The sequence below is a fragment of the Salmo trutta genome, chromosome 32, assembly GCF_901001165.1.
Source record: "Salmo trutta chromosome 32, fSalTru1.1, whole genome shotgun sequence".
In the NCBI taxonomy this organism is placed as follows: domain Eukaryota; kingdom Metazoa; phylum Chordata; class Actinopteri; order Salmoniformes; family Salmonidae; genus Salmo; species Salmo trutta.
This window is the reverse complement of record NC_042988.1, coordinates 19,250,762-19,322,405: the sequence shown is the minus strand read 5'-3', so window position 1 is coordinate 19,322,405 and position 71,644 is coordinate 19,250,762. Positions and strand designations below refer to the sequence as shown.

General features: G+C 43.7%; 5 protein-coding genes across 15 annotated transcripts in view; 2 read left to right on the top strand and 3 right to left on the bottom strand.

The window, feature by feature from the left end:
* Positions 1 to 1,512: 1,512 nt before the first annotated feature.
* LOC115170555 (uncharacterized) lies at positions 1,513 to 5,342 on the bottom strand. Of its 2 annotated transcripts, none has more exons than XM_029726808.1 (2): positions 5,035 to 5,342; positions 1,513 to 3,937 (listed from the first exon to the last, which is right to left on the bottom strand). In XM_029726808.1, exon 2 carries the CDS (start codon positions 3,840 to 3,842, stop codon positions 2,676 to 2,678), a length of 1,167 nt encoding a protein of 388 aa, XP_029582668.1. In that variant the 5' UTR covers positions 3,843 to 3,937; positions 5,035 to 5,342; the 3' UTR covers positions 1,513 to 2,675. The 2 variants fall into 2 exon arrangements, with proteins under 2 accessions (XP_029582668.1, XP_029582666.1); XM_029726806.1 differs by having other exon boundaries at positions 1,513 to 3,941; positions 5,035 to 5,341.
* Positions 5,343 to 20,092: 14,750 nt separating this feature from the next.
* On the top strand, positions 20,093 to 22,345 carry LOC115170682 (anoctamin-10-like). The gene has a single exon (XM_029726928.1). It carries the CDS (start codon positions 20,093 to 20,095, stop codon positions 22,343 to 22,345), a length of 2,253 nt encoding a protein of 750 aa, XP_029582788.1.
* A 1,398-nt stretch (positions 22,346 to 23,743) lies between these two features.
* Positions 23,744 to 30,331, bottom strand: LOC115170535 (uncharacterized). Its single transcript, XM_029726760.1, has 4 exons — positions 29,983 to 30,331; positions 25,693 to 28,210; positions 24,708 to 24,796; positions 23,744 to 24,372 (listed from the first exon to the last, which is right to left on the bottom strand). Exons 2-4 carry the CDS (start codon positions 28,118 to 28,120, stop codon positions 24,274 to 24,276), a joined length of 2,616 nt encoding a protein of 871 aa, XP_029582620.1. The 5' UTR covers positions 28,121 to 28,210; positions 29,983 to 30,331; the 3' UTR covers positions 23,744 to 24,273.
* A 119-nt stretch (positions 30,332 to 30,450) lies between these two features.
* On the bottom strand, positions 30,451 to 56,852 carry LOC115170559 (paralemmin-1). Of its 7 annotated transcripts, none has more exons than XM_029726815.1 (11): positions 56,416 to 56,852; positions 43,650 to 43,775; positions 43,379 to 43,507; positions 41,943 to 41,997; positions 40,400 to 40,451; positions 38,658 to 38,738; positions 36,913 to 36,989; positions 36,597 to 36,675; positions 33,150 to 33,177; positions 32,830 to 32,913; positions 30,451 to 32,202 (listed from the first exon to the last, which is right to left on the bottom strand). In XM_029726815.1, the coding sequence occupies exons 5-11, from the start codon at positions 40,442 to 40,444 to the stop codon at positions 31,850 to 31,852; spliced, it is 747 nt and encodes a 248-aa protein (XP_029582675.1). In that variant the 5' UTR covers positions 40,445 to 40,451; positions 41,943 to 41,997; positions 43,379 to 43,507; positions 43,650 to 43,775; positions 56,416 to 56,852; the 3' UTR covers positions 30,451 to 31,849. The 7 variants fall into 7 exon arrangements, with proteins under 7 accessions (XP_029582675.1, XP_029582677.1, XP_029582676.1 ...); XM_029726817.1 differs by having other exon boundaries at positions 43,465 to 43,507; XM_029726816.1 differs by lacking the exon at positions 43,379 to 43,507.
* A 5,760-nt stretch (positions 56,853 to 62,612) lies between these two features.
* plppr2a (phospholipid phosphatase related 2a) overlaps positions 62,613 to 71,644 on the top strand; it is a 74,002-nt gene continuing 64,970 nt past the window's right edge. For all 4 annotated transcript variants that reach the window (XM_029726800.1, XM_029726798.1, XM_029726802.1 and 1 more), the window contains exons 1-2: positions 62,613 to 62,978; positions 69,445 to 69,572. In XM_029726800.1, coding sequence (XP_029582660.1) covers positions 69,498 to 69,572 — 75 coding nt within the window. In that variant the 5' untranslated portion in view covers positions 62,613 to 62,978; positions 69,445 to 69,497. The remainder of the gene's footprint in view (positions 62,979 to 69,444; positions 69,573 to 71,644) is intronic.

Genomic DNA, 71,644 nt, shown 5'->3' with positions numbered 1-71,644 from the left:
CTGTGACACTGAAATAAACACACAGGCTACTATGTCACGATCTATAGGCGTGCTCTGAGTGACAACAATAGCACCATCAGCTAGCATACTCAACAAATGATAGTCTTTGCTGCCACCTGGTGGTTTCTAAAGTTATTATGCTATTATATTTATGACCACGCTCTGATCTGCTTTGGTTTGTCAAGGGATTTCATGTGGGAAATTAATACTGTTCAGACAAATTCTAGGTTTTAAAGGTCATTGGTATGACACATTTGAGACTAAGTAGGTAAAGCTCTTAGTAAAGCATCTGCATGATGAGTGAACCTATGGGTGCCGTGCAGGGAGTGTAATTCATTTTGTTATGAAATCTTATTTTGTTAATGTGAATGTGTCTTCAGGCCCAGTCTAGCACATACCACCCACATCCCCTGAAATCCCCTATAATGATTATAATTGCAGTTCCTCTGTAGCTGTGGCCTCTAATACACACAAGCTCATGACTGGCATGCAGACTCCACCCCTCAGGACTCAATTGCTCCTGTCTGGATAGACAAAGCTCTATAGTCTCACCTGTCCAATCTGTCTGGCACTGCTGCTCTTCCTACATACTTAGATATGTGTAAGTTAGGTCTCAGACAGGAGAAATATGTGACAGAGGATATTCATTTAGGTTGAATAAACTAAACGGTTGACTTTTGTGCTTACTGATGAAATATGTTCTCAAAAGGCTGCTACTTAATCCCTGAAGAAATCTTTGAGTCATTGTAGAACAATTACTCCATCTGTTAGATAATGTGAGACAAGAGACATTATTTTAAAAAACAGGATACATATTTCCACAGTGTAAGTGGAGACATTTAGACTGCAACATGTTTTCTCATTGACTTAATACATGGAGGAAATCTATGATAATGCACGCTTTGGTGGATATAATAGTATCCTAACAGTGGGAGGATCAAGTGCAGGGGTGGGAAATCATTTTTGCTCGAGGGCCACATTGGGATTTCAAAATTCAGCAGAGGGTCGCACACATTTTCTCTTTACTCAAACCTCCCGCGGATCAGATTGAATGGGCTCACAGGCCGCTGCCCATCCCTGGTACTGTATGTTGCCATCCCTGGTACTGTATGTTGCCATCCCTGGTACTGTATGTTGCCATCCCTGGTACTGTATGTTGCCATCCCTGGTACTGTATGTTGCCATCCCTGGTAGTATGTTGCCATCCCTGGTACTGTATGTTGCCATCCCTGGTAGTATGTTGCCATCCCTGGTACTGTATGTTGCCATCCCTGGTACTGTATGTTGCCATCCCTGGTACTGTATGTTGCCATCCCTGGTACTGTATGTTGCCATCCCTGGTACTGTATGTTGCCATCCCTGGTACTGTATGTTGCCATCCCTGGTACTGTATGTTGCCATCCCTGGTACTGTATGTTGCCATCCCTGGTACTGTATGTTGCCATCCCTGATCAAGTGGCTGCTTGACTTTTAGATTATTAGAAATTGTATAATCAAAACGAGACAAAAATATTTCATTTCAAAGATTTATTCACAAGTACAAAAATGTATTTTCATACAGATATTCACATAACAACAGATATTTTCATCACCTAGATTCAGTTTACAGTGCATGTCTAGTAATTACACAGACCATGTATTCTTTGGACAAGGCTAACAAAAAGTATTCAACTGAGACATGAAAACAGTTTCACTAGTTGCCAGACACAGTGTGTTGTCCTACATGAAGCATATCACATTTCAATGATTGACATGGTGTGTGTCTGTCCTCACAGCTATGCTGTTGACTGTGCAATGGAATGAGAGTATTAGTTGATTTCCAATTGTCATTATCCAAAGTCCATTGTGTTGCAATACATTAAAGAGATGACAACAGTTCAAAGTCCCCATTCAGGGACTGGAGACCGTCACCTTTCAGGTTATCTGTCCTGTGTCCTTTCTATGGTTGTGTTTACAGTTTAAAAGAATGTGGTGTTCTTTCCTCATGCATATTCAAAACCAGTTAGTGCCAATGCCACAGCACCAATAATGAGTTTGTTGAAGCTCCAGTTGAATTACAGTGTACATTAGTTCAGCACCAGTTCACCTCAATGTCTCAATCACTGACATTGCTTTGTCTGTGGTTGTGAGACCTTGAGAAGCAGCATTGTTGTACATGCAGAGTGGAGATGACAGTCAATAATACAGTATCCTCTGGAGAGGTGAGGCAGTGTCCTCTTGTGTCAGAGTGTTTTTGAGGGTCTCACAGTGTATGGGGCAGAGGGCCACAAGTGAACCAACACATATAGCTTTGTGCTTTCATAAGGTGATGATGGGACTTGTTACAGAAACGGTTCTCAATTGAGGCGCAGATAAGGAGTCTAGGAGTTTAGGATTTAGGAGTAAAAAAATCAGGACAACTAAAAATTAGAGGTTAAAAATACACACACTCCTAAACATAAAGGTAAATAGTTGGAATTGAGGAGTTGGGGTGGATCATAGTCCAGTTGGCCCAGGGCATTGGTTTGTCACCGTAGCAGCTCAGTGTGCCAAGGTACTGTGGTGTTTAGAGTCTCTGTTTCCCTCTCTCTCATTTTCACCTTGTGTGTGTGCTTATGTTAGTATGCTAGCTCAGATTGAGCTTCCTCTTCTAGGATGGGACAGTTCACCGAGCATCCACTGACCCAGTCCTGGGCTCAGTTCACTTTAGCCAGCAGCTGCTCTGAGAACAGCTTCTTGAGCTGGGCCACCTCTTCACTGAGGGAGCTGAGGTGGGACTTGAGGACATTGTTCTCTGTATGATAATGAGACTCTGTCTGGCTCTGTGGGGGTGTAGGTTGGCCATACTGAGTGGACTCTTGCTGTTGTCGCCCCCTCCGGGTCTCCTCTCCCTCCTGCTTATGTGGCCAGACTCCTGCCCCCTCAGCTCCACCCAACATGATGTGTCCGCTGGCTGTCTCCCGGGGACCGTCTCTTGCTCCCATTGACTGTATGGGGCTGTGCCTGTTGTCCTCTCCACTGCTGAGGATCTTGAAGCGCATTTTGTGAGGAAAGTTCTTTATGCCCTCCCCAGACTCCACTTTCCCCATCATCACTCTGGAGAGCTCCCCAGGGAAGTGTCCACTGTGGTGCACCTGGGCCTCTGCAGGGGAGTGGTGGAGCTCGTAGCCCAGCTCCTCTGCTCTGTGTGGGGACAGTTTGCCATGATCACTCAGTCGGTCCTCAAAGGAAAGGGGGCTCCCTAAACTGGAGCTGCCAGGGGTGGAGAACCCAGAGTCCTCTGACATGCTGCCAGCGTCCCTGGAGCCTTGCATGCTGAACTGGCCCCCGTGGGCAGCAGGGTGGCTCCCTGGTCCACTGGGCAGATAGTAGTGTGGAGCCAAGGTCTGTGGAGCACAGGGGGCAGCGGGGAGGGGCAGGATGGATGTGTTGGAGGGATCTTTGACCAGGCCGAAGCGGAACTTGAGAGCCAGCAGCTCGGCCCTGAGACGTGCGTTCTCCTCCAGCAGCGCCAGCACGCGATTCTCCACCACCATGTCGTTGACGCGGCGCTTCTCCCTGGAGCGCTTGGCCGCCTCGTTGTTCTTTTTGCGCTTGTCCCAATAGCCGTCATCCTTCTTCTCGCTGGGGATGAACTCACGCTTCCGTCTGAGGGGGTTCCCAGAGGCGGGCGGGTCATTGGTGCGCTTCAGAGCAGAGGTGCGTCCGAGCAGAGAGCGGGCCAGCAGGCTGCTGGAGGTCAGGATGGACACGGCCTCGTCTGTGAAGGACAGGGTCCCACCAGGTGCAGCACTGGACTCCCCACCACTCTGCTCCCTCATGTCTTGAGAATCTTCTTCAAACATCTCACTGGTCACGCTCATGGTTTTGCTGTGTTGAGAATTTCTGTTCTTTATATAGTGTCTCAAAATCCAATGTCGTGGAATGGTATGGCCATAAATTGTTGCAATAGCCCCACCTAGCTTTCAAAAGAGGAAGAAGAAATGGAGAGGGGGATTTAATTGTTATGCAAGACCAGTTACAACACAATGTTATGTAACCCCATTACATCTTTCCAGTTAAACTGGAGCTACTTGCACAACAACCCCACATGACTCTTGAATAAGAACCATGATGTACTAAGTGCTAGACAGACATGTCAATCTCTTTTGAAAAGGTTTACAATATAATAATCAAAGTGGGCTCCTGTCAGTCTAAAGGTTAAACGGTTAATTATAATATCTATATTCGTATTTCTTAAATAAAAGCTTTCTTTAGAATTGGGAGGAAAAAACAATAACATTTTAGCCTTATATGTATTAATTATCCCTGTCCTGACCCAATGACTGGAACTGAAGTCGCTTCATCAGACTAAATCAGTGTTAGCCTACATGTAGGTTAACATAGTGTTATATAACACCGTATCAATAGCTAGAAAAATCCGCGCAATGACCTGCATTGATTGCTTTGTCTATTTTTTATTTCACTAAAACAAAAATGGCTTAACATTTTGAGTTCACGATCAGACGTTATATCTTTCAGAAATCGAATTGCATCAAGGACATTTATAAGAGCACTAGCCTAGTTTGCAAGTTGATAATACTCTGCGCCCCACTGTTATTCCCTCCGTTCATTTACAATTGGTTCGCTGTATAGATCGAACTGTTAACCTATCTCCAGTACATCCCTAAACGAAGACAACTGGTTCTTCTCTAAACTTTTAGTGCATGTCATTCTACATTTCAGTCAGATATACAAAGGGAACGAAATAACGTATTGAAACAGCAATGAAAGTTTCAACAAACTATTGCAATGAAGGTCCTGTCCTGTTATATATATATATATATATACATACATTTATTTTACATGTAAAGCTGATTCGAAAGTTGGCTATAGTTTTCTTTACTTGGTATATTTTATATTATTTAACCTCAAATCATCGTAGCCTTCATAATTGATAGGCTTCTGTTGTAGGCAACATTGTTACATTTCTGCTCCTTATGCGATTGCCTATTCTCTGTGGTATAATGAAGGCACTGTTGAAATACACCGCATGAGGGAAAATTGTGAAATTACCTTGAGTTGGATTCTCGTTGTCTCAGAAAAATGCCGATCTTTCAATTAAAGAAACGTGTCACAACGTAATCGTGACACGTAATCATTCAGCAGCTTCGATTCAGCACTGGGTCATCGAATACACAGGATACTTTGTTTCCTGCACCGTGTAGGCTACTGATAGCTTACTCAATATTAGGCTACTAGTCTCTCTGACACCTTGTGTCTCGCGTTTCTGCTCCACTTGGATTGCTGCAGCTCCTATTTGTTTCTTTCCCGGCGAAGTTCAGCCGAGGACGTTTCCTATCCTCACTTGAACCAATGGGCCGCGTATGTGTGGTGCGCTCAGTGGGACCGCCTCTCTCCATGCCAAGACCCACCCCGCAAGGGAAAGCTCACAACGTTATCCTGCTCATGCATCATCAACTGAACTCGCTAGCCCATCCTTTCGTAACAATGAAGTCATATTGCCATCTCTGGCTCCCTCTCACTCCCCCTGCATATTTCCAATAGACCTATGCTCTTCAACCAAATATCAGCTTTATGGACGGCATGCTCGGTATCACGTCAAAGTGAGCGACAGATCAGATTCGTTGGAATAGAACTGAGAAAGAAAATGCCAGCAGTCATTATGCAAGCACTTCACAGTTTTTCAGGATATGGTGATCTCCACTGAATCCATTCTCATTATAAAGGAGACATTCCTAAAACAAACCTGTAGATGTCTGGAGGGATATAGTTCAGGGAAATACTCTCTGTTTTCCATATTGCTTCTAATGCAATGATCTGTCTTTCACAGTGTCAATGAACTCCTTAACATAAACCAAGAGATCGACACAGCCTTGTGAAATGTTGTCAGAATCTCAGAAATACACAGTAGAGGCCTATTACTTTACTTACAGAATAATACAAAATGAGACCAGGTTGCAATCATAGGTGGTAAAATGTTCTGCAGGGGGTTCCATGAAAACAGCGGAATTCAGCAGTCACATGAGCTTTTAGAGTGGAACATACTGACTGTATGCATCAGTGGAATGACCACCAAGCATCTTATGAAAATAAATCCTGGGTTTAAAAAAGTCTCTCTTGAATTAGTTTCAAATCCAGACTATAGACAACAGCTTGAGACTTTATGAAATTCTTTCCCCCGATGTCAGTCTTGTTCCTATAGGATTAATTCATTTTTAAACCACTATTTTTTATCTGGAAATAAAGACAAAGTTTTCAAATCTAAATTGGTTAAACTACACACATACACGGAGTATACTAAACATTAGGAAAATCTTCTTAGTATTTACTTGCACCCCTCCCTTTTGCCCTCAGAACAACCTCAATTCATCGGGCAAGGAGTATACAAGGTGTGGAAAGTGTTCCACAGGGATGCTGGCCCATGTTGACTCCAATGCTTCCCATAGTTGTGTCAAATTGTCCGGATGTCCTTTGGGTGAAACACACAGAAAACTGTTGAGCATTAAAACTGTTGAGCATTGTTGAGCATTAAAAATCCAGCAGCGTTGCAGTTCTTGACAAACCTGTGCACCTGGCACCAAGTACCATATTCTGTTCAAAGGCACTTCAATATTTTGTCTCGCCCATTCAACCTCTGAATGGCACACATACACAAACCATGTCTCAACTGTCTCAAGGAGTAAAAATCGTTTTTTAACCTGTCTCTTCCCCTTAATCTACATCAATTTGAAGTGGATTTAACAAGTGACATCAATAAGAGATCATAGCTTTCACTTTAATTTGCCTGGTCAGTCTATATCATGGAAAGAGCAGGTGTTATTAATGTTTTGTATGCTCTGTGTATAATACTCAATGAACTGGTTGCTGACTTCATAATATATCATATCTGTTCTTAGGCAAAACAAGATGAAATTAATTACAATGATTGAATGAATAGTGACTCATCATGTACGTTTGATGTTCATCTCTTTATACAGTGTGATGTCCATTGACCACTCGACCTACAATAGCCAGGCGCTGCAAGGCGCTAGTGATGTCATTTCCCAATTATCACCCTCGCTGTCCATTTGGTATGACCACAGGCATTCCTCCGGCCCTCTCCACTAACTATGCAACCACTATGCTCCCACCACAACTGGCACAGTGTCTGCCTTGGTCCTCTCCCCTTCAACAATCCCTTCAACAAAGGCTGCGTGAGTACTTGCTGTTTGCGTGGGTCTTGGTTGCAGAATTTATCATTTGTGTTGGATGCAAAGCAAAGATATAAACAAACAAAAGATCACGTGAATCCCTCTTTAGTGGCGGTAGTCTGAGGCCCTCTTCAAGAAGTTTAATTTGCAAATCAATCATTGTTTTTGAAATCAGTGGACAGTCAATGAAAAATGCGCTCTTGCAACAGCCTATGGAATAAAAGTGGGGCATTTATTGCGCAATCTAATTCATGCAGATAAAAAAAAATCCATAGGCCTAATGGACATATACTCAAACTCACACCCTTTTGATAGACTTAAAGGGGCAATCTGTAGTTGCTACATCCATTTTGGACGTATAAATTATTTATAGTAACATCTATATATGGCCAGCTATGTAAACTTTAACATTGATTTATCCTGCAATAGAAGTTGTTCAATTGGTAAAATACATTTTTGTCTTCTTCTAATGCCTCTTAAGGGGAAAGTAATCTAAAAGTAACTGAATGTAATCAGATTACGTTACTGAGTTTGGGTAATCCAAAAGTTATGTTACTTTGGACAGGTAACTAGTAACTGTAACGGATTACATTTAGAAAGTAACCTACCCAACCCTGTATGGGGTCAGGGATTAGTTGGATAACCCATTTTCTCCGGTGTTCTTCTGTACAGAACTCAATGTACATGGTGAGGTCACTGTCCTCCTCACTGTGTTTGCCATGGCTATCACAGGCCAAAGGAGATCAAACATCATGGGGCCAGGGGCTAGTATATCTATCTATCTTACTGCAAGCTGAGGTGGGGTAGGTGGGAGATAGCTGGGATGCATGCATGTATTCACAGACATAATTGAACAGGTCATACTCCAATTCATAGAATGGTATTCAATATCAGTGTCTTCAATTCAGTTAAAGGAACACTTTGATGTAACTGTAACTACACTGTAACACAGCCTGCTTTTTTGCCTTATTTGCCTGAAATACACATTCACTTGAGGCATTACACACACATCATACAGTGATCTCTATAAATATAAATATCTCTGTCCTGCCTGCCAAGTGGGTGGTACACAGTGGCACAGAGGGACTCACAGTTAGGCTGTTTTTATCCCAGCAAGACTGAATGACAGAATTGACCACTGGGAGAGGACAGGGAGGTTTTAGTGAAAGATGGTGGTACAGGGATGTTGTGTAACGTCCTCTGGGACACACTGGGATCGTGCCTAAAATACCAACATGAGGAGTCCACTGAGGAAAACAAACGCCATGATCTTTATACTATAATGTACTGTACATTCTGTTCTACTGACACACATGAATGATTGCTGTAACCTGGTCTCAGTGCATTTCATATGATTCTGTATGTAAATTCGAGAGACTCTATTTAGTATGATATTCTACATTTCGTATGGTATGTATTAATTTGTGGATGTCCATCACCCATTTCGTATGGTATGTTACGCATTACAATTCGTATTATATGTTATGAATTTGCAAAACTTACAATATGTTAGAAATTCTAGTTAGGTGGCTAACGTTAGTTAGCTGGCTAATATTACCTAGGTTAGGGGTTAGGGTTCATTTTAGGAGTTAGGTTAAAGGGTTAAGGTTAGCGGAAGGATTAGCTAAAAGGGTTAAGGTTAGGGTTAGCTGAAGGGTTAGCTAAAGGGGTTAAGGTCAGAGTTAGGGGAAGGGTTAGCTAATATGTTAAGTAGTTGCAAAGTAGCTAAAAAGTAGTAAGTAGTTGAAAAGTTGGTAATTAGCTAAAATGCTATTGTTGTCCGTGATGAGATTTGAACTTGAAACCCAGATGTTCGCGTTGTACGCCCACTCATCCACTACAACCAACCACCTTAGCCTTAAGTAGCCATCTGTCTTATGTAACCATATCAAACGTAACATGTCATACTAATACCAGATTTACATTTACTATGCTACGTCTAGTCTATGAGACAAGGCTGGATTACTGCAGGAAAATATTTCACAACACTTACTGCTCACCTGGACCACACCTTGTCAAGGTTTCTTTCTTTGTCTCTCTCTTTTGTTGTGCCTTTCTCATCCCCTCGCACCCTCTCTCTCATCAAACTCTTTCACCCCTGTTGGCCTGTCTCGGATCATATCACAGCCTCATTCCAGAAGCTGTTATTGTGTCTCAGTTTAGATAATGGGCTGTAACACATTGACACGTTGCACCACTTATCTGCCCTGCACTCATTGACACGCTACAGTTAGGAATGCTCAACACCATGCTGTAGTTTCTAGTAAAACTACAGCATATCAGTTATTGCCATTGAAGACACCCCAACCTGAAATAAAACTGTCATGTCCCCATTTGACCCTCCTTTATAGGCTCAGCACCATCTATCCATCCACTATCCCCTCCATACAGAGTCACATGTGTACTGTGCTGTAAAACGCTATTTTAATTTTATATTGAATTTTTCCACAATCTTGCAACATTTAGTTTTCCTGAATTGAGAATTAACTTCAAGCTCTGAATCAATGACTGGAACGAATTGCGCAAAAAAAATAAAAAATAAATCGCTGAAGTTGGAGACATATCTCCCTCACTAACTTTAAGCATCAACTATCTAAGCAGCTTACCGATCACTGCAGCTGTACACAGCCTGTCATGTTTGTGTATGTAGGTGGCAGGGAAGTCAGGCGCAGGAGAAACCAAGTTGGTTAATATGGAGTATTTAATAATAAAAAAACAACTCCAAAACCAAAGTACAAAATAAATGGGTAAAGTATACCCGTCGCACACCAATACACAAATCCACGTAACATAACATCACAAACAATCACCGACAAGGACATGAGGGGAAACAGAGGGTTAAATACACAACATGATTAATTGGATTGGAAACAGGTGTGTAGAAAGACAAGACAAAACCAATAGAAAATAAAAAACTGATCGATGATGGCTAGAAGACCGGTGACGTCGACCGCCGAGCACCACCCGAGCAAGGAGGGGCATCGACTTCGGCAGAAGTCGTGACACAGCCCATCTGTAAATAGCCCATCCATCATTCTACCTACCTCATCCCCATATTGTTTTTATTTACCTTTTTGCTCTTTTGCACACCAGTATTTCTACTTGCACATCATCATCTGCACATCTATCACTCCAGTGTTAATTTGCTAAATTGTAATTACTTTGCTACTATGGCCTATTTATTGCCTTACCTCCTCACGCCATTTGCACACACTATATATAGAATTTTTCTATTGTGTTATTGACTGTACGTTTGTTTATTCCATGTGTAACTGTGTTGTTGCTTGTGTCGCACTGCTTTGCTTTATCTTGGCCAGGTCGCAGTTGCAAATGAGAACCTGTTCTCAACTGGCCTACCTGGTTAAATAATGGTGAAATATATATATATTTTTTTAATTCTCCTCTGAGAGTTCCACACAGAAACACATTCATGTAACTCCCATCGAATCATCTATACACACAGCCACATCCACTGCTTCATAATCATAAGCATATGAGATGTATTGCGGCTTCTAAAAATAGAACAAGACTAATTTTGTGTAACTTGGGGGTCTGTTTCATAACAGGGGGACTTAGCCCCCCCTCCTCCTTAAAGGGGCAATATGCAATTGCTACATACATTTTTTGACAAATTAATTATATAAATCTGTTGATTGTTATAAATGCCTTATGAGCATATTTTAACTGCCATACCTCATTAGAACCCACATTACAAGCTTATTTTACTACATTGTTAGTAAACAATGCAATTGTAAACTAACACTGTATAGCCTCAAAACATGGTTAAAACTATCATTTTGATATCATGGATGGTCAGTCCTTGCATCCATAGCTTTGTCTATGAATTTGAGAGTGAGTTAAATTTCTCCAGCCCCATCCCTCAGCTGTTTACCAGAACGGCAGCAGTGTCGTTATAGTTTGAACTGCAGATTGCCCCTTTAACTCTATACTGTATGTCTATCACTCTCCATCTACTAAATCCAAAGCACATGCACTAACTCACAATGAACACTCAATGAACACAGAACTTACTCTGTGTTAACATTTTGCTTTGAGGCAAAACCGCATGCGTTTCAGTATTAGCCTCCGACACACACATCAGAAAAACATGAGAAAAACAGAGCATTGTGACGAGGAACACAAGACCTCAGAACCCTTCCTTCCACATGCTTCTATTCCTGGATTCTAAAATACGTCACACAGTTGCCACAGCAACCACTGCTGGTTGCAGAGAAGAGGGGATGTGATGAAATAATCATAAAATGGGCGGGTAACAAATGGAAAATCATGTTTTCACATCCAGATCAGATCAATAAACCAGAAAAATACTTTCAGCCTGAAGTTATTTTCTTCACAATATGTTGAAAAGCACAAATGTTAATGATGCAGATGCAGACAGAGTATGAAAGCCATGTCTGGCCGTTCTTATTTTAGGTTGAGCTCCGTAAGCAGTTCTCTAGCTCAGTGCCAGGTTGGCTCCAGGAAGGAGCGCAATCTGCATTATTTCCTGTAACTGGGAGGTAATGACCTTGTCACCTAATGCCATTATGTGACTCAATGTGTCACCAATCCATGTGTTGTTCAATGGGCACACTTTGACCTACAATCCTGGCTAGCTGCAGAGCGGATGTGACTGCTGTCTAGTGTGCAATTGTAAGAGGCAGTGCTCATTGAAAGTAGTCCTTTTTTCTTTGAACATAGACTCCGATAAACACTTATATTGGTTTCAAAGAGCATAAAAGCATATGGAATATAGCCTATTAGGCAATACAATATGTTTTTGCCTGCTTCCACTCTATTCAAATACAAATTGACAAGGAACTGAATGTATTTATATTTGTTGTGCAACTACTCTACTATGACATCTGTCATGAAGTCAAACGCATTGTTAAGTTGTCATGAAATAAGATATAAATCCTCAGAGCTTATGACGGAGGGAGTTGTGTGTGGGAGGGGGGTCTTAGTTGTATTATTCTTACTGGTGGGTCGGTGTTGTTGAACAATCTATAGCACAGAGGGGTGGGGTAGAGGGAGTGCATGACTAGGGTTATGTAACCCATGCTGTGCACTTACATAATACATTCATAATCAGCCTCAAGGACAGATATAGATGGCCTAGTTTCTACCTTGTGCCTGCCAGCATACCAGTGGCACAGTGTCCTGAACACTAATTTCACTGCTGGCTGCAGAGGGGAAAGGCTTGGGATTGTTCAGCCTATGTATGGTTTTACAGATTTTTTTATGTCAGATATAGTGATATGTGTCTAAAGAAGACAAAAAATGCATTTGCAGTATAAATGTTGAGACAAATATGGCCACAGATGTTTTGGTGTGAGGCTGATAGACATATGTTTTTGGTTTGCTAATCCCTCCTGTAGTTGACAACACTTAGACATGACACATGTAGGCCTAACACACCACAAGGCCCTGAGCCATGTCAAACAGATTATTTTCCAAGTGTGCATGCAAGAGCCACTCTGTCATTACTCTATTTATACTTTCACAGCTCCAGACTCTTTCAGTATGCCATGTGTAACTGATGTGAAATGGCTAGCTAGTTAGCGGTGGTGCGTGCTAATAGCGTTTCAATTTGACGTCACTCGCTCTGAGACCTTGAAGTAGTTGTTCCCCTTGCTCTGCAAGGACCGCGGCTTTTGTGGAGTGATGGGTAACGATGCTTCGTGGGAGGCAGTTGTAGATGTGTGCAGAGGGTCCCTGGTTCGAGCCCAGGTAGAGGTGAGGAGAGGGACGGAAGCTATACTGTTACACATGCTCGAGACATTTTGGAATGTTCCTCTACTCGTGTCACCTCTGCTCTTCCACCAACATTGCTGAGCTAATGACCAGTTCCAATACTGATTCCACCACACTACCAAAGCTAAAACAAAACGCCCTTTTTTTTACACTGCTAACATGACCATATCAGCACAGCCTGGCTCAGTGTAACTCTGTGTATTGTGAAACCGTTAAATGACCTGTCAATCAATATCAGTTGGTCTACATTTGAAATAGTTGTTGCATCATCCTCAGATAGCCGCCTCCCTCTCATTAATTTGAAGTTGAAACATGTTGTACTATCCACATTAGTGCTGTAGTGTCAGAGTGAATCCACTCAAATAAAGGAGCTAGGTTACGGTTGTTATCAGAGAGGACTTCCTCCATCATACTCACTTATTCCGTTGCCAGAGACAACTAAGTACACTTCATAACACCCTCTGATGTAACATGTTTGGATCAACACTGCCAGACACATGTTCAGATAGACAGGGGCCTTTCTATCACTGTAATTACCCCAATTCATTTTCAGAGTTAGTTAGCAGAATTGACTGATTTGTGATTATTGGTTAGTTGCATGACTGGGAGTGAACCCATTAGACTCACATGGTCCTATTCTCATCAGTTTGTCATGTCCTAAACAGCACATGTCCCCCATTTGCAGAACCTCTGAGTACAAGTAGCTTTTAGGACATACTTAGGGGGAAGGAGGTGGGGGGGGGGGGGGGGGGGTACAATTAGAATAGAAGGAATGTACAACTCCCGGAGAGCACTAATAGAGGTACGTCGAGAAGCACTTTGTTACAGCCTACTCAATAGACTGTATGTCGTTTCCTGTTCCTTACTCTGTTGCTGGGCAGATTATTGAGCTAATGTAATGAAGAAAAGAGAGATATATAAATGCATGTAATATGCATTTAGATAAGGTAGGCAAGAGATAAGGCAATTATTAATTACAAAAATTGAAATTTAAAACAGAGACAAGGAAACTCATCTGAAACTTTGCTCCATAATTGTTTTATAGGGCTTCACTTTAGCCTGCGTTTTCAGACAAACCCTTTCGAGATTCATCCATGTGTACCAGTATTGACTTCAGTTCACATCCATGTTGTAGCTGTAACGGAAAACAGTGACTTTCACAGTGGAAACTACAGTATGTCAGCTGTGTCCACTGCATGCTTTGGTCTGTATATCTAGAGAGATATGCAGCCAATACAAGTATCTGCATGTCAAACATATCTTTCCCCCTGAAAACTAAACTGGGTATGCACTGCTTCAGTGATGAAACTCCTTGTTGGACTAATGTTTTGCCCATGATGTGATGTTGAGGTTTATGTAATGTCTATTGGTGTTCCAGAAAAAGATCCAAAGGCTTTCTCAAGTAAAAGTACTGCACGTACACTCTTTCCACTAACTCCATAAATAGAGTAATGGCAGTACAGAGGAAGAACAGTGAAAAAAGGCTTTGAACAGTTGGCTGTAAGAGCTTAACCCAAAGTTACTTCAGCCCCTGATCCTCTGAACAAACCCCATGCCAGAGCTAGCCGCCAAGGCTAATAACACATTCTGATTGGTCAGTGATGGGAACTGTCATCTACTGTCATCAGATATAGGCTATGTTATTGTGACATGGGGACAATAGGTTGAGCTGGGCCTCACTTGCTATCATTCTTTTCCTGGATTGAGAAACTCTGGGGTTTTTCCATTGCTCCATGCTGCTACTTTGACAATTGATAAAGGATTTATTGTGGAAGTGTACAATACTGCATACTGGTGTTGAATCACCACAGAGAAAAGACTCACAGCTGGTGGAGTCTAACTAGCCTGGTATACACCAGACTGATATTCCGCTGTAACAAACCAGTCATGGGTCGTTCCATGTCATTTCAGCAAGCCATGACACCCACCATCTCAGATTGTACTGAAATCATTTCTGTAGTAAGAAGCAGATAAGATAAACATTCCATAAGCATTATTTTGATAAAATATAGTGAGGGTATAGTGAGGACAATAGCATACCATAGTTGGGCCATTTGAGGACTGTTGGTTGTTATTACACCATGGACCCTCTTCCAATGTTGGTTTATTCATTTCAATTGATTTATTCAGATGGCAGAACAGGCAAGTCAGAATGTCCTGTAAACAGATGTTATATATATACCTTATAGTGGTGTGTAGAACCAAAACGGTCTGCCCTCCTGGAAGTAAGGTCAAATATTTGTGCTTCCATGAATTTACGTTTCAAGTTTTACTGAATATTTTCTTCTTTGAGATGCAAATGACCTAAAACTGTTTCCCAAACATAAACCTTGGACTCATTCATTGCCTACGCAAAAAAAGTGATTTATTCCCTCATCAACCATTCTTCTTTTCATCCACCTCAAAGGACCTCGTAGATGTCAGTTACATTAGATTGAAAGAAGAAAATAGGCTTTTAGTGGTCATGAAGTATTCATCGATGCATATCTGCTCCGTGGAAGAAAACGTGTACACATCTATCTGGCAGACGGGCAGAGCCACCTGTGAGCTTCCTGGTGGACTCTGTATGATGGGGGTGAGGTGAGTGAGTCATCCTATAGGCTTGTCTCTGCTGGCAGTTTGTTGGACCCCATCTCATCTCAGGGTATTTGAAGGAGTGGTGATGTCAGAGCTGTCACAGCTACACTCTGCCTGAGGCCACACAGACTGCTCCTCTTATTGACGAACACCGGGAGATTGAGACTGGAATGAATGGACCGTACTGTCTCTCTCTTTCACTACTGCATCTTACCCTCCTCTCTCACCCTCTTCCTTCCCCACTCCCTGTTTTCTCTGCTGTTTTCTGGCTGGAGGCATGCATATTCATTTTCCTGGAAGAAATTACAAAAGTCAGCCAATGGGTTTCCAAGAAATGCTGGAACGCTGTGTCAGGCTTGGCATCGCTCCAATGGCTTTTGTTAGACTCAACTGTATCAATTGCATAATAAACACTACAGTGCAGGCTTTGTATACAAGCCTATGAGTCAGAGAGGGACTCATATTTCAATGGTATTTCAGAAATAGAAAAACAAATCAGTTTAGCAGGCAGTGTTGTTGAGCTGTTCTTTTTTCTTGGTGTTAACTGGTGCACATCACAGGTAGCAGTGTTCTATCACTGAGTAGGATATTAGTGACTCATAGCTGGATGAGTCACATAAGTTGCATAAAATATTTTCAGTTGTCAGCAACACCCTGATTTATATTACCCTTGTAGTGACTTTGTGGAACTACTGTACTGTATAGGAAACGCTTTCTCCTATTTGTAAGGGTGATATTACCCTCTTCTGGTAAAAGATGGTATCACATGTCTGAATCCACCCACGTGAATATATTCCTTAGGCCTACTTATTATGGTTAATTGGATCAACTATGTTTTACTTTTTGAAGAGGGATTGACCACTCATTTTCAGGTTAGTAAATTAATGATATTGTATGTTTTGATTATGAGAGTATGAAAACCACAGTGCCTATAGAAAGTTTACACCCCCTTGAACTATTTTTCACATTTTGTTGTGTTACCAAGTGGGATTGAAATAGATGTAATTGTATTTTTTTTTTGTCATTAATTCGACAAAAAAATACTCCATAATGTCAAAGTGAAAAAAAATTCTGCACATTTTTACAACTTAATAAAAAATGTATAACTAAAATATAGTCGATGCATAAGTATTCACCCCCTTTGTTTAGGCAAGCCTAAATTAGTTCTGAAGTAAAATGTTTGCTTAACAAATCACATAGTAAGTTATATGGACTCTGTGTGAAAGAATAGGGGTTGACATGATTTTTAAATGACTACCCCTTCCTCTGTCCCCCAAACATTTAACATCTATAAGATCCCTCAGGCAAGTATTGAATTTCAAGCACAGATTCAACTACAAAGACCAGGGAGCTTTTCGAAAGCCTCTTAAAGAAGGGCAGTAATTCATACATGGGTAACAATAACACATCAGGAATTGAATATATTGTGGTGGCTAATTTATTTACTATCAAATGAGGAGAGACAAACATATCACACAAGTCAGAGTTATACTTAATCTAAATCTTTAATCACTTATTAACAAGGGAGCTGGTCAATACAACACACACATATAAAGTGAATCGATTGAGTGCTCTACGATAATGATGGCTGGTCATGGCTGGTCGACGATTCACGCTCAGATGATTCGTTGAGAGCCCCGAGACAAAAGTACAAAGGTCTTTTATGGCCAAGATACACCCCTTTCAACCTACATGACGAACAACAGATATATAGAATGTGTCACAAGGTTAAAATCTGTATGAAAGATACCTATAATACATAGCAGAGAGTATTTGCTGTGTCAACAGTTTTCATTGTATAGACCAGTGTCTGGTCCTCCTACTCCAAACTGGAACTGTCTCTCCCTGGTACGGTATAGAACAGAAACATTAACTCATGCTCTGGAATGCTCTTTAGGTTTTATCACCCAAAATACATTGTAAATATTCTGTCAGTGTTATCTCTCAGAGGCCCATCCTCAGTAGAACACACACACAATAGTTAAGAATACTCTATTCTGTTGCATAAAACAACCATTTGATGCAATAAAAGTATTATAAAATAGTCTTGCAATTTTCCACCATAATATCTTTAAGCACGGTCAAGTTAATAATTAAGTTGTGGATGATGCATTAAACCACCCAGACACATCAAAGATGCAGTCGTCCTTCAGAACTGAGCTGCAGGACAGGAAGGAAAATGCTTGGGACGTCACCATGAGGCCATTGGGATACACAGTTCAATGGCTGTGACGCGAGAAAACTGAGGATGGATCAGGAACATTATAGTGACTCCACAATAATGACTTACATGACAGAGTGATAAGAAGAATAAAAATATAAAGATGTTTTTTGTTGTTGTTTTTAACATGCATGTGTATGCAACAAGGCAGTAAAGTAATACTGAAAAGAAAAAAACATGGCAAAGGAATACTCTTTTTGGCCTAAATGCAAAGCCTTATGTTTAGGGCAAATCCAACACAACACATCACTGAATAGCTGCCTTCTTATTTTCAAGCATGGTGGTGGCTGCATCATGGTATGAGGGTAGCCAAGTGGTTAGAGTGTTGGTGTCAGTAACCGAAAGGTTGCTAGATTGAATCCCTGAGCTGACAAGGTAAAAATCTGTTGTTCTGCCCCTGATCAAGGCAGTTAACCCATTGTTCCCCTTTAGGCTGTCATTGTAAATAAGAATATGTTCTTAACTGATATGTCTGGCAGACATATCAGTGTGGATGACGGATCACCACCTCAAGCTGAACCTCGGCAAGACGGAGCTGCTCTTCCTCCCGGGGAAGGACTGCCCGTTCCATGATCTCGCCATCACGGTTGACAACTCCATTGTGTCCTCCTCCCAGAGTGCTAAGAACCTTGGCGTGACCCTGGACAACACCCTGTCGTTCTCCACTAACATCAAGGCGGTGACCCGATCCTGTAGGTTCATGCTCTACAACATTCGCAGAGTACGACCCTGCCTCACACAGGAAGCGGCGCAGGTCCTAATCCAGGCACTTGTCATCTCCCGTCTGGATTACTGCAACTCGCTGTTGGCTGGGCTCCCTGCCTGTGCCATTAAACCCCTAAAACTCATCCAGAACGCCGCAGCCCGTCTGGTGTTCAACCTTCCCAAGTTCTCTCACGTCACCCCGCTCCTCCGCTCTCTCCACTGGCTTCCAGTTGAAGCTCGCATCCGCTACAAGACCATAGTGCTTGCCTACGGAGCTGTGAGGGGAACGGCACCTCCGTACCTTCAGGCTCTGATCAGGCCCTACACCCAAACAAGGGCACTGCGTTCATCCACCTCTGGCCTGCTGGCCCCCCTACCTCTGAGGAAGCACAGTTCCCGCTCAGCCCAGTCAAAACTGTTCGCTGCTCTGGCACCCCAATGGTGGAACAAGCTCCCTCACAACGCCAGGACAGCGGAGTCAATCACCACCTTCCAGAGACACCTGAAACCCCACCTCTTTAAGGAATACCTAGGATAGGATAAAGTAATCCTTCTAACCCCCCCCCCTTAAAAGATTTAGATGCACTATTGTAAAGTGGTTGTTCCACTGGATATCATAAGGTGAATGCACCAATTTGTAAGTCGCTCTGGATAAGAGCATCTGCTAAATGACTTAAATGTATATGTAAATGTTAACTGACTTGCATAGTTAAATAAAAAATAAAAAATGCTTGACATTGGCAAAGACTGGGGTGTTTTTCAGGATGAAAAGAAATGGGATAGAGCTAATCTCATAGCCAAAATCCTAGAGGAAAACCACAGCAATTGACCTTTCAGCAGGACAATAACCTACAACATAAAGCCAAATCTACACTGGAGTTACTTACCAAGAAGACAGTCAATGTTCCTGAGCGGCCAAGTTACAGTTTTGACATAAATCTGCTTGAAAATCTAAGACTTGAAAATGGCTGTCCAGCCTTGATTCCCTACACCTTGACAGAGCTTGAAAATCTTTGAAAAGAATAATGGGCCAATATTGCACAATACAGGTGTGCAAAGCTCTTATGAGACTTACCCAAGAAGACTCACATCTGTAATCACTGCCAAAGGTGTTTCTAACATGTATTGAATCAGAGGGTTGAATACTTATCTAATCAAGGTATATTAGTGTTTCATTTTGTATTTTGTATTTTTTACATTTTCTTCCACTTTGACATAAGAGTATTTGGTGTAGATTGTTGGGAAAAAAATACAATTAAATCTATAACAATCCCACTTTGTAACACAATAAAATGTGAAGACTGAGGGTGTAGACTTAAAAAAAAAGTTTTATAAAAAGGTATGCAAAATATTTTCCAGCAGTCTCAATGCCATCACCTCAGTGCCCAGAATTAGATGAATGCTAATTTCATTATAGCTCAGTGTATGAGAAAACAGGACATTCTTCTAGGTTGTCACTAGTTACCACAGCCACACAGTCAGAATTATGGCTAAACCCCACCTAATTCTACAATTTATCTTCTTAAAATCTTTTTTTTTACCTAACCTTATCCCTAACCACATTGCTAACCTTATGCCTAATCCTAACCTTAAATTAAGACCAAAAAGCTAATGTTGACTTTGTCGCTGTGCTAACTAGTGACAACCATTCTTCTATGACATTATGCTGAGGTCACAATGCAACCGCACTGTGCTGCCCCACTGTCAGACATTCTCACAGCTACAGCTAGTGTCATCATACATCCCTGTGGCACTGTGTGCTGAGACAATCTTGTCCATCGAAACCCTGTCCCTGTACCCTGTGAAGAGAAGAGAGGAAGCAGGGGGCTGGCGAACACTACGCAGAACCCCCTGTCAACACCAGGAAGAAGGAGCCATGACCGCCCTCTGGGACAGCATGTTTTTAGGAGGGAACACATGGAGGAAAGAACTCACCAACGTCACCATGGCAGCCTTCAGGCTCCCCGTGCAGCACCTCAATGAGATCACCCCTCTGATTCTGCTGGAGTTCCACCCTGAGGTGGAGGCTGACACTGTGGACTGGCTCCTGGGGAAGATCCTTACACCTGAGCCCCTGGGGGGACTAGACCTTTTGGCCAGAGTGATCAGCCGGACCAGGGCCGGGGGTGCCATCATGGTGGTGGGGGCTACCCCAGAGCGGCTGCTCCTGGAGGCTGACGAGGACCTTCTGTTCAGACACAAGCCCTGCTGCCCTATAGGAGGTCAGGCACGGGAGGTGGGAGACCTGGGTGGAACGCGCTCCACGGAGGGGGTGTATGGGATGCTGTCATCGGCTGAGTGTGTGACCCTGGTGCAGAGGATCCTAGACAGGCTAAGAGTTGGGGAGGGGGAGGAAATTCAGGTGCTCCAGCGGATTCCCCTCCTCCCAGGAGAACCAGTGATGGCCAGTCTGTCCCACTTAAGAGTCCTAACTAGCATCTACCCCCTACATGAAGCCCCACTGCTTCAGAGCCTCCAGGGGAGGTGGTGTGCTGGCTGGTGTGGCCTCAAACCCTTTAGCCAGAGAGAGCATTGGCAGCTGCTGGAAGATATCAGGGCTTATTTCGGGGAGGCGGTGGCCCTCTACTTTGGGTTTGAGGGTTCGCTCATCAGTGCTCTCCTCCTGAAATCCACCTTGTCCATGTTTCTCTCCTTCTACCCCCTCTGGCTGGGGAACAACCTGGTCTTTTTCACCCTCTCCAGTGTGGTGTGGTCAGAGCTGTTCCTGCAGGGCTGGGGGGAGAATAGCAAAGCCCTGCAGAAGGACTGGGGGACTGTGGTCACTCATCCGTCACACAGTCACTCATCAACAGCAGCAGCTGTGCCCAGGGTGGCACAGGGCACAGCACCACCACAGCCCCAGATCGATGCCCACCCTTTTGGAAAGATGAGCTTTAAGAGACTGCAACACTCCGTTGCCTTCCTAACCTGCACCCTCTGCCTCTCCTCCGTCCTGATCCTGATGTATTTACACCTAGATGGACTAGTGGGGGACTTCCTCCTGAGAGAAGAGCTCAGTTTCCTCTTTCACAACATCCTTGTCTACCTCCCCAAAATCGCCCTCACGGTTGCCATGGCAGGGATGGACTTTTTTGCATTCCAACTGTCCCAAGGCCTCAGCCCTGATCCCGAGCCGCCAGGGCAACAGTCACCAAGGCAACAGCCCCTGCTCCCTGAGGTTATCCTCTCCTGCCTCTTCAACCACTTTTCTGTCCACTTCTACAGGGCTCTGGTCCTGAATGACCTCACCATGGTGCGCTTCCACCTGTCTGTGCAGCTGGCCACCCACCTGGGCATCAAGCTACTGTCCGCCACACTATTGCCCCGCCTGAGGAGGATGAGGATGCCCCCTGGCAGCGCCCACCAGGAACATCAGTCTCCTGTCCTTAGACAGATCACAGAGCAGACTAACAGACCACCGTGTGACACCCAGACCTGGAGCTACCTGGAGCTCCTCATCTCCTACTGCCACGTCATGTTCTTCTCAGGCATCTACCCCCAGTGTGCCCTCTGGTGCCTGTTGACCATCATAGCTAAATCCTGCATGGACTTGTGGCACCTGTGTTCAGCCGCACGCCGCCCCTTCCCCAGAACATCCCCCGGGGGTAACGTTTTGTGGCTGCGGGTCTTCTGTGGCTTTGAGGCCCTGGCTGTCCTGCTCAACTCCCTCCTGCTGTGGTCCTCTCTGGAGTTCAGGCTTCTTTTCCTGAGCTATACTGGGTGGGAAATGTTCAGGGCCTTCCTCCTGCTGCAGCTGTTGCTGCTGAGCCTGAGAGGGGGGGTCACCTTCCTGCTCCTCCACCTAGCCTGGTTTGTTGGCAGAAAGGCAGAGCAGCCTAAGACTCGCCAACCCCACCTCCACAGACTCCATCGCCACACCAGCACCATCAACAGCAGCAGCAGCACTCTGACATAATGTAGAGATGCAGCAGCCACTCAGCTTTAGGCTTTGTGGGAGGATCATTGTGTCCTGCAAATAAAGTGAGGAGTGAGGATTGACATACTGTAGGTGTGCTGTTTGTGTGTGTGTGTAAGGGTATCATTTTTCTTTTACAGATTCTATCAACTTTGGCATTAGAGTACAGAAAATGTTCTCAAACAAATCAAGCTCACACATCTATATCTGGGATCTTTAGAGGGTCGTTTTTAACCGTTGTCCCATCTACTGTAGGCTATGCCCAGGCTTTGGCCTACGCTGAATGGTGATAACAGTCAGACAATTAACACTGTGACTGGAGTCCTTCCGCCCTGGCAGTGGGACTGACAGATGGTGCTAAACAAGGCTAAACTCAGTGGTCATGTCTGTGACCTCACAGATTAGACACTCTCCACTGATCACAGACCAGAGAAAGTCCTAGTAGGAGAAAGTCCTCCTGTATTAATGATCAGCTTTTTGAGACTAATATATGTTTGGTAAACACATGACCTAGCTACAGTATGTATCAAATGTGTATCTGCATTAATAAAGACACTGCACATTACTAGATTACAGTGGCATTTTACAGTGTTTAAGAACTTACACCCAGGGCTTCCAGTGCCATAAGAAGGTGCTGCTAGCCTTTGATCCTTCAAACATTGCTATTGCTTTCTAAATTGAAACTCAGAAATAGCAGGTAGTCTCCTGGGTTCTTTCTTCTACATTTTTAAGATATAACTTCAAAATAATATAAATGTGAAAGTTATTGTAGTTCTAGACTTTGGCCTAAATGAATCTGCTGATGATAAGACTCATAGTATTGAACAATACAGACTGTTCTGTTTTGTCATTCTATGTTACCTGCCAACAGGAAAGTAGTGAACCCTCGACTCAAACATTTCTGGTGTTAAAACAGAACCCTGTTTCCACTATTCATCTGAGTCACATCATGACAGTGTTTTATATGTGGATGGACTGAACTTTGGTTACTCCATGTCATTAAGGACAATAATGTTCATAATGAATTGTCAGTGGTACAGTATCTGAGATGGGAAGGGCTGATCCCGGCCAATCATTGAGAGGCCAGAAAGCTGTCTGTCTCACTTCAAACTTGTGACTTATGGCAGATAGAGAGACCCCCAGTGAAACCTTAGCTTTAGCCACAGAGGCCCGAGCTCATGTACACTGGGTGGGTTATGGTCAGCTAACTATGCTTGCTGAGTCAAACATGTTTGCACCCAGGATAATAGTCATCTGGCTTTCAAAATGCATCTGGGTTCAAGCACATAACATAAAAAATGTAAATGCCAATTACTGTAGGTCCTTGTTTGTTCACTGTCCACGTGACTATAACATGAAGGACAGGAACTTCCCTGTAGCAAGATAAATTAGACAGAGTTGATTTGAAAAGGATATTTAATGCACTTCATTTCTCCTTACTGGATTGTATTAACATACTGTACAATACTGATAAGCAGAGCCTGATGGGACAAAACTGAGATTTGTACGGACTGAGATATGATTACGGCATTTGTACGTTTATTGAAACATTTATAGTAGTTTTGATTACCTTCACATTTATGCAATCCTTGATAATGACATTTCTCTGAATTGTGGATTACATTTGTCATTTTAATCGAACACTGAACAGTAGTTAAACCTTTACAAGCAGAGCAGTTAAATGAGAGAGGACGTCTTTTGTACATTGTGAATATTTGTAATGAAATTGTAATATTATATACAAAACAGATTTTAGTCTTACAAAGCATGAAATGTTCAAGCTAATACTATTTCAAGTTTCTGCCATCGTAGTGAAATAAAGGTGAAAAATAAAAGTAGTGAATTATGCAGTTCTACCATCCTAGTTCCTTAGTTATACATTTGAAACGCTAATGTTATAGAAGTCCTGGTATTGGTGACCTCCAGTATCAGTCCTGTTCCCGTGGCAGTGGCCCGTTCACCATACCTGCCTCCCAACGCTGCCACAGAGGAGTTTTCTGGCCGCCTGCCTTGTAAACCTTGGGCTCCTGGAGAGATAATGCAGGACACAGGAAATGGATTTAGCTAGTCTGATTAGCAGTTTAGGTTTTCTTACATTTCAGTCAATCTCCATTTAGCCACACACAGAACTTGAATATAACCACATCCCTTGTCAGATGTCAAATATTATAGCGCAGTTATTTCTGAAAATAAATGTTGAGGTCAGCTTTGCCAGCAAAATACACTGATTCTAAACAGAACCCCTACTGTTACATTGCCAGCAGAGACAGACATACAGTATAATTGCAATCAAAGCTTGTGAGTGAATGACATGTTGTGTTCCTGTCACAGGGAGGATACTTCTAGGAAAGCAGAGCTGTACCTGTGTTTGTCCAGGGTTCACCCTTGCACTCTTAGGATTGGGAGGAGGCCAGGTCCGATCCAACTTCCCCTTGGATTGTCGGCCATCAACTGCAGAGAGGCAGGATAAGGAATAATGAAATGGGATAAGGAAAGGATTTACAGACTGATCAAGCAGGCTCCAAAACACTGCTAAGTAAAAATACAAACTCCTTCTAGACTCTGTACCATTTAAAAATGTATCCATTGCAGTTACAATAATTCATATTGTAATTCCTCCGATGGCTATTTTTGGAACTAGTTCATTTTACTTGAATCATGCTAGAAGTCAAGGAAATTATCTTCTTCCGTCTGTCCCCCCAGACCCCTAATATCAATGGTCACAGGTCATAGCCATATATATATATATATATAAACATCCCCATGTCCACAAGTGTATCAATCTAGAATATACACACTCATATGATTCTACATTACATGACAGGAATAAGCTGTGACTGCACTGTGCTCACAGAACCCTAACCCCTTGCTGCCCCCCAAGACATATCTGCCATCTCAAACATGCAGATGCCCAGAACACCCTTGATCTATTCTTTCTGGCCATTGTACGGCTGTGGTAACTTTGGTTACAAGTTCCCCTGTGGCATGTGCTGCTGATTCAGATAAGTGTTCAGCCAGAGTGATCTTGCCCTAACCACTGGTGACAGGGGTGACACTAAGTTGACGAATACTGCGCCCATAATAACATTATCTGATGCTAATGCAAATAGGCAGACATTAAAGTGCTTGTGCTGAGATGAATGTGTGCTGTGGAATGAATGAGGCTATAACTGGCTTATCCACTTGCCTTCAGCTAGGTGCGTTTATCATACGTTGACGCAACACCATATCATGATGGTACAAACAAATACTTTCTGCAAAAATTCTAACATGTGACTCTCCCCCTCAATTTGCCCCAATTCAAACACAAAGGAATTCTACATGTAATACAGGACATGTCCACTGACCTGATGCTGTGAAAGAGGAGGTGGATGAGGGAATGAGTGTGGTAGGTGGGTCTGGGCTGGGGTCCTCTGTGCCGTCTGGCCTGCCTCCACTGACTCCTGCCTCTCCGTACAGACTACACCTCTGCCTGCGCAGCTCCTCCTCCCTCTCCCTGGCTTCCCGGATGTCCTTCTCCACCTCCGGCTTCATGGCCAGTGAGGGACGCAGCTTAAAGAAGGGGTTCTCCCTGAGGATGTCGTCCTCATCCCCTGGCTGTTCTCCCCTCACCTCATCCGTAGCCTCCTCCTCTGTAGAGACAGTGCCTCCTATACTTAGGCAGTCTAGGCTTCTGTACAGGCGCTGAGCTCCTTTGTCTCGGTTCGGATAGTGGGCTATGATTGTGTCATCACTTTCCAGAATAACCACCTTCCTCGCTGCTCCTTTACCGGCAGGTTGGTTCTCTGCACTTGGGTTTTGGCCTGAGTTAGCCTCCTTTTGGCCCTTGAAGTCAAACATCTGGTGGGAGTGGGCTCTTGAGAGAGGACAGCCTTTGAAAGAGACAAGCTCCATGCTACGTGTCCTTTCCAGCACAGAGGGGTAGACATGACCTCTCATCCCCAGGCCTGCTGTGGTGGGGGGTCTCCTGTGCCTGGTGGGTCCTTCTGCAATGCCTTGTTGGAAGGCTTCAAACAGCAGCTTCCTCTCCCTCATCTGGCGTACTGTTCCCTTGCTGTAGACTCCAGGGATCTTCCCCATGTTCACCAGGACAAGCTCCCTCTGGATCTCCTGGCTGATCTCCTTCTGCATCTTCTTCTCTGAGAACTGCCAGTCAGCGCCCTGCCCCGGCCCTGCCTTAGAGGACAGTGTCTTAGCCAGAAGGGGAGTCTTCATCAGGGGGATGTCTACCACCTCCTGACCTTCCTGGGTGTTTGACATGCACCTGGACCGCCGCAGGCTCTGCTCCCTCTCGGCAGAACGCCGGATCTCCCTCTCGATGGGAATCTCCTTCTGGGGTGTGGGAGCCTTGTTGTCTATGATGGGGGATGTGGTCGTGTGGATCTCGTGTGTGCTGACAGGGGAGAAGTCAGTGGACACCCCGCTGTCACTCTGGTCATCGTCACTGCATTCCATCTCAATCCTGACCATAGGTTGGACACTGAGCTGGGCAGAAGGATGAGACTGGACCTCCTCCACTTTCTCTCCTGCCACTGTTTCAAAATCTTCTTTCTCTGAAATCTCTGTGACTTCCTCACTTACCACTGCCCTCTCTTCCACCTCGACAGTCTGTACTCTCTCTCCCTGCTCTCTCTCTTCACCGCTTCCCTCACTCCCTCCTTCCTCTTCTTCTTCCTCTTCCTTCCTACACTCGATTCTCTCTACCTCCTGGTAGCCTGTATCCTGACTGGTTGTCTTCATGGTTTCCTGGTGTGAGGGTGGAGGCTCCTGTGGCACCTGTTGTCCGTCCTGTCTCTGTTGCACCAGATGCAGGCGATGCAGCAGCTGCTCCCCCTGCTGGATGTCTTCAGCTACTGTCAGGCTGCCAGCCTCTTGCTGCTCCTGCTGCTCAGAGGCAGGTGACTGAGGCGAGGGCACTGATACTTGTTCTCTGGATAAGCCTCTTGAAATAGATAGGTGAGGCTGGAGGCACTGGACGTCACTGCTAGCACTGTCTCTCCTGACCCACTCGTCTTTGGTCATGTCATAGTCTAGTGATCTACCATCAACCATGTCCTCAACATCATTGTTACTCTCGTCTGTATGTTCTGGCTCTATGATGGTCCCTTCATGGGTTGGATGACTATTGCTGTCAAGGCAGTGCCCTGGCTCAGACTCCCTTGTCTGTGATGATGGGACAGGATCTGTCTCTTTCAGAATGCTGGCTTCCATATTCGGATGAGGCTGCTCAGGGCTACTGGCACCCACTGCTTTATATTCGTCTGTTGGTGGTGGCGTGGCAGAGCCAGGTCTTTCAGTCAGCACTGTGATATCCACAGATCCTCCCTTCTTCAGTTCAGTCAGCTGCTCCTCTTCCACTGTTACTGTAGCCTTGTCCATGACTGGAGGGCTGCTAGGCTGCTCAGATTGGACTCCATCTAAGCTCCTGGGATTTTCTTTAGCCTCTGTGACGCTTATGGCCCCAACTGAGACTTTTACATTGGGCTCCATAGTGCTGCCCTCTTCTGGACAAGAGGGGTCTTTGCATGGTGGGGGAAGGATGAAGACGTGGTCATCCTCCCTCCAATCGGGGTGGCCTGCGCTGACCAAAGGGGGAGGTGGTATGACAGCCTGCCAGGCCTCACAGGGCTTTTCCCCAGAAGTCAGGGAGGAGTTGTCTTTGGCCGTATCTGTGTCCTCTGCCGGTTTACAGCCAACCTCCACCCAGAGACCACAATCCTCCTGGGAGACTGGACTCTTAGGAGATCGGGGGCTGACCATGGGCTCTGTTTCCATAGTGATGGGGTATAATTCCGTAACTTGAACTTCACACCTTTTAATATTTTATTTTTCTCCTTTCACTGCCTTTGGTTTCAGTCTCACAATCTGAAAAATAATGTTAATGACTTTGCAATTAGAGGCATGTTATTTGAGCCCCTTCAAAAAACATACACCACTAGGCTTAGATGGTCTACCATTTAGTAAACCAAAGAATTACAAAATGTGTTGAAGTCTTTCAAGTCTGTACTAAAAATGGCAATTTTTATAACAATGTCATAGATGTCAGGTATTACCAGCAGAAATAGGACAATAAAGTAAATGTATGTGAATCTGCTGTTGCCCAAGTTTCTTTTGAGGACTGCTGTCAGATCAGTTGAAAGAAAGGTTGACTGTCATTATGCCAGCTTTGGCCTGGCATAATGTGACTTTATGGGAATTGATCACAGTATGAGAGTTTCATGTTACTAAAACATGGAACTTGGATTAAAAAAAATATATACCAAAAAATTGCAACTTCACCTTTTAAGCTTTAAAATTAAGGAAATTATCTTAAAGTTGTAGGGCATTCTGTTCTCTCTCACCTGACATATTTACTAGCTGACACTACAATGGTTATGCAGTTGACCTGAGCAGAGTTCTGCTTACTAGGGCGAAGAGTAATCAGCTTTTCACTGTCTGGCACATCCACTATGCATCTGCTACAGGAGCCTCCTTCACAGCCTTATCCTCCAGAGCCATATCACTTTCAGCCTTAAGCTCAAAACACTGACTTCATGACAACATACTAATTTAAACTCCAGCCAATTTAGAGAGCTCTATCTTTGAGAACCAGTGAACCACATTATGAAAATTCATGTTTACTGTATGTCATTTACATGAATGTCTCCAGACACCACACCTGTTAAGATGACTCCAGATTTTTTACGATGCATAATGGCAAACTGATCGGAACTGTCATTGTCATTGAGGTTATGCAGTTCTGTCCGTTATCATGTCTAATTACAAATGCTCCCATGTAATCGACAGATGCAGGATCTTAATTTTAAGACAGTTTGCTACAGCAGGAAAATAATCATGTAGCAACAGGAAATGTGAATTATTGTCTGGATTATAATTAATGGCCATTTTATAGGGGTTGATACATTTTTTGTTAGGGCAAATCAAGTCTGAAATTTCAAAGTGGAAATTACAAACTTTAAAAGCCTTTTAAAAACAGTACAAGTTTGCGTTTTCTGCTGTGCAGGAAAATTCTCAGCAACAAAAGAGTGATGAAATTAAATTCCTACATCTGTAGTCACCTCAGGTGCAGGTGAGATTTATATGTCTATATTTACCCTCAGGCTTATAGCCATACTCCATCCCTGGATTATCAAAAAGCCAGCCACACTATGTATGAAGTGATAGCATCGCAACACAACATATTAATGATATTTAATGAGCTTATCTCCTCCATTAAGGGGAAGTCAGCCAAACATTTCTCAGTGATACAAATACAAGCTCTTCCTTGAAAACCACAATTAATTATACATATTACCTCCTGAAATATCAAATATCCTGAATTCTCAAATATTTAAAGCCTTTTTGTGGGAATAAACTGTAGGCTCTATACATCTATTTTAAAGTAAAGCTAGGCGCTTGTTTTAAAGAGTATGAGTTGTTACTTTGTGATCAATAATAACAGCCATACTGTTCAAAACCATTATTACTATTATTAATATTACTACTACTACTATTACAACTAAATGGGTTATGGAAATTAAATGGAAATTAATCATATGCATCTATGAGTGCTATTAATGACAAAACGTTGGTAACTAACAGTATAATATCAGAATACGGCAAGGTACTGTAAAATGAATAATAAGAATGAGACCCACCTGTTTGCAGTGTCGTGTCTGTGTCCAGGCTTCTGTCTGAATGATGCTGCTAGGCTGCTGCTGAGACCCGTGAGAGGTGAGACTGCCTGTCACTCAAAAGGCGAAGGGGCTGAAGCTCATTGACTCCACCTCGAATTGCTACAGGGCTGGCCCACGAGGGGAAAATCTTAGGGAAAATGGCATAGCACATCTTCCAGAAAAATATCTCTTTTAAACTAGGGATTTCATGGCTAATTGTGGTAAGAGAGTAATTCTGCTCATATATTAAGTATGTATGAACTACACATTGACACATCCAGCCCAAAGCAAGAGGTAAAAAAAAATACTTTGTAGTTGCCAAAGTTCCGTAGCGTGTTTTTAATGGTATGTCACAGCTCATTTGCAATAAAGAGTCATATACATGAGCGTCCTGACAGGAATGTTGGTCCTGCTGATCAAAAGGAAAGAACGAGACAAACAAAAATCTTAAGAATATGAAATATATTTTGTTTTGATAATCACACACACATTCCAGTTTTTTATCCACCTTCATTAACAGACATGGCTAAATCAAAATTCAACTATCAAACACACTTACACATACAAATCACACTGAATAAATTTAATGGCAACCAACCCTTCTTTAACAGACTGTTTTGGTCACTGACGGAATACAGTATCATATTCATAACCATAACATTTGTATTACTGATGAGGACACTCTAAAAGTAGAGAACAAAAGGGTTAGTTGCCGTTGAAATTGAAATAGGCACATCAGAGATTAAGGCACATCTGAGATTAATATTTTAAAATCTATTTCCAAAAAGAAACAGATCAGTGGTTGTTGTATTCTTCATTTATTCTTCATATTCTTCATTCCTAGAGGACATAGTGCTGAGTACTTTTTTTGGCTAATACAACCAATCCCAAAGGCAGAGGAGCGTGAGATGAGTGCTGCTGGGATTCTGGCAGTAAAACCTAGTGGCATTACTCAACTGTGTCCAGCAGGAGGCAGAAGGGCTTTGTAACAGTCACACTGGAGTCTGTTCACAGAGGTGTTTGAAGAGAAGAGGATAACAGTAAACACTCCATGACACAAGCCATGTGGGACGGTAGTCTCAGAGGACACCAGTGACATTTTAGATGAGGAGCAAAGGCACGCTTCTCTGGAGCACATCCTGTGCAATTTAGACAATGTTGTAGATTTAGGCCAAGTATACAGACCATTCATCATGAGGGGCATAGCTTAGAGGAATGGGGGGGTGATGCTCTATCATGTGCAGAATCACATGATAGAGCAGCGCTTGGTATTGTGTTTGGATGCCCTCTTTCCTGTTTCCTCGGCTCTGTAGCGTGGGGTTGGTCTGGGGGGATCATCCTCATGTCCCAGATCCTCAACCTCTTCCTGAGTGTAGCCCAGGATGACAGGTGGGACAGGGCCCTCCACAAAGACAACCAATCCACTCACGTCCTCCTCATCATCCTCATGCCCCACAGCCTCAACCTTTTGCTCAGTGTAGCCCAGGAAGGGTTCAGTCTCAGACCCAAGAACCGGAGACTGAAGAACAATCTCCTCCTCACCCGCGTCAGAAATGATCACCCGCTCCACCTCCACCAACTCTCTATCATCCTCATGGCCCAGACCCTCGCTCTCTGACTTTACCTCAGTGTAGCCCAGGAAGGTCAGTGTGAGAGTGCCCTCCACAAGGTCTACCTGACCTACTCCTGTCTCCTTGTCCATCTCATCATCCTCACAGCCCAGATCCTCAACCTTTTCCTCAGCGTAGCCCAGGTCGGTCAGTCGGATAGGGCCCTCCACAATTTCCACCACTCCTATTTCTATCTCCTTGTCCATCTCATCATCCTCATGCTCCACAACCTCAACCTCTTACTCAGTGTAGCCCAGGGTTGTAGGTGTGGCAGGGTCCTCCACATTGTCCACCTCCTCTTCCATCCCACCACCAACCTCTATCTTCTCCTCTGCCTTCTGTTGTGGTACAACTGGGATCTCATCCAGCAGCACTTGCATCCCAACATCGTTGATGACACTAAGGAGCTGTCCCAGCTCCTCAGCAGAAGGCTGTCCCTCTGCCCCGCCGACGTGGTGGACGCTCTTCCTGCTGTCATTGAACACCGTCTCCCCCAAGGCCCTGGGTGCTCCAGACACGGGCACCACAGACCTGATCTTGGTGACCCCTGTCTTTGAATCCCTCTCCACCTGCACTGTAACCATCCCCAGCACTGCAACACAGAGGGAGAAATTATCCAGGGCAATATAACAGTCAAGTCACTATATTTGGAATGATGGTCAGAGCATGGATTACCTGGGCTACAGAAACATAAAATATTAATGTTATATTCTACCCATACCACCACTCAAATACTATCAATATAGCCTTTCCCCTAAAGCAAGGCCTACATTACCAGTAGGTGAAGGGCGAGGAGGCACATTTTTGTGGCATATGTCAGAACCCAGAGCCCTTTGCTAATGTCAGCCTACACAACATGAGTAAACAACACAAGGTCAATGTGCAGGCTCACAGTGCACAACCCAGTACCCTTTCCACTCTCCATAGCCCCCAGCATGCATAAGAAATGTACCAAGAGAAACAAAGTGGGCTAAATATAACTATCGCCTGCATTCTGCTCCAGCCCTTCAACCCAGCCAGCCACATCGTTAAGCCGTACCCTGGAGGCAAAACCCAGCCACAGGAACAGATATAGAGAAAAATATGGAGAGAAATATGGTTTCCCTCATTGCGAAGGTATGTATAGATTTTCACTGTGGCTGGGGCCGTCCCAAATCAATGGTGTGGATGATGATGAGCACTATCACATTTCTGTGGTGGAATCCTCCCCAAACAGTACCTGATCGACCTTCCAGTCCATTCTCATGGATAACCCTCTCCATTACTGGCCCAGAGAGCTGACCCCCAGCAGCTCTGATGATGTCTAAAAGATGAAGATACAGTGAGCTAATACAAAGCCATTGTACTTTCCATATACAAATGCTAATGTGCTGCAATTATAAAACAATCACAGCTGTGGCTTCATTCTGTCACCCTGATTACATTAGTGTCAGTCAGAAAGAGATGAAAGAACAGTCACATGCAGGATGGTCTAAGAGAAAGTGAGAATGAACGAGATATCTAGGCCTAGGGCTAAAGGACCGTGCAGGTGAAGCTTACCTTGTATCCCACCCTCTTCAATGTCAGCCTATGGGGAAACAGAGGAGACCATTTTAAGTGGAACCCCTGGTCCTAACGGTCCTACAGTCACTGTCTCCTCCAAACACTTTCCTCTTCTTCCCTGATCTCTCCCAGGCCCTGCGCACTGCCATAAATATGTCACAGTAACCATTAGAGCAGTGTGGCGCTGGACTCAGCTTCGTCACACCATGAGTGTTAGAGATTAATAGAACACTTCCTTACCAAGTGTTAGTGTGAGCTAAATATGGACTATACATGAGCCTGAATGTAAAAGTTCAAGTAATGGCCAGTATATTATATACACTGAGTGTGCCAAACCCACCTGCTTTTTCCATGACACAGACTGACTAGGTGAATCCAGGTAAAAGTTATGCTCCCTTATTGATGTTACCTTTCCTAAATTAGCCATGGATGGAGATAAGGATTTGGACTTGTGGTTTGCCTTAATTCTCCGTACTGGACAATGATTATAACGGCAATTCTGATCCAACCATAAATTCTTACATTGTGTCCCTGAACTGAGAGGATGGAAGTTCAATATGTAGAAGGCTAATGTTAACTAGCATGAAAGGAAGTTAGGCTAGCGAGCAAGCATTTTAGCCAGGTAGCCTAGGGCAACAAAAAAATACAGTGTGTACTGTATGACAGAGTCCTAGACTGTTTCGTCAACAGGAAAGAGAGCAGGATGACATTGCTGTTTCTCTACAGGTAGGGTGAGTCAACATGTTTTTTCCACTTTTGCGCACAAACACACACACATCAGTACCATGGACAGCCGCATCATGTTTGGCGTATGTTGATTGGACTAAATAGTTTTTGGTATCTTTTAGTTGTCACTGTATTAGACTAAGAATAGGTGATTTGATGATGTTGAAATGTTGAAGTTGAAATGGTGCTGGAATTGTCAAGTCCTAACCATAATAAGCTGTTATTTTCTATGGTAGAGTAGGTCAGGGCGTGACAGGGGGGTTTTCTAGTTTAGTTTTTTCTACGTTGTTATGTTCTAGTTTTGTATTTCTATGTTGGGTTGTTCTAGTTTTGTATTTCTATGTTGGGCTTTGTTTGGGGTGATCTCCAATTAGAGGCAGCTGGTCATCGTTGTCTCTAATTGGAGGTCATATTTAAGTTGGTGTTTGTCCCACCTGGGTTTGTGGGAGATTATCTTTGAGTCAGTGTATGTTTCACCGCTGCGTCACGGTTTGTTGTTTTTGTCATTCAGTTTATTTATGTATTGCATAGTTTCACAGTGTAAATAAAATGTGGAACAACACACACGCTGCACTTTGGTCCGCTTCTCCTTACGACAGACGTGACAGGAGTAGTGGAGGCAGCTCCTGTTTTCTTTGCGACTTGCGGTAACTCTACGTGGTTCTAAATCAACAGTTGTTTAGTAGTCTGAAAATGTCGGAAGCATCAACTTGCTTGACCATGCTATAGGTCATGTAACTGTTTGTTACATTCAATATGCTTTGTGGACTTCACCGACAGATGTTGCTCTCAGGTTTTGTGATGATACAAAGGTGTGGTTTAATTTTTCTGCCACTGTATCTGCAAGGCATATGGCATTTTTCTGCCACTGTGTCTTCTTATTGTCTCGGCCTTAGGCCTATATATCACAGTGGCAAGGCATATGAACTAACAGGTTATAGAGCAAACAATGCAATTATCACCTTTTTCTGGCTTGGCTTCCCCAGTGATTTTTACCCACACACCGCTACTGGTGGAATGCTTTCAACACCTTGTAGTCCATGCCCCGACGAATTGAGGCTGTTCTGAGGGGGAAAGGGGGTGCAACTCAATATTAGGAAGGTGTTCCTAATGTTTTGTACACTCTGTGTATGTTCCCCTGTAGAGTTCACAGTTGGTATGGGGTCAAAGTCCTGTCAGTTAATAGCCAGACACCCTTTAGGGCTCCCCCAACGTGTAGGGCTATAATGTCACTAAATGTCAGAGCCAGTTTTCCATAGGGTAGCATACATACACTCCTACTTTAAAACAGGGGATCGGCACTTGCAATTTACTGTGGTTTGATTTCCAAAGGGAGGCAAAAACCAATTTGTTGAAAAGGTCATAACTGCATGACCAAAGGGATACTTTACTATAGAGAAGAGTGGTTTATGCTGAACATCAATCTGTAGAATCAAAGGCTTAGTGAGGAAAAAGGTCTTGAACTGCTGTAGTTGTGAAATATCGAAGCTATTTATATTACACAGTTACAAACTGAATCAGCTGTTATTAATGTAAAAACATTGAGACTATTGAGTAAAACAGCCCATTGGGGTAAAAAAGTATACCGAACATAAATATAAATGAAGCATGCAACAATTTCAACGTTTTTACTGAGTTACAGTTCATAGAAGGAAATCTGTCAATTGAAATAAATTAATTAGGCCCTAATCTATGGATTTCACATGACTGGGCAGGGGCGCAGCCATGCATGGGCCTGGGAGGGCATAGGCACACCCACTTGGGAGCCAGGCCCTGCCAATCAGAATGAGTTTTCCTCACAAAAGGGCTTTATTACAGACATAAATACTCCTCAGCACCCCCACTCCCCCTCCTCAGATGATCCCGCAGGTGAAGAAGCCGGATGTGGAGGTCCTGGACTGGCTTGGTTACGTGTGGTCTGCGGCTGTGAGGCCTGTTGGATGTACTGCCAAATTCTCTAAAACGATGTTGAAGGCGGCAACAGCTCTGGTGGACATTCCTGCAGTCAGCATGCTAATTGCATGCTTTCTCAAAACTTGAGACATCTGTGGCATTGTGTTGTGTGACAAAATTGCACAATTTAGTGGCCTTTTCAGCACAGGGTGCACCTGTGTAATGATCATGTTGTTTAATCAGCTTTTTGATATGCCACACCTGTCAGGTGGATGGATTATCTTGGCAATGGAGAAATGCTCACTTTCCATGTTGCGTTTATATTTTTGTTCAGTATATAATGGGGTGTCACGTCCTGACCAGTAGAGGGAGTATTTGTTATTGTAGTTTGGTCAGGACGTGGCAGAGGGTATTTGTTTTATGTGGTTCGGGGGGTTATGTGTATGTAGAGGGGTGTTGTATTTATGTGTTCCGGGGTTTTGGTGTATGTTCTGGGTTTTGTGTTCTAGGTTTCTAGTTTGTATATTTCTTTGGTCTGTGTGGCTCTCGATCAGGAACAGCTGTTCATCGTTGTTCCTGATTGGGAGTCATATTTAAAGTGCTTGTTTTCACTGTCGTGTTTCTGTTTTTTCGTGTTCACGTCTTTAATAAATAATATGTTGAGCACGCAACCCGCTGCGCCTTGGTCTCATCACTACGACAGCCGTGACATGGGGAAAATCTGATAAGATATTTAATATGGCACAGAGGTATTTTAGTTGATTGAGTTTTTAAAAATCATATTGAAACTCAGGTTCTCAGAATGTCTCTGCTTTCTCCACTTGCCTGTCTGTTGCTCTGGGCATTGGTGACTGTGTAGCTTGTGGATTCAATGACCTCCACTATATCCTCTTCAGTTGGCAACCTAATAAACACACATTCACACAATGATGACCGTAACACCCCATGACACATGAAACCAACACATTAACATACAAAGCCATTCACAAATACAATACATACATACAGAGGCATGACTACAGTTCAGGGTCAGTATCAAGTGCTTTATGTAAGTGACATATAAACATCTGAGCATATCATCTCCCTCAGCCAACAGGCATGGGGAGTGATAGATTGTGTGTGTGTGCCGTGGGTGTTTCACTCTGTGTAGTTCTCAGCGCTGCGCCCAGGGACAGGCTGAGGGTTCTCGCTCAGCCACTGGTCCCTCAAGGACTTCCGCTGTGAGGAGAGATTTGGAGAGAGAGAGAGAGGGATGGAGAGAGAGAGAAAAAGGGTTGGTGACTATGACTAGGGTCTGCTATGTCCTGTGCAGTTAGCATATGCATGAAACGGCCTATGCTCTGAGCCATCTCTCTCTCAGGATGCAGCTCCCCCACCTGCCAGCTCATCCTTTCAAAACAAGCCTATTCTCTCAAATTCCCCATAGCAAAAGAAGCTAACAAAAACAAAAGCCTTCTGTCTCTATGAATACTGAAACGGTTATCCAGTATGCAGTAACCAAAACAAACAGCCCCTAGGCACAGAGCTCTGGCTGCCATTTTGGATCTCCAGCAGGATGAGTGAGGCCAAGAGCCTGGTGTTGTTTGTCTGAGAGGGAGAAACTGCCCCCAACTCCGGATCCCTCACAGGGAGGGCTCAGAGAGCCACACGTCCTCGAACCCGGGTGTAGGCTTGATCACAAGGGGTCTGATTGAGACTGACAATAATAAACCTGACCATGTTTATTTTGAGAGTGTTTGTAAATGGACCAACCTGCATTGGCTGCGACTCAGTTAGTTCCCTTTCAACCTTTGAAGCAGAAACCTTCCAGAGCCCAGAGGTACAGTAAAGGAGGGATCCTCCTTTCATTCTAACTCAGGTATGACAACACCAAGCTGAGGGGTGAACATAGTCCTACCTGGCTCCAAGCCTCATCAATTAGTCATACGACAATGTGGGGAGTGTGATAGCAAGCTAAGCCACAACAACAGACAGACAGTGGTGACAATGACACAACATTATATTGGAGTGGTGGTGACACTAAGTGGGCCTCGTTCACAACTATTTGCCAAGACAACCTTTTGGATGGAACGTATGTGACCGCTCCATGTGGACCAGTCTCTTACTGTGCTCAGAGTCAGAAATTAAATGTAAGACAGGAGGGGAAGTGAGCTGTGCATACAGAGATGATCTAACTGCTGGGCTGACTGGGAACAAGAGACTGTTCTCACACTTCACACTGAGGAAGAAGAAGGAAGCCCTGTGGCTTCAGACAACTCTCATTCCTCTGCCATGTGTAAGGCTGGTGCCGCCAGCACAGCACACATCCTCAGGCAAACCCAGTAACGTAGAGTAGACTGTTTGTGTGGGCGGCTGCCTGAGTCATATGTGTTGATGGAGAGGTTCTAGCCACTCCACCACTGATCTGACGTGAAGGAGTTAATGGGGTCCAACGGGGATCAGTGCTGGTGGTCCCAGTGGAGGAGAGAGTTACTGACAAAGATCAACACAATGCACAGCTCTCTCTCTCACTCTGACTCACTCCCTCCCTCTTTCTCTACAACCACCTCATCATTTCAGTTCCTCTCTTTCATGTGATTTCTCTCTGTTACAGAGATCATGGTAGCAGAGGTCATGGTAGCAGAGGTCATGGTTACAGAGATCATGGTAAGATGATGAGCAGAAGATAGGCGAACAGGAAGGAGGGAGAAAAAGACTGTTATACAGAGGAATAGAGAATGCCTCAGGACACCTCATGGTGTTGGGGATGTTGTCTGGTGTTATGGAGCTAATTGAGTTTATCATCACACAGGAGGGCTCCACCCTGGGCATGCGAACCAGCTGCCAGACATGTGGCTCCCTGCAACAGGACAACAGGGAAGGACAGACAGACAGATCCAGACAGACCTTGCGCTGGGCCTGCGTCAGCCACTCCTCCTCCATCTCCCTCCTTGCTTTCTCGTCGACCTGCTGCTTACGTCGCTTGTCCTGGTGATGGGAGAAGAAGAGAGAAAGACCAACAAAAAGAGAGAGATTTAGGGTTGAAGGGAGGTAGAGATATACTTATGTTTCTGAACCTAATGAGGAGCACTTCCTGTTATTAAGCATCTTAGACGTGTCACCAGAGAGACAGAGTCCCACAGCTCACACTGCTTTCAAGCTCTACTGAGATAGTCATAGTTGTCATTTGAATGATGCTAGTGAAGGAGAAGATAACAGCACAACTGCAGTACTGTACATCTTACTACAGTATAACTGAAAAGCTGTGACAGTAGATTACAGTGACAAGCCCCATAGACATATATGCTGTTGACCGGTGGAACAGCTGGTTCTTTAAGATCAAAGTGCAGAGAAACGGAGATGAAGCAGAGGCAAGGCTAGGAGCACGTGGACATGCCAGCACTCCATCTTCATCAGCTAGTCTGACAGTAACACACATATCACACATACTGTCACGTCTTGACCAGTAATAGGGTTATTTGTTATTATAGTTTGGTCAGGACGTGGCAGGGGGTGTTTGTTTAGAGTGTTTCAGGGTTTGTTGGGCTATGTGTTTATGTAGAGGGGTGTTTGTTTAGAGTGTTCCGGGGTTTTTGGTTATGTCCTATGTTAGTATATTTCTATGTTCTGGTCTTTCTAGTTCTATGTTTAGGGTTATTGGTTTGACCTTCAATTGGAGGCAGCTGTTCTTCGTTGCCTCTGATTGAAGGTCCTATATAGAGGGGTGTTTTTTGTAATGGGTTTTGTGGGAAGTTGTTTTTGCACTGCTGTGTTTAGCCTGCAAGACTGTCAAGCTGTCGTTCGTTTTCTTGTTTTGTTATTTAAGTGTTCAATAAAAGTTTAATATGAGCACTCAACCCGCTGCGCCTTGGTCTACTACATACAACGACCGTTACACATACTGCACATTCATGTTCTGTTAGGAGGAGCGGTTCACTCCCATACATTAGCACCAATCCAGGCCTGAGACAGGAAACCACCACTGCTATCCCTTTGGACTTCTCATAGTTTCCCCAGAATCCCTCCTTTCAAAAGCAACTGCAATTAGATTAGATTACACTAAACAGAAGGGCTAATTTAGATCAGAATTTAATTAATGATTTTGGTCTAACCTAATTCAATAAGAACTGTGTTGGGGTATAACATGTGGGAGTTGGCTAGACCCAACTGCATCAAAGAAAGACAGGATAAAGCATGGAGGGAAGGTATGAGCATTGTGTGTGTGTGTGTGTGTGTGTATTTCTACTGTCTCTTAATGCTCAAGGTCCCTGTAGTGTTTAACCCTGCTGATGAGGTCAGTAGTGGCCCTGAAGCAAACGCCATGCAACCCAATTGAATTATTCAAACATTGAAAGACCTGGGGGAGAGCAGGTATGTGATGTGGATGTACATGGCTGGGGGAAATATCCATCATATAAGCATAATGTATAGTACATGTCAATGTGCTCTGTGTGGGTTGTGTGCCTAATGTTAGAATGCCTTTAACTGTGTTGACTTCTGCAGAATGTGAGGTTAAAAACGGTAACTATTTACAGATCACTGCTTTGATGCAGAGTAAACGTCTCACTGCCCTGACCGTTGTTGTGCGTCTTTATCAATGCACAAGTTCAAATAAATTCATAACGTGGAACTAAAACCCTGAGACTCACCGCTATAGCATGCACTCTCTGCTGGTACTTCTCTGCCTCGTCCATGTTGGGTCTACAACACAAGAACACAGAGGAGAGTTATAGTTACTTTACTCCTACAGTAGCAGTCCAGAAAACTGTTCATCATTTAAATGAAACTCAATTATTAAAAGTTATTCCACACATATTTAGCGAAAGCGCATAACTGATTTTCAATTCCCCTCGCTGTGGGACAGTGGATGAGAGAGTGTGATGATGTGATGCCAGATCCTAGATCAGTCATATATCAAAGCAGTGCAGAGGCTTATCATGGAGAGACTGCTACACTACTGTATTCTGTCATGTACTGGGTCCTTTGGGTGTTGTCCTGTCATCCTTCAAACCACCAACTACATGCTCATATTATTATACACTTTCCACAGAGGTGACTGGAAAACTGCCTGTTAGCAATATCTGCACTAGAGATGATTACTACATAATTCTTATATAATTATTTAAACCCTAAATGAGAGAGCAGAGAGGAACTGGGAGAAGGGAGAGCACATAGCAGCATTTGATGCTGAGTTGCTGAGCTCCCAACAGTAATAAGTCTGACTGAAATTAAAGGAATGATGGATTCCTGGAGCAGCAACCTCACACACAGAGATAAAGTGTATGAGGAGAGGGAGTAAAACAGAGGCTGTGGAGAGGACTATGGATCAGTTTGGCTTACAGTAAGAGTGGCAGGGCAGAGCTGGTCTCAGGAGATATATTAGGTTCACACTGTCTTTCCCCCTCTGTTTTCACTCCAGTCCTATGTTATCATTAACTGTAAATAAAACGCTATAAACCAACCTGTCACAGCTTTGATCACTGACATGACAATGACACTAGTCCAGAGTGTACTACAGAGTGTACAACAGTACAGAGTGTACTACACAGTGTACTACAGTACAGAGTGTACTACAGAGTATACTACATGACAGAATGTACTACAGAGTGTACTACAGAGTGTACTATAGTGTACTACAGTACAGAGTGTACTACAGTGTGCTACAGTACATAGTGTACGACAGAGTGTACTCCAGTACAGAGTATACTACAGTACAGAGTGTACAACACTAGAGTGTACTACACTAGAGTGTACTACAGTGTACTACAGTACAGCATGTACTACAGTACAGAGTGTACTACAGAGTGTACTACAGTACAGTGTACTACAGAGTGTACCACAGAATGTACTACAGTGTACATAGTGTACTACAGAGTGTACTACAGTACAGAGTGTACTAGAGTGTACTACACTACAGAGTGTACTACACTACAGAGTATTACTACAGAGTGTACTACACTACAGTGTATTACTACAGAGTGTACTATAGTGTACTACAGTACGTACCACAGAGTGTACTACACTACAGCGTATTAAAATGTACTACACTACAGAGTTTTACAGAGTGTACTACACTACAGAGTATTACTACAGAGTATTACTACAGAGTGTACTACAGTGTACTACACTACAGCGTACTACTACAGAGTGTACTACAGTATCTCATCCTGTCATCTATTTAAACACACTTACATAAGAAGAGCTGGAAGATGCCCATTGTGTCAAACTCCAACAACTGTCAGAAGGGCTACACACACACACACACACACACACACACACACACACACACACACACACACACACATCAAAGCTCACTCTGGGAGATGGCTGATTGATTGAAGTTGCAGATGTGTTAAGCAATAAGAGATCTATTATGATTTATAGCCAATGACAGCCTTTTCATGAGAGCCGAAGATATTATAATTATACAGTATTATAATTATACAGGTTATAATTCAACCTCAGATATTTACCTTATATCTGTAAATGAATAAATATTCTATTCACATGATATACATGATTAGTATAACTAGCCTACTATGGAGAATGGTACTCGAGGCATGGGTGACTATATTTTAAGTACCGTTCTGTCCAAGTCAGATTGATACTATACAGCATAAGTGGTTAGAGAGTTAGGATGGTTGTATGGTGTCTGAGGGCTGCACAGCTACAGTGTGATATAGCCATAGTCAGCCACACAGGGCTATTGTTAGTCCCAGGTGGGCATTGTAGTGAGGGTGACAGGCGGCTCTAGAGGGGGTGTTGTATTGACGGCAGGGCTGTGATGGAGAGGGAGGGGCTGTGACGTCTCACGCCCAACACGGGGGTCATTAGTGGGCATTGTCACGGTGATGGAGTGCCACAGGCAGAGGTACATTAGAAGAGGCACAAGGGCGCTGCCAACCCGCGGGACTCTCCTTGTCTAGATGATGGACGCCTTACACATTGCCAACCACCAGTCAGCCCAGAGCCCCCCCACTCACTAGGACACCCCAGTCCTTCTGTGTCTGTCTGTGTATGACTGGCTGCTGCTGCTACCCTGGAGAGAGAATACCACTTTGTTTGTACAGTCTGGAGGTGACTGAGATGAGTTATGATTTGGGGGTTTGGGGGGGGGGGTGTTGCTTTGGCAGTCGAGCTCCTGTTTCTAGACACCATTTGTCGCATGGTATTCTCCTGGGAATCAGCAAATGTGATGTGTGCTGCTTATCATATGAGCCCACACTCCTTAGAGAGAGAGAGAGATTTCCTGGGAGGACGTCAGGGGACCGGACATTCCAGGGAGCTTCCCAGGGTTTCTGCTTAACTTAAATGTAACTTCCCAGGAGAAATGACTAGGGCCAAAGGGACAGAAACTTTCCATGCATCAAATGTCCCTGTACACTGTACTGTAACTCAGCCCCTTGAGAGACCCTGACCTTAAAGAGAGAGATAGAGGAAAGAGAGACACCTGGGTCCTCTGTGACCTGACCTGGACTGAGGGTAAAACATAATGTACTTCCGACAGCTACAAATCGAGCACTTAAGCCAGAGTCCCTGCAACCCTTTTCCACTGAGGGGAGTCTTGGAGCGGGACCAAAATGGAATGGAAGCACAGACACAGAGGCTGGCGTGTGGGTGTCCCTCACCTGTCCTCTCTCTCTCTCTCTCTCTCTCTCTCTCTCTCTCTCTCTCTCTCTCATCCATCCGTCAGCAGAGAGCGAAGTGCTCTTACGGAACATGGAGTGCCCACTCAGGCTGAACTGATTTCTCTCCAGCTGTGGGTGAGATCCAGGGACGGAGTGAGTGTGTTGTGTGTGTCACATTGAGTATCTCACAGGGGGACACAGATAGTATGTACAGATAGGTGGGGGTGTAGATGGGTGGGTGATGTGTGTGTGGGAGAGAGCTAGATCTGACCTGTGTTTCTCAGCCACAAACAACTGCAAGACGTCTGACAGCCAGCACCTTATCTTCTCCAAGGGGGTTGGAAATCTCCTCTGTCTTTTCCACTTAAGGCACGGCTCACTGAATGTGACTGTGAGACTGGAGGGGGGAGAGACACTGGGAGATATTTACACCAGTAGCACAGCAGGAGGCACATTCTGTAGCCTGACACCATACAGTACAGTATACATTACTGATACATACAGAAATAGTTGTGTACAAGAAAGAAAGGCTTTACACATTCACTATTACTGTAATCACTATGCTGTATGAACAATACTCAAGAAGAGCACTGCCCATATGTTTGGAATGGTGGGTGGAAACGTAGGGGAAAAGGCAACATGTAAATGTTGCTCCTCCATAGGGAACCCAGTTTCTCACTGTGTGGAGGATCAGGATAACCTCACCCTGGAATCCTAACTATGTGGATGGGTTCTGGAATGGATCTCTCCCTGGAGCTCCCCATGGACTCACTGTGGGGGAGACCAGACCAGCCCAGGGATGGAGGTCAAATGTTCTCCAGGATTTCTGGTATACATTAAGTTGAGTGCCAGGAGTTTTTCCCTGGCTGTGTGATCTGACCAGGAAAGACTTGGCCTTAGTTGTGACTATAACTAGGGCCCAGATTTTTTCTGGCCAGGTCTCATGATCTGGAAATAACTCCTGGCACTAAATGCATCGTAATCGCAATCGTTATTGTAAATACAAGAAATGGCCAATCTGGTCTGGCCACTATGGTCTTCATGGCACATCCAGTCCACAGAGTGAAACAAACTCAGACCCTGCCACTTAGCCATATTCTACATGGGGGTGAGAGTCAGCCAGTCCAGAGAGAAAGCGATTCTCTGTCCCAGAAACCAGTCATGTACAAAAGTTACGCTGCTCTGCTCCCTAATGTATAATTCAGCACTAGGAAGGCATTCTATCTGTCCTCCGGAATCGACTTGGTTTTTAAAGTTACTTTCTGTGTTGTTTTCCAAGTCCTCCTCTACTTCCTGTTGCTGAAAGCATGGATTAAATTGTTTATACTTTTGGTTGTTAATAAAGTGCAAGTACTTTAAGTCGTTGTGGGTGTGCATGTCTGCATGTCTGTATGCATTTGTTTGTTTGTGTGAACCTGTGAACATGCGTGTGTTTGGTAGATTGAGTGCTGAAAGTATAGGGAGCCGTAAAAGTGACAGAATATGAGTGGAATCAGAAATATTTGATTTGAATGCCACAGAAGAATAACTCACAGAACATTCTTCCCCAAAAGCAAAAGCAGGTCTGGAGGAGGAAGCTCACAGCTCTGTGACTGATGTGACGGTGAGAACTCTGGAGATGTGACAACAGTATAAGCTCCCAGTGAGATTCTGGAGGTTATCATGAAGCCACACATCTCTCCTGCAAGGTCACAACTGTAGTTTTATTCACATCCAAAACATCTCTAAATGGAATGTAAGGCAGGGATCAGGGAGATAATTGGGCCTTAGCAGAGGTGTTCACCCAGCAACAATATTCATACACCAGTAACTATGGGATGTCCTGAACTCTGTAACCAACACCACCATTTCCAGGAACAGAGGTGCAGCTAACATTCCAGTACAATGAAGTCAACTAGAGAATACAGCAAGTTCCATCGGAATCACTGTTGTCCAGACATACTGTAGACTGTCGTACTGTACTAGGCTGAGTCAAGACAGGAGAGCCCCAAACCTCCTCAGCCTGGCACAGGATGGGCTGCTAGGAGCCAGGACTTCCAGGACTGGTAGGCTTTACTCAGCTGAAAGCACACAGCTTAGCAGGGGAGACTGACTCACATTAATGGTCTCTCTGTCAGGGACTTCCATATGGGCCACACACACACACACACACACACACACACACACACACACACACACACACACACACACACACACACACACACACACACACACACACACACACACACACACACACACACACACACACACACACACACACACACACACACACACACAAACACAAGGAAGCTCCTGCCATGTTGAGGCCCAGATTGCAGGACATGTGTTTGTTGCCTATCAAGCATTTGCATTGTCATTGTGGGTTACTTCATCATTGGGTTCAATCACCATCAGAGCTGTGCTTGGGGGCACAGATGGCTCCTGTGTGCTCTGTTTGTTCGTCTGAGCCTCTCTGTCAACGTCTCTAATTAGAATAAGGAGAAACAGTATGCTGCTTCCCAACAGGAAGTAAGATGCAGAAATACAATCCATTTAACTTCACAAGAGCTCACACAGGAGCTCCGCCTATCACGTGCACACACACCCACACTCACTAACACACACACTTCACCAACTTTCCCTGGCAAACACACTTGGATGTAAATGCTCTCTCACTTCTTAACAGTTTTCCTAGAAAGAGTACTGAACTGTGTGCCGTTTAAATGTGTGCCGTTTATACTGAACAAAAATATAAACGCAACTTGCAAGTGTTGGTCCCATGTTTCATGAGTTGAAATAAAATATTTTCCATATGCACAAAAAGCTTATTTCTCTCAAGTTTTGTGCACAAATTTGTTTATATCCTTTGCCAAGATAATCCATCCACATGACAGGTGTGGCATATCAAAAGGCTGATTAAACAGCTTGATCATTACACAGGTGAACCTTCCACAGATGTCTCAAGTTTTGAGGGAGCGTGCAATTGGCATGCTGACTGCAGAAATGTCCACCAGAGCAGTTGCCAGATAATTGAATGTTAATTTCTCTACCATAAGCCGATTCCAAAGCCATTTCAGAGAATTTGGCAGTATGTCCAACTGGCCTCACAACCGCAGACCATGTGTATGGCGTTGTGTGAGCGAGCGGTTTGTGAACAGAGTGGCCCATTGTGGCGGTGGGGTTATGGTATGGGCTGGCATAAGCTACTGACAACAAACACAATTGCATTTTATCGATGGCAATTTCAATGAACAGAGATACCGTGACAAGATCCTGGGGCCCATTGTCATGCCATTAATCCTCCGCCATCACCTCATGTTTCACCATGATAATACACAGCCACATGTCACAAGGATCTGTACACAATTCCTGGAAGCTGAACATTTCCCAGTTCTTTCATGGCCTGCATACGAGACATGTCACCCATTGAGTATGTTTGGGATGCTCTGGATCCACGTGTACGACAACGTGTTCCAGTTCCTGTCAATATCTAGTAACTTCAAACAGCTATTTAAGAGTTGTGGGACAACATTCCACAGGCCGCAATCAACAGCCTGATCAAATCTATGCAAAGGAGATGCAAAGTGTCACGCTGCATGAGGCAAATGATACTGACTTTTTCTGATCCACAACCCAATTTTTTTAAAGGTACTTGTGACCAACAGATGCATATCTATATTCCCAGTCATGTGAAATTCATAGATTAGGGCCAAATTAATTTATTTAAATTGACTAATTTCCTTATATGAACTGTAAGTCGATAAAATCTTTGAAATTGTTGCATGTTGTGTTTATTTTTGTTCAGTATAAACGCCTGTCCTATTGTCATTGGATAAAATAGGGTGGGACCATGAGACGTGACAGTGTGGTTAAGTGTTGAGCATAAACTGTTCAAGTATTCAGTTACTACGCGATCCAAACTCAGGTGTTCCCAAACCTTTTTGTCCCGTGAACCCATATTTATATAAAAAATGTTTTGTGACCCCACCATGTAAAAAAAGTAATGCAATCAACAGCCATTGTATATTTTTTTATTATTGGGGCTATGACAGTTTATTACAAATCCGTCTGCCGGTACTTTTGACAGTATTTCAATCTGAAGGAAGTATGGTTTGAAGTAAATGAAATGCATCAGAAAGGTATTGGGAAGTTCAGAAGATCAGGGCCTGGTCTTGTCTACTCTGTTTTAATGAGTCCAGCGTGGCTTGCGGGCATGGTAGAAGGAAACAGAAGACACATACAGTACATGTTTCAGAAGAGACATACATGTTTCAGGGTACTGGCATAACCCCAGTTCTATGAACCAAGTTTCTCTCCCGACCTCATTTTCAAACCAGGCGACCCCTAGTTTAGGAAACGCTGTCCCAACTGCTGTGTATGTACAGTATGTCAGGCTGCATCCTCTTCCCTGGCGTACCTACCATGCCAAATCAAAGCAATACCATGAGGTGACTGAACCTAGCAATAGTTAATGGGAACAGTCCAGGTTACAAAATGATCAGATGCAGCCAATGCTTGCACCCCACCCCCATCCTCCACTGTATCCATACACATGGATACACATGGACACATGCACACTTGGCTGCATAAACAAGCAGGCAGAAACAATGTGCTCTAGATTGCATGAAGTGTTACTGTAGTCTCTGCAGCAGCACATTGTGTGAATGGAATATTCTGCACAATGAGGGCCGAGAATACACAGTGTTGACTCAGGAAAAGTTCTCATCTCATAAATAGTTAAAAAGCTGGGCTTTTAAAAGAATTGGTTAACCTGTGCCCTGCAAGTTTGGCGGTCTACAAAATATGCATTCAGGGAGGTGGAAACGTGCTTTTCTGGGCTGCCTAGTACTTAATAACTATGGCTCTGGCCTGGAGAATGTGGCCTATAAGCATGCCTGGTCAACTTTGAGATGAACCTGCTCTGAACCTACACTGAACCTGCTCTGCTCACATAGACTTCTCTCTACCTCTACCCCTACATTTGGGCGGCAGGGTAGCCTAGTGGTTAGAGTGTTGGACGAGTAACTGAAAGGTTGCAAGTTCAAATCCCTGAGCTGACAAGGTACAAATCTGTCGTTCTGCCCCTGAACAAGGCAGTTAACCCGCTGTTCCTAGGCCGTCATTGAAAATACGAATTTGTTCTTAAATTACTTGCATAATTAAAGAAAAATAAATACACCTCATCCTTTACACTGTTGACCATTATCATCATGTTATACAGTTCCATTAACAGCAGAGTTGTCATCACTATGGAGAGAAAAGCCATAGCACAATGAGTTAAAGCTGGTGAACCTTACCTTACTTTCAGCGATTCAGCTGTTCTAGTCCATGATCAGAATGAAACTACCCACAATAACCAATCAACATTACGGCATTACAGCAATTACTGTCTGGCCGGCAACATCAAATTTGAAAGGCCTAATCCTCATACAGTAATAAACACTCTAGCAATATAAGTAATGAGCAATATAACTACTGACCTTTCATTTACTGCTGCTTAAAATGACAGCTAGGTCACACTTTTGAGCTGAGGCTGGGGTCCTATGTTGCTCAGTTGGTAGAGCATGGCAACGCCAGAGTTGTGGGTTTGGTTTGATTCCCACGGGGCACCAGCAAGAAAATGTATGCACTCTCTACAGTAAGTCGCTCTGTATAAGAGCATCTGCTAAATGACTAAAATGTCAAAAAAAGAAAAGAATGTAAGGCCAAAGTGTGCTTGTTGAGGAAGTTCGAGGTGTAGCTGTCAGTACCTGTGCCCTGCAGGAGGCCAGGTTTAGGTTTCTGTGGAGCAAACCAAAATTGGTTCTGTAAAGGTTCCCAGTACATTTGTTAGGTTGTGGCAAATGTTCTCTTAACACAAAAACTGTCTCGTTGTGATGATTATAGAATGTTTGTATAAAACACTTGCCTGATGTTCCTAGTACACATTTAATCTGTTCCCAGAATGTTTCATGATATTGTGTGGACATTATAAGGGTTCCCAAAACACAAAAACTGTCCACTTGTGATGATTATTTAAATGTTTCTATTAGGTTGCAAAAAAAAAATGTGCCTGATGTTGCAATAACACTCCCAGAACAATTATTTTGTTTCTTTAAAAGTTCATAAAACATTTCTTTAGGTTGTGGGAACATTGTGGGGATATGACAAGAGATAGGTTCCTAAAACACAAAAACTGTCCATTTGTGTTGACATTCAGATAATGTTTGTATCCGGGTGCACAAAACATTCCTTTGATGTTGCAAGAATGTTGACAGAACAGCCTTTCTGATTTCTTTAAAGGTTCCCAGAAAATATAATTAGATTTTGGGAACAGTGTGGGTGCATTACAAGAGATAGGTTCCCAAAACACAAAATATGCATGGTTGTGATGAAATTCATACAATGTTTAAGTTAGGTTGCACAGGACATTCTCTTAATGTTGTAAGAATTAAATAAGACAGTTTTTATGACATTCGTAGACTATTCCATTAATGTTAACGAACGTCATAAAAACAGACTCATTGCTGCAACTCCCCAACAGGGCTCGGGAGGCAATGGTCGAGTCATGCGTCCTCCGAAACATGAACCGCCAAACCGCACTCCTTAACACCCGCCCACTTAACCCGGGAGCCAGCCGCACCAATGTGTCGGAGAAAACACCATTCAACTGACGACCGAGGTCAGCCTGCAGGCGCCCGGCCCGCCACATGAAGTCGCTACAGCGCAATGAGCCATGTAAAGCACCCCGGCCAAACCACCCCCTAACACAGACGATGCTGGGCCAATTGTGCACCGCCTTATGGGACTCCTGATCACGGCCGGTTGTGATACAGCCCGGGATCGAACCCGGGTCTGTAGTGATGCCTCTAGCACTCTAGCAGTGCCTTAGACTGCTGCACCACTCGGGAGGCCCTTTCCAAGGATATTTACCCCCCACACACACTCCTAAATATGAGCCTTTTTGCAGACAAGCTGATATTCAGTCCCATAGACACTCAGATCCCCTATGTACTTGAACACTAGTTAATAGTTCACTGTTCTGACTGGTTCTTTCATTCAGCTGACAGCAGCACTGATCTCTGACCCTTTCACGACGAAGGTCATTGAAAAGCCTGCTCACGTCTCGTCTTCACACATTCCAGGCAGTGAGATCACATTTACTGTACACACAGAGACAGTAAGAAGGCAGCAGAGAGCAGAGTGTACACAATGTAATCTCCTGTATTCTCCTAGTCTAGTAAAGTCACATGATGTCTTGCTGTTGTACCCTCTGTAGGATTTCCACCTCCTTCATAGAAACAGGCTGCTCGTCGAACATCTTATTCCAAAATTATGGGCATTAATATGGAGTTGGTCCCCACTTTGCTGCTATACCAGCCTCCACTCTTCTGGGAAGGCTTTCCACTATATGTTGGAACATTTCTGCGGGGACTTGCTTCCATTCAGCCACAAGAGCATTAGTGAGGTCGGGCACTGATGTTGGACGATTAGGTGTGACTTGCAGTCTGCATTCCAATTACTCTCAAAGGTGTTCGATGGAGTTGAGGTCAGGGTTCTGTGCAGGCCAGGCAAGTTCTTCCACACAGATCTCGACAAAACATTTCAGTATGGACCTGCTTTTGTGCATGGGGACGTTGTCATGCTGAAACAGGAAAGGGCCTTCCCCAAACTGTTGCCACAAAGTTGGAAGCACAAAACTGTCTATAATATCATTGTATGCTGTAGAGTTAAGATCTCCCTTCACTGGAACTAAAGGGCCTAGCTCGAACCATGAAAAACACCCCCAGACCATTATTCATCCTCCACCAAACTTTACAGTTGGCAATAAGCATTCGGGCAGGTAGTGTTCTCCTGGCATCCACCAAACCCAGATTCGTCCGTCAGACAGCCAGATGGTGAAGCGGGATTCATCACTCCAGAGGACGCGTTTCCACTGCTCCAGAGTCCAACGGTGGTGAGCTTTACACCACTCCAGCCGATGCTTGGCATTGCACATGGTGATCTTAGGCTTGTGTGCGGCTGCTCGGCCATGGAAACCCATTTCATGAAGCTCTCGATGAACAGTTCTTGTGCTGACGTTGCTTCCAGAGGCAGTTTTGAACTCGGTAGTGAGTGTTGCAACATAAGAGAGATTATTTTTACGTGCTACATGCTTCAGCAGTCCCATTCTGTGAGCTTGTGTGGCCTACCACTTTGCGGCTGAGCCGTTGTTGCTCCTAGACATTTCCACTTCACAATAACAGCACTTACAGTTGACCAGGGCAACTCTAGCAGGGAAGAAATTTGACGAACTGACTTGTTGGAAAAGTGGCATCCCATGACGGTGCCACAATGAAAGTCACTGTGCTCTCCAGTACTGCCAATGTTTGTCTATGGAAACTGCACGGCTATGTGCTCAATTGTATACACCTGTCAGCAACGGGTGTGGCTGAAATAGCTGAATGCACTAATTTGAAGGGGTGTCCACATACTTTTGTACATATAGTGTATGAACTGAACATAGACCAGCCTAAACACTACATGTAAACAAATACATGCAATCATTTACACATGTGAACCTGACCCGAACGCAGACATCCTGTACATAGCACAAATGCGCTCAACCATGCACACAACCACATAAGGACAAGGCCTGCTGTCATGCACATAGTCTAGAACTCAAATGCAGAACTATACACATATAAGGACCACATATACAAATACATTACGCAACACTAATATGTCCTCATTCTGTCCTCCCCAACAGTCGGTAAATCGTATCTCATTCTATCTATGCACATCATATTCCACTTAATCCTTGTTTATTCTGTATAGGATAAGGCTCACGCACATCTGATAAATCATGGCGTCCAGTTCATCACACCGTGTGCTCCTCCACAGCTCCCTGATCCAGTTGGAGAAACAAACAGAAGACATAAGCTGTTGTTGTTCCCTAGCTACGTTGTTTTTAGCCAACGACCCTGCAGCCTCTCTCTCCTCTGCCTTAACACCATTACATCGTTAGGGAGGGACGATTACATCATTTGGGCGGAATATGAGGAATATATATTAATGGTGATGTCTTTTCCAGTCAGATTAGAGATGAGGTCATGTTGTTGGTATGCGTGGCTTTGTCATGTGAGGATGTCAACCGCGGTTCCTTGACACAGCTTGGATTATGAAAAACAGATTGTCAATTCAAATGTGTAAACCCTTTGGAAAATAGTGTGTTCAGCCTGTCACAAGTACTTTACACTCAATTTACTCTTTGGAAAAGGATATTCAATGCACAATTCATATATTTTTCTTCTACACCTCACTTGACAAGTACTTTCACTGATTCAAATTCAGCATAAAAACAGCAATGGAGAAAAAGCATTTCAAACCAATTTTAGGTGTTTCCAGAGCATTCTAATGCAGCTTCCTGAAATAGCTCAATGTCTCTTGGTAGAGGTTACAATTTAAGCACTTTAACAAAAACAATTGGCCTTGTCAATGTACAGTGCAAGTCTAATGAGTACATGGCTCCATAACGGGAAAGAGCATTCATCAAGCACTTAGCCTCACTTGCCAGGCTTATATTTTAGCTCTGCATTGTTGGAATAGGAGCCGTAAGTTATTTATGAGGCAGCACTAGAGGGAAAGGGGCCCAACTATAGTCTTATTGAAGGGTAATTAGTTCCATGTTATCTCCCACTCTACACTCAAAGACTTGATCATGGACACTGTTACTGACACTTGTGGATGCTTCGCGTGATGTATTGTTGTCTCTACCTTTTTGCCCTTTGTGCTGTTGTCTGTGCCTAACAATGTTTGTACCATGTTTGTGCTGCTACCATGTTGTGCTGCTGCCATGTTGCTACCTTGTTGTTGTTGTGTTGCTACCATGCTGTGCTACCATGCTGTGCTACTATGCTGTTGTTGTCTTAGGTCTCTCTTTATGTAGTGTTGTCTCTCTTGTCATGACGTGTGTGTTGTCCTAAAAAATGATATCCCAGCCCCCGTCCCCGCAGGAGGCCTTTTGCCTCTTGTTAGGCTGCCATTGTAAATAACAATTTGCTCTAATTTGACTTGCCTAGTTAAATAAAGGTTAAAAAAAACTAAAAATAGATTAGATTGAGGCAGAATGACCAGCCATTGTCTGATGAGCCTCCAAATGTCAATCCAAATCCTACACATCTGTCCTCATATCCCTTGGGCGTACTTTGAATGAATTTGTGTACAGTATAAATACATATTCAAAATCTGAAGTATTGCATCTTGAATTTTGTGGCAGTCGAGGTCCTTAGATGTTACAGAGTCATTGTAACAACACGTTGTCCAATCCATAACGCTCAGCTGTGTCATTTAGGCGGAGGTTCCTTTCAACAGAACACCACCAAACATAGGACGGCCCACGTCATGTCAGAGTTGGATGGTAAATGTTCCAATAAATGTTGATTTATGGTCCCTTACCAGCCATTTCCCCGGCAGTGGCATCCATCCAAAAGTGGGTCACGTGAAAGTAATGGGGGCTGTGGAACAGGACAGAGCAACCCCATAAATAATAGAGAAGGGAAGGCAAGGCGGTGTTAGCCGCAGCGGCCATAATCCTTTGTCTGTAATCACATTTGTAGGCCCAGCTTCATCAGGCAAATCCGTCGAGGTTTTGTGTCTAATGGTGTCTTTCCATCAAGGCATAAGTCTGATTCACGACTCTGGAGTGACAGCCCATTGTCTCCTCCCGGAACCCAGAATCCTCAGGGTTTTCTCAAGCTGTCAGCTTGTGTATCCATGGGCTACATTAAGCTGATGACGGGATGGAGATTGTGTGGGGAGAAGAGCAGGCATGGCTGAATGCAAACAGCTCAAAGCTCTCCATCAATCTAATTGTGTGAGAGACTGTGCTGCTGATATCACCAAGGAGATATCACGGAGAGCAGCACTCAAATGTGTTAATTGAGTTGACACTCGATTTCCAAATCCACGGGCAGGATTTTAGTTTTGCCTCATCTAAGGAACAGTACTGTACATTTCCACATCCATTCGATCGGCAGTAACAATCATAAAAACTACAGTACAAAAGTATTTTGCACAGTAAGCTAATTCCTCCATATCTCAGAACATCTGTTCAAGACCAGAACTGTCTGAGGTTACAGAGCAGCAGATATTCAGTATCAAACTGCATGGTTAATGTTCCTGTCTCTGGAATCCATTTTCCTTCCTGTGACTGAAGCTCTGACATTTAACTGTAATGGCTCAGAAGAACATGAACCACAGCCATATTTTCAGGAAACAGCGCTGCTTCTCTTTGAGATGATTGACAATAAGTTAGCCATGTACCAAGAGCTTCTGAAATAAGTCTCTTACCTGACGTGATGTGAAACATCAAATATTCAAGAGAGCAAAATTCACCTGCCTTTACAAGCGCAGCGCACCCCACCGCTGAAAATCGTTGGCTCTGGACAGGTGCAATGCCCTAGTTCCAACCTAATCTCGGTTAACCCAGAGCTAAAATCTCACGGAATTTGGTTACGTTTATGTAGTCTGTCCACAGAAGATTAGTTCCAACCAAACAACCAATACTCTGAATGTTTAAGGGGGCACAACCTTTTGGCACTATCATATGGTTTCTCACAATCTCTTCAAGGGAATTTTAGATGGCTGTTTTGACCTTAGTGCTTGAGATTTTACACATCGACAAGAAGTCAGGCTGCGAACCGGCTGTAAAGGCTTGACACCATAGGAGCGTAATGTAGTTCAAGATTCTGACCAGATGGAGCCACGAGAACCATCCCTTCATCTCCCTCCTCCCCCTCCCCCAGTGTTCCTCCCTCTGTGTTCTACCTAATGAAGCACTTTGCTGGAGCATGTGGGTGTCTTTAAGTGAGTCTCACCCGCCTCAGGCCCAATCTGGATGCTCATAACACTGGCAGACACTCTACACGCTGCATATTTCCCCTCTCTTTCAGAGAGCAGAGCGATGGCTTCAGACGCCGTCCACCCTAGCACCAACACTACCACTCTGATGATGTGAAATCAATATGAACATTAGTGCCCTAATCACTGCTAATGTTCTTTATGATCGTTACCATTTACTCATTCATTACAACACATTGCTTTGATATTCATATTCACATGAATATCATTATTCACATGACTATCATTATGGTAATGGGGATATTTTGCCTGACAACAAGCTTTATATTTGGTAGGTGGAGCCTGTGTCAATTCTAGACTAGTTATCTCCTATGAAGATCCTCAGCCTGATGCTGATATGTGTTTAAGCTCTGTTGCAGAAGACGTCACAGAGTAATGAGGGACTGTCTCTGTACTGCAGCATAGAGGCCAAGAGCTGGAGTGGTGGTGTTGGGATGGTGCGGTGTGGCTGGAATATAGTAGCACTTCATTCCAATTAGACTACATTTGATTATTGTGCCCTGGCTGAAAATCCCTAAGCAATTTGTCTTCTTAAGCATTGAAGCCATTTTAGGGGATCTTTGTTGCCATGGAGTAGGTTAGTTAATGAAGCGCTCACTCTTAGAGATGTGTCAGTCCTCTATGACTGACAGGATGTTTATCAGTATTGAGTGGGTCACAAAAGCATCTATTTTAAATGCACACCTTATATTAACGTGAACCAAGACATAGTCATCTCTCCTATACTAAAGGCAGGGATTTGTGTCTTTAGCTTTGCCAAAGTTCTTCAATTCAGGAATGCCCAAAGAGGACCATTTATTATTTAACATCAGGCAGTCTATTGTGAAATGATGCCAGGTACTTGGTTTTTACACTTTGAACAGGAATACAATGAAAGCTGAAGAGATTAGTTTCACATGATATTCATAATAATGTGTCATTATATTGAACCAGCCCAGTTACAACATTATAATAAGCAATGTTGCAAAACCAAAAATATATTTTTTTAAAGATCTGTGGTACAACCTCAATGTTGAATAATATTGCAAAATGGGATCCACATGGTACAACTTCATGGGATATGATAATACGAAGTTGACCCGCAGAGTGGACTTTTAAAAGAGATGATGAACTACAATAGTTTACATACAACTGAAATGAGGTGTAAAACATTTGAACAAATAGGTAAATAGCCTTACCTTGCGTAACTTTCACTCGCAGTTGGAAAGTAGAACAAGCGCACAGAAAGATATGGTTCAAGGACAGGACTCAGATTGAAAAAGTTATGAACTCTTCAATCAAATTTGACTGTATTTTCCACTTCTACGATGTGTACTGTTTGGTATGAAAACTGCTGGGAAGTTAGTAAGAAAACACGAATTCGTTTGTGGGAGCGACCACCAAGTTCAGTGAGACGTAATAGGACGCTAGAGTAGCCCACTCCATAATGAACACTTCGGCGCGCCTTTAGTTCAGGGAAGGTACCAGGGAAGAAGAATGCTCGAGACCGTTAACTACCGCAATAGTCTTAGCGTTTTACTTTCTAAAAACAGTTTTAGAATATGTCTTGCTGCCAGGATAGGTTAGCGACAAAAAAAGAAAGTGAAACGTTAACTTGAGGTCGGCTGTTCTTGGTTATCTCTTCAGTTTTCATGGGGTCGGTTAAGTTAAGATAACAAGTTGCAGCCTATGACCAGATACCAGATATGGGCCATATGCCACACAGTAGACATGTTAGGGACCCTTCCATGGTATGCGCTCTATTGTAAACGTTATTGTCACATGCCTGGAAAAGGCCTAAATATGTAAAAGCGTACCTATAATTTTTTTTATATTTACACCATTGAAAACCCATTGATTATTACTTGATAATTCAGGAGAGGGAAACCATCTAATCCACTAATAGTGTCTGCTTGGCTGAGTGCATGGTCTATCACCAAGGCAGAGTGGAGTCATTATGGGAGTGCTCCTTTGATAGTGTACACATGAGACAGTGATTCATTATCAGCTCTGTAGGAGGTGCACTTCTTGTCATTATAATGAGCTTGTGTCCCCAGCCAAATTTGACAAATGGGATATTTTCTGCATGCAGGTTTAATACCTGTCATTTGGGATGCCAGCCTGCTCCAACCTGCGTAATCTTGCAGCGTCATCCATTAAAATGAGCCCTGTGCTACCTACATTTCCATCTCATTAACACCCTAAACCTCAGTGTACTCTGCCTCGGGACCCCATCTGGTGTGTTCACAATAACATGCATCATTTCCCCCATGCCTGAAGGCTTCTCTGCAGTCTCTCTTACATGAACAAGACGCTCCATCAGATCCTGTAAAAATAACTGAAGCGCGTAAAACAAAACACATGATTTCATTTTCTAATCAGGATCAAAGCATCTCACCTAGTCCCTGTTGCTTGCATGGCCAGCCCACTCACTGTATCCATTCCGTCCATATTTATGACACAAACCCGAAGCAGCCCAACACAAAGCATAGACTACAGTACAGCTCCAGCACTGCGGGAGCGCAAGCATGGAGACCACTCTAGCAAACATTTGCATAAGGTTAAGAGAGGTCAGTCAGGCATTTGCGTGGCTGACTGAACATTGTGTTGCACCTTGTGTCGCTCTAAGCACCCTCTCCTCTCACATCTGTGTTACCAAACTGCTCATTGAGTTAGGGTTAACTCTAACTGATCATTTGGTTAGGGTTAACTCTAACTGATCATTTGGTTAGGGTTAGGGTTAACTCTAACTGATCATTTGGTTAAGGTTAGGGTTAACACTAACTGATCATTTGGTTAGGGTTAGGGTTAGGGTTAACTCTAACTGATCATTTGGTTAGGGTTAGGGTTAACTCTAACTGATCATTTGGTTAGGGTTAGGGTTAACTCTGACTGATCATTTGGTTAGGGTTAGGGTTAACTCTGACTGATCATTTGGTTAGGGTTAGGGTTAACTCTGACTGATCATTTGGTTAGGGTTAGGGTTAACTCTAACTGATCATTTGGTTAGGGTTAGGGTTAACTCTGACTGATCATTTGGTTAGGGTTAGGGTTAACTCTAACTGATCATTTGGTTAGGGTTAGGGTTAACTCTGACTGATCATTTGGTTAGGGTTAGGGTTAACTCTGACGGATCATTTGGCTAGGGTTAGGGTTAACTCTGACTGATCATTTGGTTAGGGTTAGGGTTAACACTAACTGATCATTGTTTTGTTTCTCAGTGAGCCGAGCAAAGCAGACCAAGGCCAACAGTATGAGGCTGTTTAGACAGCAGACCAAGCAGAGGAATGTACACATGTAGGATTTTCATTTGACCTATATTGTAACAGCAAAATAATCATGCAGCAACAGGATTTGAATGTTTAGTCCATAATGTTGCTTGATCGGTGGTCAGGCTATTAGCTGGCCAAAAGTAGGCTACATGAAAAGTGCATTACTGTTACTATACCGTGTGTATTGTGTGTTTTCAGTGAATTTATTCAAATCACAAAGCTTATCTGCATTTCCTGCGGTCAGGAAGATTCTCAGCAACAAAAGACTGATCACATTAAGATCCTACATCTGTTGTCTATTGTTGTGTGTCTGATTAATGAGTTGCCCCTATGCACCACAGCTGGAGCCTTGGCTTGGCATTGTATGTGTGCACATATGTGTGTATGCGTAGGCATGCACATGTGTCCTATTTTCCAGTCTTTCTGCAGACTGATCTGCCTGAGTGGAGGGTGTCCATGTAGGAATTGTGTTATGCCATTACATTGTTAAGGGAAATATGCAGTCATTTCTGCAATTAAATCCAAACCTCTGGATTTGTACTGCTATTTGTTCAGTTCTCTGACTGCCCATCAGACTGACTGCCCAATACTGCAGGATCATCACATTATTTTTATTGCATGGATGCCCATCAAATGTAAGACTCTCACAAAATCGATCACCTAAATAATTCAAAGTGGTCAGTATGCAGGTGTTATAGGCAGTAAAACCAGACCGGAGGTGCTTACGTATTCACATACATGTACAGCGTATATGAATATTCTATTAATTCGGTGTATGTTTGTGCAAAGTGCATGCATGCGTAAATGTATGTGTACATCCCATGAAGTCCACCCATGTTGGGTTTGTCTTTTTGTGTCTCGGTGTGCAGCGTAGAGACATGGTTACCATGGTAACCACACATCCACATCTCCCACAGTGAGAATACCCGGCCCCCTCCACCTCCCTCTCTCCTTACCGCCCTCTATCCCTCCCTCCTCTTCTCCCCATTCCTGTCTGTATTGATCAGTCAGTTATGTTCTCTCCGGGCAGGGCAGGGGAGGGAAGGGGAGGAGAGGAGACCCATGGGACAGACATCCAATGTGCTGTAACCATAACGGCCTAATAATGGGCAGATTCCTCATTTCCACAATGCCGTAGCCATATCTCATCCCCACTCTGAAAATTCCACCGAGCCAGAACAGCAATGCATGCTCAGCGCCTGAGTGGTAGTGAGGGGAGAGCTGGGCTTGGGTCTGGTGCTAGGGCTAGGGCAGGGGCTATAAAGCTGGACAACTATCCTTTTAGTACAGCCCTAGCCTCCACATAATAGTCCCCATTTATATTTGACCATTGACTGACATACTATGGCTATGATTAAATCAAATTTTGTTTTATTTATCACATGCTTACAAGCCCTTCCTAACGATGCAGACTTTAAAAACAATAATAAAAAGAAACAATGTTAACACAATTATGATAATTGTTTGTATACAGGCCATGCACAACTACAAATAGAAGTGTAAACAGTCTTGTATTGCTTTATGCTTGCCTAGAGGGGTTACCCCCAGTGGCTGTGTTGATTTATGCTGTAGGTACATATTTATATACTGTATGTGTATAGGTCAGATACTATACAGAGAGCACTGTGTGTTTAGCTAATGTGGCTAATGCCTATCAGCCTCCCAGTGGTAATGCTATATTAATGAAGGTGAGTGAGTCATTGTGGAGTTACCCGTGGTTGACCTGCTGATTCATTTAACACCTCTGGGTGGAATGGGGAGCACTTAGAGGTCCTCCGCTCATATAAACACTCCCACTAAAACTCAAGAGCTTTTCTGGCCACAAGGCATTTGGGCTCCTGAGTGGCGCAGTGGTCTAAGGCACTGCATCTCAGTGCCAAAAGTGTCATTACAGACCCTGGTTCGATTCCAGGCTGTATCACAACAGCCATGATTGGGAGTTCCATAGGGCGATGCACAATTGGCCCAGCGTTGTTTGACCTTGGGTAGGCCGCCATTATAAATAAGAATTTGTTCTTAACTGACTTGCCTAGTTAAATGAAGGTTAAATAAAAAATGTTCCTCACTACTGTCCAATCAATGTTTAAAATGTGTTTCAAAGTGCTACTGAGCGTGTGTGAGAAGCTGGGGTTTTGAGACTAGACTAGACTTGGTATAGTGGGGTCTATTTTGAAGACGTGTACTATGATTCAGATGTGAGCTGACTACAGCTGCATTAAAGCCCTGCTGGCTACTGAATGAGGACATTCTTCATGCGGTGAAACTGTGAGCCCCAGATCTTTGCAGTGTGATCACATAGCAAAGTTTGATGCGTACTTTCATCAATAGCCTGAGCCCACAGTCCCTTCCCCTGGAATGTTACACACACATTAATAATAGGCCTCACTGCCCCCATCAAGAATATCAGAGCGTGTCATTGATATTGTTAATGTGATAAGCCTTGGCAAGCACATGTATGTTGACCCCCCTCAATTTAAGGGCTTTATTGGCATGGGAAACATATGTTAATATTGCCAAAGCAAGGGAAGTAGATAATAAACAAAAATGAAATAAACAATAAAAATTAACAGTATTTATCGTCTGTCTTCGTCGTCAGACGAAACAGAGAAGTCATCGTCTGAGAAAGTGGACCAATACGCAGCGGCGTTAGTGTTCATCATTGAAGTTTAATTTACTAAAGAACACTACACAAAACAAAACAAGAAAACCGACAGCCAAACAGTCCTGTCAGGTGCAAAACACTAAACAGAAACAATTACCCACAAAACCCAAAGGCAAAACATGCTCCTTATGTGTGACTCCCAATCAGCAACAACGAACTTCAGCTGTGCCTGATTGGGAGCCACACACGGCCCAAAACAAAGAAATACAAAAAACCTAGAAAACGAACATAGAACGCCCACCCAATGTAACACCCTGGCCTAACCAAAATAAAGAACAAAAAAACCCTCTCTATGACCTGGGCGTTACACAGTAAACAGTACACGCACAAAAGTTCCAAAAGAATAAAGACATTTAAAATGTCATTATGTGCAAATAGTTAAAGTACAAAAGGGAAAATAAATAAACATAAATATGGGTTGTATTTACAATGGTGTTTGTTCTTCACTGGTTGCCCTTTTCATGTGGCAACAGGTCACAAATCTTGCTGCTGTGTGGTATTTCACCCAATAGATATGGGAGTTTATCAAAATGTGGTTTGTTTTCGAATTATTTGTTGATCTGTGTAATCTGAGGGAAATATGTGTCTCTAATATGGTCATACATTTGGCAGAAGGTTAGGAAGTGCAGCTTAGTTTCCACCTCATTTTGTGGGCAGTGTGCACATAGCCTGTCTTCTCTTGAGAGCCAGGTCTGCCTACGGCGGCCTTTCTCAATAGCAAGGCTATGCTCACTGAGTCTGTACGTAGTCAAAGCTTTCCTTAAGTTTGGATCAGTCACAGTGGTCAGGTATTCTGCCACTGTGTACTCTCTGTTTAGGGCCAAATAGCATTCTAGTTTGCTCAGTTTTTTTTAAACTTATTTCCAATGTGTCAAGTAATTATCTTTTTGTTTTCTCATGATTTGGTTGGGTCTAATTGTGTTGTTCTCTCGCTCTCTCTCTCTCTCTCTCGCTCTCTCTCTCTCTCTCTCTCTCTCTCTCTCTCTCTCTCTCTCTCTCTCTCTCTCTCTCTCTCTCACTCTCTCACTCTCTACACACACTCTGATTCTCCCTTCCACTATAACAGTTCCCCTCTGGCTGTTGACCCTGTCCTGTTTAACAGTGGCAGGCAGGCAGCCAGCCCCTATCTCTTATCAGTCCTGACCTGCAGTATTAAACCCGCACCAGCACTAGATCAATAGCCATGTATTCATTGGATTGGGTGCCCTGAGGCAGGCAGGCTGCAGCCCGACACAGAGGCACACCTGAGCTCCCTCCCTCCATCCCTCTCTCACACACACAACACTCTGTTTGGGTTTTACATCCCCTCCCTCCCTCATTCACTGAGAGAGAGAGGAAGGACCGAGAGAGAGAGGGATGGAAGGAAACAAGTGTTGAATACAAATGAGCTTCTCTCTAGTGGCACAGATACCACACATCCCTCTCTCTTACTCACACACGGATACACAATCTTCCACACACGCTGCCTCTCGGTCTGTATTGGAAGACAGCGCAGCACATGCAGTAATTCCCGCCACTTAATTGATTAACCCAGGCTGCTTATTTGAAGTGGCTAATTAGAGGGGGAGTGTGTCGAGTGTGTGAGGAGGGCTGGGGAGTCGCTGGTGCGCTTTATCTCTGTGCTCGTGTGTGTGAGTGTCTGTCTGAGGAGCTCCGGTACCACACTTCACTCTGGAGCAGGAGGAGGAGAGAAGAAGAAGAGAATAGATAGAGAGGCAGCTGGGTGGGGAGATTTTCACAGCACTCTCCCTCATCTGATATGGCCTCTGCGTAGGAATCTGGTGCCACTGCAACAGAGGAGCAGCTAGGCAGCAGCGAGGTGTCTAAGGTAAGAGGGAGGGGGTGATGGGTTTTCCTCTCCTCCGTCTGTTTTCCTCTCCTCTGTCTGCATGGGTTGCAGTACGAGGAGTATTAGCATGTTAGCATTGCGTTGTATGTCAATGGTTCAGATTGTGCTCTGATGCAGAGAGGCAAATTAGAGTGTTTTTGTGTTTATGTGGAGGTGAGGAGTGTTTCACCATGGTATTCCCCAAAGGGAAGCTCTAATAGCCTAGCGTTCTGAAATCCTATTAGGGTCCCCCCCCCCGCCCTACCTACACCCTCCACCGCCCTATTAATAGCGTGAAATGGAATTGTCTCTCTGGAAGGGGGGTAGTGTATGTTTTTATTACCGCATGTAAGTGTGTGTGTGTGTGTGTGTGTGTGTGTGTGTGTGTGTGTGTGTGTGTGTGTGTGTGTGTGTGTGTGTGTGTGTGTGTGTGTGTGTGTGTGTGTGTGTGTTTATGCATTCTGCACACTGATATCTGCAGATTCAGCATGTGGTTTGGTTTGAGTGAAAAATGTCTGTCAAGAGCAAGGCACACACACTCAACATACTACCATCCTGCATGCTTACTACACACACCTTGGAAATGCACCAAGACAACAGTACAGTGATTAAAGGGACTTGGACTGATCTCTTTGAACGTGATTGGTTATAGGAGAGTATTCAGCAGCAAAGGATAGCCACACACAGGGTGAAAGAAAGAAGCAGACAGTGCCATGTAAATGCTGCATTGGACTGTACAAACACATTGAATATACTACCTTGTACCTCTCTGAGTAGTACTGTGTCAGGGGGATGGCTACATTCAAGGATGAAAGGATCAACCAGACTGCCATATACAGTGCCCTTCACAAAGTATTCACACCCCTTGACTTTTTCCACATTTTGTTATGTGACAGTCTGAATTTAAAATGGATTAAATGTCTTTTTTTTGTCACTGGCCTACACACAATACCCTATAATGTCGAAGTGTAAATATGTTTTAAAAATTAATTAAAAATGAAAAGCTGTAATGTCTTGAGTCAATAACTATTCAACCCCTTTGTTATGGCAAGCCAAAGAAGTTAGAGTATACATTTGCTCAACAAGTCACATAATAAGTTGCATGGACTTACTCTGAGTGCAATAATATTGTTTAACATTATGTTTTAATGACCACCTCATCTCTGTACTCCACATATACAAGTATCTGTAAGGTCCCTCAGTCGAGCAGTGAATTTAAAACACTGATTCAACTACAAAGACGAGGGAGCTTTTCCAATGCCTCACAAAGAAGGGCACCTATTGGTAGATGGGTAAAAAAAACAGCAGACATTGAATATCCCTTTGTGCATGGTGAAGTTATTAATTACACTTTGGATGGTGTATCAATACACCCAGTCACTACAAAGATACAGGCAACCTTCCTAACTCAGTAGCTGGAGAGGAGGGAAACGATTCAGGGATTTCACCATGAGGCCAATGGTGACTTTAAAACAGTTACAGAGGTTAAAGGCTATGATAGGAGTAAACAGAGGACGGATCAACAAGATTGTAGCTACTCCAAAATACTAACCTAAATGACAGAGTGAAAAGAAGGAAGCCTGTACAGAGTAAAAATATTCCAAAACATGCATCCTGTTTGCAATAAGGTACTAAAGAAAAACTGCAAAATTAAAAACATTATCATGAGAATACAAAGTGTTATGCTTGGGGCAAATTCAACACAACAGATCACTTCACTTCATATTTTCAAGCATGGTGGTGGCTGCATCATGTTATGGGTATGCTTGTCATCAGCAAGAACTAGGGAGTTTTTTAGGATAAAAAGTAATGGAATAGATCCTAAAGGAAAACCTAATTCATTCTGCTGAGAGACTGTTGAGACAATGGGAGACAAATTCACCTTTCAGCTGGACAATAACCTAAAACACAAGGCCAAATATACACTAGAGTTGCTTACCAAGACGACATTGAATGTTCCTGAGTGGCCTAGTTACAGATTTGACTTAAATAGGCTTCAAAGTCTATGACAAGACTTGAAAAGGGCTGTCTAGCAATGAACAACAACCAACTTGACAGAGCTTGAAGAATTTTAAAAAGAGTAATGTGCAGATATTGTACAATCCAGGTGTGCAAAGCTCTTAGACTTACCCAGAAAGCCTCACAGCTATAATCGCTGCTAAAAGGTGATTCTAACATGTATTGACTCAGGGGTTTGAATACAGATGTAAATTAGATATTTCATTTTCAGTAAATTTGCTAAAATGTTTTCACTTTGTCATTATGGGGTATTGTGTGTAGATGGGTAAGAAAAAACATATTGAATCCATTTTGAATTCAGGCTGTAACACAACAAAATGTGGTATGAATACTTTCTGAAGGCACTGTACATTGTACTTTGCTCTTTTATGTTCATTTAGAATATTGCAATATACATCTGTGCAGATGAAATATATCTCTGCGCAGTTGTAGTATCTCTCAGTATGTGATAGAAATAGCTGGACGTGAAGGCAGCCGTGATACAGATTGTAGTGTCCAATTAGCCTTTGTGTCCCCGGGCGGTGTGTGTCTGTACATGTGCCTGTGCGTGTGTGTCGCACGCGTGCGTGTTCGTGTGTGTGTCTGAGGGAGGAGAGTGGACATATGATTTCCTGGGCTCCTCTCCGAAGACTGTGGATTCAGACCAGCAGGATATTGTATAGTCCTCCTCCTCTGTGTCAGCTAACTAGCCACTTGTCTATTCATATTAACAAACTCATCCTCTTTCATTCCTTTCACATGTCCTTTCCTCCTAACCCCCATCTCTCATTCTTTTTCTTGAGTTCATTCCACTGTTTTACAACAATAGTTTTGCCTCTTCCCTCTCTCTTTCCCTGGTATTTTTGTCTCTTCCCTCAATTTCTCTCTCTTTTGTGTTTGTGTGTGTGTCTGTGGGCTGCAGTGTCTCAGTGACGACAGGCTGGCTGGGCTCTCTGATGGATGGCAAGCCAATAAGACCAGGACTCCTGTCACCCTGCCTCCCTAATCAGATCAAATCCAGCTGTACTCACGCACACACAAACACATACACACACACACGCATGCGCAGGCAGGCATATGCTAACAAACAACACTCTCTCTCCTATCTCTGGGTAAAATTGCCCCTGGTGTCCTACTTTTATCTTCCTCAACAAATCTCCCTCTCCTCACTCTCCTCCCTCTCCCTGCCCACCCATAAGGTTTCTACAAAATACTACATCTTGTCTATTCGGTATTTAGCACATATGGACACAAAGGCTTTCTCTTTGACAGACACTGTCCCATCTCAAACAGCTGTGTTCTGACCTGCTCTCATCCGTCCTCCTGACATCCTGATCTTAGGGACGTTAGATATTCGTCCGTCCACTCAGGCTGCATTACACTTCCCATCTGCTGCTGGGATCAGTAGAGCAAGATCACCAAAATATCCTGGGTGATTTTCCCTTACCTGGGGCCTCAGCTGTTCACGGTCACAGCTACAAGATGTTTCCTGGCCGGGCACTCAGAGAGAGAGAGAGAGAGAGAGAGAGAGCGAGAGAGAGAGCGCTTTCTAAAAGCAGCCCCGCTTTGCGTTGTTCTCTCTGCTGCTAAGAGCTCAGTCTCATTCCTTATTCATCCTCACAGCCTATTCTCTGACATCCTGCCTGACTGACTGTCAGTGTGGGGGAAAAAGAGAAAGCTTTCCAGCACACAACACTAATTTCCCCAGAATAGAGGTCAATCTGACAACGGCCAGGAAATGGGAACTCTCACAGACCAGATCCAAGCTATAGGATCTCTTCAGGGTGAGTTCTGGTCCACTTCAGAGGTTGAATGGCCATAAGAAGGGCCCTGAGTTTCACCTGACCACCTGACTAGCAATAGCCTATAACTAGGGCCTGAAGTTTTTCCTGTAGTCAGGGAAAACCTCAATTCCGAGCTCAGGAGACTGCTCACTGACTGGGCACAATGTCCACTTTGCATTGTTCCTATCTGTCCCTTAGCCTTGCCTTGAACCGAGAAGGCTAGCGTGTTGTATTCTTCCCCTCAAGCTAATTCTGCTGGGGATACAGTGTATTTTTATTTTTATTTTATTTCACCTTTATTTAACTAGGCAAGTCAGTTAACAACAAATTCTTATTCTACCAAAAGGCAAAAGGCCTCCTGCGGGGACGGGGACTGGGATTAAATATAGGACAAAACACTAATAAAGACAAGAGAGACAACACAACACTACATAAAGAGAGACCTAAGACAACAACATAGCAAGGCAGCAACACATTTCGGTTCTGACTTAGAATATGTGGACAACTACAAATACCTAGGTGTCTGGTTAGACTGTAAACTCTCCTTCCAGACTCACATCAAACATCTCCAATCCAAAGTTAAATCTAGAATTGGCTTCCTATTTTGCAACAAAGCATCTTTCATTCATGCTGCCAAACATACCCTCGTAAAACTGACCATCCTACCGATCCTCGACTTCGGCGATGTCATTTACAAAATAGCCTCCAATACCCTACTCAATAAATTGGATGCAGTCTATCACAGTGCCATCTGTTTTGTCACCAAAGCCCCATATACTACCCACCACTGCGACCTGTATGCTCTCGTTGGCTGGCCCTCGCTTCATATTCGTCGCCAAACCCACTGGCTCCAGGTCATCTACAAGACCCTGCTAGGTAAAGTTCCCCCTTATCTCAGCTCGCTGGTCACCATGGCAGCACCCACCTGTAGCATGCTTTCCAGCAGGTATATCTCTCTGGTCACCCCCAAAGCCAATTCCTCCTTCGGCCGCCTCTCCTTCCAGTTCTCTGCTGCCAATGACTGGAACGAACTACAACAATCTCTAAAACTGAAAACACTTATCTCACTCACTAGCTTTAAGCACCAGCTGTCAGAGCAGCTCACAGATCACTGCACCTGTACATAGCCCATCTATAATTTAGCCCAAACAACTACCTCTTCCCCTACTGTATTTATTTATTTATTTTGCTCCTTTGCACTCCATTATTTCTACTTTGCACTTTCTTCTACTACAAATCTACCATTCCAGTGTTTTACTTGCTATATTGTATTTACTTTGCCACCATGGCCTTTTTTGCCTTTACCTCCCTTATCTCACCTCGTTTGCTCACTTTGTATATTGACTTATTTTTCTACTATATTATCAACTGTATGTTTGTTTTACTCCATGTGTAACTCTGTGTTGTTGTTTGTGTCGCACTGCTTTGCTTTATCTTGGCCAGATCGCAATTGTAAATGAGAACTTGTTCTCAACTTGCCTACCTGGTTAAATAAAGGTGAAATAAATCAAATAAATAAACATGACAACACACCATGGTAGCAACACAACATGACAAGAACATGGTAGCAGCCCAAAACATGGTACAAACATTATTGGGCACAGACAACAGCACAAAGGGCAAGAAGGTAGAGACAACAATACATCACGCAAAGCAGCCACAACTGTCAGTAAGAGTGTCCATGATCGAGTCTTTGAATGAAGAGATGGAGATAAAACTGTCAAGTTTGAGTGTTTGTTGCAGCTCTTTCCGGTCGCTAGCTGCAGCGAACTGAAAAGAGGAGTGACCCAGGGATGTGTGTGCTATGGGGACCTTTAACAGAATGTGACTGGCAGAACAGGTGTTGTATGTGGAGGATGAGGGCTGCAGTAGATATCTCAGATAGGGGGGACTGAGGTCTAAGAGGGTTTTATAAATAAGCTTCAACCAGTGGGTCTTGCGACGGGTATACAGAGATGACCAGTTTACAGAGGAGTATAGAGTGCAGTGACGTGTCCTATAAGGAGCATTGGGTGGCAAATCTGATGGCTGAATGGTAAAGAACATCTAGCCGCTCGAGAGCACCTTTACCTGCCGTGTAAAGCGTGTAGACATGACATTGAATAAGACATGCAGACAGAGAGTTGTGCCTTGGTTGGAATATAATCTAATTCAGTATAGATGTGAACATAAATGTGATTATGCAAATGTAAAGAGCATATTTCTAATCTAAGACTACTTTGTAGCATGCATCATTAAGATATGCTATTTCCATGTTGTGTATTGGCTGGATTTATGTTTATTCTAGCTCATAAAGGTTCCATTCATTATAGTGGCATTCAGTGTTAGACACAATCTGTATTTTCATTTCAGCACTGACTCATCAGGACTGAGGGAGAAGCTCATTACTGCACACTGATAGGCTTATTTTATACTATTTAGTTGTTTCTTTGTGTGTGTCGGGGAGAGTGGGAGGGAGTGTGTGGGTGGGGGGTGGGAGAGGTTCTTTGCACTTTGTCTCGTGGCCACAGAGGTAACATGTAAACAAAATTGTTATTCTGTATAAGAACATCAAGACTCATTGTTCCATCCAACGCTACATTCTTGTCATAGAATAAAACTTAATGTTATACTTTGAACTTGGCCTCAAGCTGCCTTTAGATCAAGACAACTCTTACTGACCTGGAACGCTCTTTCCTTCACAGGTGTGAGGAGATAGAGAGGGCTGGAGAGAAGGCAGGAGAGAGAGAACGAGAGAATGATGGCGGCGGAGGAGGAGAAGCCGGGTTTGAAGAACAGCAGCTCCATCGTTCCCTGCTTCTTGTTTGTTGAGGTGAGTTGCCATGTCTTCCTTTTCCTGATTGGCTAAAATGACACTACTGGGAGGAGCTGATGAAATACCCTCTAGCTCCTCATGGGTCCAGTAGGGCCTCTTCATGCTGTTTGATGATATCTCTTTATGGGGAATTTCCGTATCCCTTAACCTTCCCCATATTCAGTTTCTCACCCCCCTCCGCTCCTCTCAGAGCTCAATGAGCGCCATTCATTCTACTACTTGACCTCAATTGGCTGTTGTCTACTGTCCAGCCGCCAGGGAACACTTTCTCATCTTTAGCTTCAGTGGAAAATGTTGTAAATATTGTCAGCTCAACACACATCCACCACACTGCCATGGCTGAGACTGAGTAACATGGATATGGTGGAAAATAGTTGTTATATGGTATAAAATAGTTGTTATAGTATGTAATCGGTTCAGATGGCGCTTCCTGTCTTCACATTGCTACAATATGTGATCTCTGCTTCCTGTTTATATGAGTTTTTGCATTTGATCCATTGAAGTATTTAGTGATATCACAGCTAACTGTGTTTTGTATAGGTACTGGATGCTCTGCACACACTGTCAGGCACACACACACACACACACACACCGACACAGACTCACATACAGACTACAGGCGCACACACAGGACAGAGTCTCTCCTGTAGGCGTGTCCCGTATTGCTGTGGGAGCTACATTACTCAGAGGGTATTGAAGGTCTCTATGCTGCTAGATTATGGTCCACAATAAAAGCACTCCCTTAGTCCACTGTGCCATCCCTCACACATATTTAATGTGAGGTGGAATAGGTGATATTTGAGGTCCAAGGTGTTCTGTGTCATGTGAAATATGGAGGTCTATATGTGAGGTGTGATGTATGACATGGAAGGTGAAAAGTATTGTATGGGGAATGAAGTGCTATATTATATTGGATGAAGACCTTGTGGTATTCAGTCCAGTTGTAGTGATATGTGGGATTTGTGAAATCATAATTTGCAATATGTGAGGTAGCAGTGAGTGAGTGCAGAAATGTGACAGTGTGGTCTGACTGAGACCCAACCATTTTAGCTCCTCTGTCCCTCTCCCCTGACCGTGTCCCCCTCCCCTCCCCAGCGGTGTGTCACAGACAGACAGGGGTTTAGACTGAGCCAGGACCTGCTCTTTTATTTAGACACACACCTCATCAGCCCGTTTCCATGGAAACCAATCAGCTGGATTAATTTTCTCTCTGTCTCTCTTTTGCCTCCTTTCATCCACTACCTACCCTCTTATGCAGGCTATAGCCTCTCTCTCTCTCTTTCTCTTTCTCTCTCTCTCTCTCTCTCTCTATCTCTCTCTGTCTCTCTCTCTCTCTCTCTCTCTCTCTCTCTCTCTCTCTCTCTCACTCTCACTCTCCCTCCCTCCCTGAAAGTTATAGATATTTGTTAGATATAGATATCTCCTTCCGTCTCTTGTATCTGAATGTGAATTTCAACATCAATAGCGCTTATACAGGTCAGTTTCTCTCAGCACTGGGATGATACAAAATACGCAAGGAAATGCCATTGTCAGAACACAGACATGCTTTTAGGAAATAATCCACTGTGTGTATAAGTAATCAGGTGTAGTAGAGAACACAGCTTTGGGGTTGTAAAGGCCACATTAACATAAACAGTTATCCAGACCAATGGAGGAGGAAATACAAAGGCCCCTCCATGCCCCTCTGATAGCTTTGGATGTACTGCTATTGGACAGCCGGTGTCATGTGATTGGGGTGTGTGGTGCGTCATGTGACCTAATATTGACGTGTCCTGTCCACACAGGACCATGTATGGGTTGTTACAGATTCAGTTTATGAAGTGTGGGAATGTGTTTTGTATAATGGCTGCAGCTGTAATGTGGAAGCAGGAATAACCTAATAGTTGGAAACATCACCTTCAATGAACAAAAAGAAATAGTCAAATAATATGCTCTACACACACTCTACTCTAACATTTAAAAGCAACGATAACCTGTTTTACTCTCAATCTTTCAAATGTTTTATTTGGATGTGAAAATGACCCATTCTGTTATACATTATGTGCTTTACCCTCTTATCGAACATGTCC

Bases quoted from the DNA above. Each gene is read 5' to 3' on its own strand.
- LOC115170555 (XM_029726808.1), bottom strand. From the start codon at position 3,842: ATGAGCGTGACCAGTGAGATGTTTGAAGAAGATTCTCAAGACATGAGG.
- LOC115170682 (XM_029726928.1), top strand. From the start codon at position 20,093: ATGCTGAGGTCACAATGCAACCGCACTGTGCTGCCCCACTGTCAGACA.
- LOC115170535 (XM_029726760.1), bottom strand. From the start codon at position 28,120: ATGGAAACAGAGCCCATGGTCAGCCCCCGATCTCCTAAGAGTCCAGTC. The intron at 24,797-25,692 runs GTCAGTGGACAT...GCCTCTCTGCAG, and splicing joins CTCCTCTTTCACAGCATCAG to TTGATGGCCGACAATCCAAG. The intron at 24,373-24,707 runs GTACAGCTCTGC...TTATCTCTCCAG, and splicing joins TGAACCCTGGACAAACACAG to GAGCCCAAGGTTTACAAGGC.
- LOC115170559 (XM_029726812.1), bottom strand. From the start codon at position 45,054: ATGTGTGGCTTCATGATAACCTCCAGAATCTCACTGGGAGCTTATACT. The intron at 33,178-36,596 runs GCAAGTGGAGAA...GTTTCCCCATAG, and splicing joins ATGCCCAGAGCAACAGACAG to GCTGACATTGAAGAGGGTGG. The intron at 32,203-32,829 runs GTACTGTTTGGG...TCTGTGTTGCAG, and splicing joins TGGACTGGAAGGTCGATCAG to TGCTGGGGATGGTTACAGTG.